Source organism: Nelumbo lutea, chromosome 3 (genome assembly GCF_056320005.1).
Source record: "Nelumbo lutea isolate HS-2025 chromosome 3, American lotus-T2T, whole genome shotgun sequence".
Taxonomy (NCBI): domain Eukaryota; kingdom Viridiplantae; phylum Streptophyta; class Magnoliopsida; order Proteales; family Nelumbonaceae; genus Nelumbo; species Nelumbo lutea.
The window spans coordinates 3,403,485-3,454,743 of NC_142686.1; the positions used below are offsets into that span (position 1 = coordinate 3,403,485).

Sequence of the window (51,259 nt, forward strand, 5' to 3'; positions counted from 1 at the left end):
TCAGCTGCTGATCCAAATAATATGGGGTCGTGAAATGGGTGCACTAAATACAGACCAAACCTTCAACATTTTTTGCATCAAAAGGCCACCATCAGAGTCAAACATGTGCACCCACAATCAAAAGGTCACCATTAGGTCCCTTGACACCACCCTTGAGTTGAGAACTGTTTCCAAAATCACAATCAGTGTTTTGAAAGCGCAAGGTGCAAAAAAAAAGCGCAATGGCCAATTTGCACCTGAGGCACGAGGCGCGCGCCTTTTTAAGAAAGGCGCAAAATTACAAAAAAAAAAAGTCAGAAAATTCAAAAACAAAAAACAAAAAATACTAAACATAATGTTAATAAAAAAATATAAACTTAAATTTTAAAATAAATGATTTAAAAAACTTATTATCTAAAATTAAAATACATCAACCTAACATGTAAAGTGTATTCAAATGAAAATTTAAAAATCAAAGAAAACATATAAAGCATTTTCAAGCATGTAAAACCCACAATATCGTTTTTTTTCCTTAATTGCATTGCTTTAAGTAGGTAATGTGATGTAAGACATATTGCACTCTTGATTCTATGAATCACCTTTGTACCACGCCCCTTGAGGCAAGCCCGAGCAAACAAGAGCAGAGAGAACCCCCTATCTGTTGATGTTGTCCATTAATTCATTGCAATAAGATATCCTCTTAAAAGGCAATGAAAGTTGTAAAATCATTATTTTTTATGTGGGAATTAAGAATTTCAGACCCTAACATATACTTGTTCGGGCTTGCCTCGAGGGGCATGGTCGGGGGTCCGGGAGCAGAGCCTCTAGCCCAGCCATTAGACTCGGAAAAAAAAAAAAGCAAAAATCGTAAAATTTTAAAAAGGCGCACGCCTGGACTGAGGCGCATCAAACGCACGCCTTTTGAAAGGGGTGCACCTAGGACCAGGGCGAGGCACATATCCCAAAATGTGCCTCACATGTGCGCCTAGGCACGCCTTCTTTTAAATCACTGATCACAATACAAAATCTTGGAGAGTTCATACGGACCCTTTCCCAAGATTAAATGCAAATTCGAAGTTCGTCAACATTAACAATGTATGCACTGTCATTGAGGACATGCCATACCAGCCTACATTATATTGTGCATGTTAGGGGCTATTACATGTACTTCAGATTTTTTATATTAACAAAGTCCTTTTCTGATGACATCAATCAACATATATGAAAGCTTTTTATAGTTCAATCATTTTATTTGACATTAGCATAAATGGTTCTTGCTTTTAAATACATTTTATTGAATTGGATAAATGTTATGGTTGCATTATATTGAATTTCTTCTCAGGTAGCAACCTAGGTATCTGTTCTTTTAGTCAATGTGGCTTCTTAAAGTCCTTGTATAGAACAAGGATAACCGATTTTCTTACACAAGCTCAGCTCAGCTAAGCCTTGTCACAGCCACATTGGGTCAACTACATGAATCCTGTTTTTTCCATTGCACGAAATATTATACTAAACATTCTTTTTTTCAAAGTGCCATATTGCACGTTATAACTTATTGAAATATGAAGAAATATGAAGAAAAATAAGAAATTTAATTTCTATAAGAGAGCAAGCAAGAGAGAATGGGCGAAGGGAAAGGAAACAAGATAGGAAACAACTTGTAATGGTATACAACAGCAAAATATAATGAGCAAAATTGCATATCTATGAGGTATTATCTATATAGAAGTGGAATAACAGGTATTGTTAAAATAACCTGAAAACACTAAGGCGTTGCATAACCAACATAAAACAGGGACAAGAATGAGGTGTGGGGAACTGCACTAAAAATAACAGAACGCAGCACCCCAACATATACAAGTACCATAGCTAGCATATTAGAGGCTTACTTATTAGGCAACCATGACAATAAAACAGTGGAATACATTAGGATGGTCAGCTCTCATAAGATGGTTTCAGCATTTGTCATTGACATAACACCTCCCATATATGTATGCAATATATACATTTCTATTAACGATTGTGCTTGGCATGGGGAAAATGAATTAATTAATTACATCCACTTGCATCCTTTTTAGTAATTGGATTGCGACTCACGTCAGTAGCTGCAATGTGCTTTAGAGACGAACAAGAATCACCACTTAAGGAAATACTGGATAGACGAAGAACATAGGATGTTTTTATTGTCAATGATGTTTACCATTTGGAATGTCCTTGAGCGGGATACCACGACCCTGAAATACCATAAGATTCCAACTAAGCAAATACTCAAATCCTGAATTAAAAAGCAAGAACCAGCTCAACAAGCTAAAAAGAAAATAATCCCTGCCCATTGCCCAACAGCCCATCCTACCTTAGCAATAGAAAACCCCTTAGTCGCCGAAACCTTCTCGGACGATGGCTCTGAGTAGCGCTCCACGGTTTTCCTCTCTCGTACGGGTCTCTCAATGGGTGTAACCGGTTCATCCGAGCTAAACTTCCTCTTTGCCTGCTTCTTCTGAGTCGAGTCCTCCCCGGATTTTTCTGATTCGTCGCGACCCTTCTTCAAACCGCGCTTGCGACTCACTTTGACTTTCTTGTCTCCTCCCTCGCTCTCCTTCAATTCTTTCTCTTCCTCCGCAGCTTCTACCTTTTCGGACTCTTTCTCTTCTAGAGTATCATCCTTAACCGCCATCTCTGAATCTCCTCTCTCATTGTCTTCCTCTCCGTCCTCTGCTTTCTCCTTGACTCCCTCTTCGTGTTCTTTGCTTTCCTCTTTGCCCTCTTCTTTCTCCTTGACGGGAGATCCATCGTCGGATTTCTTCTCTTCTAGGGTTTCAGAAGCCATTGCGGTGAACAGCCAGTAAATGCGTTAAAGAGAAAATGAAGCCCTAAGTGTGAAGATTTGTAAAACCAAGAAACACCAGTAAACTTTGGAGCAGCTGATCTGAAAACTTCACATGGAATCTCGCCTGAGTAGATAACCGTTAGCTTGTAACAAGCCCGCGCTTGACTCCGTTGTAGAGTGTTTCGAGCTTCAAGAGTACCAGTTTTCGAGTGGGAAAAGGGGATACGATATATATTATGGGGGAGGAGTGTGACATAAATGGTCTGAGGTGGATTTGAAAGTGAGTTTGAATTCCATGTGGGTATTTAACAAGGGCGGGCTCAACAAGCCGGTTTGAAATTTCATGCCAAAAATATAGCGGGCTTTAGTACTCCTACGGTTTCATGTATCTCTGACTCTGTGGGCTTGCGGACCTACGGTCCCCGACTGACCCGTCCCTCGGTCCCCGGCTCCCCGCTAGGCCGCTATATTAAAAACCTTCCGTTCTGTTCTTTTTGGATGTATATTCAAGTTTCAAACTTCAATACAAAAAGCCCCAATGCATTATAGATAGCGGTTTTAGGCACATCTAAGAGGCACTGGCTAATAATTAATCAGACGGTACGTTTTTGTCTTTAGAGTATAAAGGTACCTAATCTATTGATTCTTTGTCATTATATAATATAACTTGTTGTTTTTTGTATCCGGCGTCCCCAAACCGATCGGGTTGGTATACCGAGATGGGGACGGGAATGGAAAATAATTGAGGTATATGATAAACTTCATTACAAGGTTTTAAAAATCGATGGAACCACTCTGCCCTTCTATTTTTTGTCAACGGTTCAATCGACTGGTTCAATTGGTTCAATCCATCTAAAAATCTATCTATTACTCTATTAGACACTTGGACCATTATAGACGAGACCGGATCTGCTCCTCACACCTGGCACCTCATGTGCACATCCTATCATGCATTGGAAACATCTATTACTCTATTCTCAATGCATGGTGGATGTACCTATGAGGCGCCCATTTGTGAGGAACAGATCATGTTTCATTATAGAATGAGAATCCCTTTGCCATGGATATGTTACATACATAAAACCATTTTGTTAAGGAATCAAAGGCAATGAACTAATGATCGAATGTAAGACAATGTATTCTGGAATTTGGAAAAAAAATTGCCGAGAAATTGAGGAATTTACATACATAAAATCAATGGAAGCTACAATACAGCATTCTGAAAGCCAATAGAAATTTTGGGAGAAATTGAGGGAATCAAAAGTACTATCTCTAAAGTTCCATTTGCTTTTGGGTAAGTTAGTTATCCATGTAAGTATTTCCCAGCAAGTGCATTTCCCATGCTCTTTTGTTTATCAGATAAATAAGGAAATGACCATTTTAGATGTAAAAATTCATTATTTGAAAATGAAAATAGACATTTTTGTCCCATTCAAATGTTAGTGACTTATTCCTAGGTGGAAAAGTTATTTATCCATCGAGTAAGTGATACCTAGGAAAATAAACTTATGCTCATCCCCACATAAATCTAAAAAATAAAAAATAAAATAATATGGGTTTCTTGGTCAATGGGAGTCAAAATGTCTTTGACAACCCCCCCCTCTCAAAATCCAAAAAAAAACAATGTCCCCTTCAATAAATATTTGTTGCAAGTCGAGTATCAACCATAGGTCACTTTGACACAAGTTTGTTGCCACCAAAGCCTGTTGTTTTACATGAAGGTCACCGTTACAACCTGCAATAACCTATCAATTATGTGTCTCTTTGTTGCTTCGCAAGGGCCACCACTCACCACTTCAATAAAGCTCCACTCGATGAGGTGGTTGTATGTGGTTTGTTTTATTTGTCACCACTACAAACCTCTCAAATAATGCTAAATATTGAGGAATATGAAATCGTTTTAGAATAGAGAAATGGATTGTTGTAAATCGTAACCCGGGTCAAATGACTTGGCGGTTTAATCGTTTGTGTTTATCTTTTTTGACCAATTCAACATTTTTTTAATAAATGCAATTCACGAGTAAAACAAAACCGATGATTTTAGCAAATTTCGAGCCAAACAGTTTAACCATATGAGTCAACGACAGTTTTAAAACTTTTGTTTATTATTAATGATGAGGAGTGAAGTAACTACCTGCCCTAATAATGAGAGTTCATATATGTGCCCCATAACGTCTCATTGCACATCTCCGTCGTGTATTGGGAACTTCTCCTGATGATGGCATCATCATTTTTGGTACATCATCGGGAGATGTTCCCAATACATTGTGATGAATCAATTTTTTGGTTATATATCAATTTTGTGTGCTAAGTACCTCGTCATTTGGTCTGAGCTGGAGGCAGATTAGATGCTGAGTTAACTAGGCTGAGCTGGGCAGGTTAGGTGTCGAATTGACTGGGCCGAGCTAGGCAAGTTAGGTGACAGGCTGACTGGGCGAGCTAGGCAAGTTAGATGACGAGCTGACCAAAGTGTCAAGCTGCCTATTAGGTGACGAGTTAACCAAAGGGTCGGGCTACCTATTAGGTGTCGAGCTGACCAGAGTGTCGAGCTGGCTAGTGGCGAGCTAGATTAATTGTTGAGATTCGTAGTTTATAGACACATGCGAGGAACCAATGTCAGGGGACCCGGGGTGGCTAACCCTACAAAGTCGCTTCGATGCTTAAGTCATTACTCTCATACTGGACTGCGAGCTAAAAATCACAAAGTATGAGAGCTAGAATATGGTTACTTGCCCCCCTCCATGCCATTGGGGTTGGTGCATTTATATAGGCATTGTTTGGCGTGGGCTTCACGCACCACATCCAAGATTTCTACGAGGTCATCTAAGTGGTCCGAGATTCCTAGAGGTAACCGCCATGCACATTGACCACCCTCCAGATCATTCGACACATGGGCCAACTTCCAAGGATCATGGGAGTATTAGGATATGCATGTCGAATTCGTCGGCGAGCACGTTTCGCAGGTCACCAGGTCGGCGCCTGTGCTAGGCCGCCAGCTCGCACCTGGGTTAGGCTGCCAGGTCAACGCCCGTGCCAAGCCGCCAGTTGTGACACTACCAACTTGGCTAAGGCAAGTTGTTGCCTAAGTGGTTATGGGTGTCACCTAGTTGTTCCGAGGTGCCATGTATCACCATGTCAGTAGATGGCCAAATCCGCCCTCATCACATTGCAAGGATGTGCTATGGGGCGCACATGTGAACTCCAATAATGATTATATATAAATATGTTACAAATAATAGTATTATGTGTGCAATAATACATCTATGAGAGAATATTCAATTTTTATGTTATCTTGATGATTAATAATGTTGGTTAGATTTTAAACCAATTTAGATTATTGATTTTCTCCTTTTTACAAACCACACACACGCACACATTTTTCTAATATAGATTGCTAATTTAAGTTGTGTTTGGTTTTAAGGAAAAAGTATACAAATGAGTAAATGATAGGAAGTTGACACAAAGTTAGGACCATTGATGGAGATTATGGTTGCTGCCCCTAACCCACCTCCATTGCCATTCATATGTGGGAATGGGATGTGCCCATATAAATCCAAGTAAGGGATTCAATGGTCATCCCACAAAAGCTACTTTAGGCATTCTCCAGATCATGGCAGAATCTAATTTGGGGTTGAAATAGATGTTAATGAGTATGTCATGAATGAACTCCTTTCACAAATTAAGGGGGCATTCCTTTTTTGGGATTTTGAAAGGGGGGAAAGTAGGTCAATGGGATTTTGGTTTACATTGACTATTTTTTTTTTCAGATTAATGTGGGGACCATGGAAAGTTTAATTTCTTAGGTATCAATTGCTTATAGGTGGGTAAATAACTTTTCCACCTGGGGGAAAAGTTTCCAACACTTGAATGGGACAAAAATGACCATTTTAATAATTGATTTTTTATGCTTAAAATGATCATTTTCCTTTTTTACTTGGGAAATAAAAGAACATGAATAAATGCACTTGTCTGAATAAGTATTTCCCAAGGAAAATTTACCCACCTAACTGTATTTATCCAGATAAATAACTCACTGAAAAGTGAACGGGGCCTAATATTAATGTTTGATAAATAATGCAAACTTTGTTTTCTTTCGCAGTGGTGGTCTTAATCAGATTGTGAATGGTTCTTATGTTTATGTTTGTATCTTTTAAAGACAGGAATTTTGTGGATGTTGCAGGAGGAAGATGCTTGCTATACATGTCGGTGTTGTGTATGGAGTTGAAGATTGTATTGACTAGTGGTTTGTTGGTGTCTCGAAAAAAATGGATGCATAATACTATTTTTCCATACTAAATATTTTGAATGGGGGTGGGTAATGTTCCCCCTAACCTATGGCAACTGATGGACCACATCTTATTTTTTCTCTGTTACTGTTAATATTTAAATTTCATTTCTGTTTTAATATTCCTCGATTGACGAATACTAGCTCAACAGGCTAAAACTTTTGATCGGGAGACTTTTTTTGGTCTAATACCCTCATCCTTTCCTACAAACTTTGCTTTTTGATTTATTGGTTGATTGGTAATTTTATTTATCATAAAAATATATATTTACAACGGTTGGGATCAAACTTTGTTATTAAACCATTGATTAAACAATTGGGACGTATAATTATTAACTATCTAATGATTCAATCCAATGCACGCTTTCCTTATATAATTTTTTGCTCGAAATAATCATGGTGATGGTTTTTTATTTTGTATTACATTTTAACCCAAAAGCTTGAGCTATTAGGTTGTCAACCAATATTTGGAGTCTAAATTGGCTCCCCACACCAACCATACAACACATTGCAGTCACACCGTATACAATGAAATTTTTGTAGGCTCCTAAATGAGCCCTACCCCCATAAGTATAGGTCATTTTATTTGAACCATGCGCCCATGCCCCATACTCTCAAATATGTGTACATGCTTTGACGTCTAAGTTTTGTTTTTTTGTAAATTTATTAACATAACGGAATGGTCCATTTAGGATCCATTGTGAAGTCACATTCAAATTAAAATGTGAATTACAAATTTTATTGGTTAATGGAAATAACCACTATAACCTATTCCAATTTTTAAAGATGGAAATCTAATCAATAATTAAAGAATGAATAATTGATTAAAAACCATTCTCTATATAAATGGTAAATCACCAACACTCTTGCTATAACCAATCAAATATCCACTTAATTAAATCACACGTTCTCATTGATGGAAATCGGCCATGATCAAAGATAAAATAATGGATGACAATTTATTTTCTCTAATAACGGTAATAATTATAACCCTTTTCCCTCACTAAAAATAATAAGAAGAGTTAATCAAATCCTTAATTAAGGAGACTAAGATATGAGACCAAGAAACCCATAAATAGCGGTTCCCATCAAGAAGGGGAGAACTTTTGGTAAAAGATAAAAAACAAGTGAAAGTAAAAATGCTACTAGGAAGAAGGAAACACATACACCATATTCTGAATAGCAAAGCCATTACACCTTTGAAGTTTAGCACAATGTTTTCGAACTGTTGTTGGCCCGAACGGTTGGACCATTCGGACCAGAAATCGTACAGGTGAGCGGTTCCATTTTTACCCAAAACCTGGTATTTTGTCAAAAACCATTGAATTAGTCAACGAACCATTGACCCAAACAGTTTGACCGTTCAACCTGGAGAACAGTTGCGGTTTATTAAATAAGAGCCTGACTCGAATAAAAAGAGAAATGTCTCAGATCTAATATCTACTGGAGAGAGAGAGAGAGAGAGAGAGAGAGAGAGAGAGAGAGGAGGGAGGGAGGGGGGGAGATCACAGATATGAGATCTATAAGACTAAGATCTGTAAGAGAAGGCTAAAAGATTAGTGAGAGAGATCTGGAATATCTGGAAGAGAAGGCTAAAAGAGTAGTGAGAGAGATATGAAATATCTGGAAGAGAAGGCTGAGTCTAGATGACATATCTAAGAAAGAGAGATATGAATCTAAGAGAAATCTCATATCTAACATTGCCACCGTTGTAGTTCACCGTCGCCGTCACCATCATCGTCGACTCTATAGCCAACCTCCTCCTCATTCTTCTTGTTCTTGTTCTTCTATCTCTTATAAACTCTCTAAGCCATCGGCAATCTCTCATTCTCAAACAGTGAAACCCTTTTTTTATTCTATTTATATGCGTATTACTCTAATATTCCAATCTAATGGGTAAGATGACATATCACCATTTATAACATTTAAATCATTCGAACCGTTTGATCCGGACGGTCGAACCGCTGACCCATAAACTAGTGGCCAGAACAGTTCTGTTTTTGGGTCGGTTTTTAAAACATTGGTTTGGCATAATCATTATTTTGATCAAACTTTTTCAAGCCCAAGTTAAGGAAGTGATCTCTACTATCATTTGAAGTATAGGAGTACATTATTTGACCATTAGCTTCAGCTCAAAACCAAATCATCAAATTGCAAAAAAACACCACCAAGAAAAAAAAAACAACTGTCACATCTTTTTTTTTCTTTATTTATTTCTTTCCAAGTCCAATTGAAACTTGAAATAATTAACCTCCACCATTGTTTGAATTACGGGAACATGTCATCCAACCATCGGTTTCAACACAAATTCAATTCATCAAATTGCAAGAAACACCGTCAAAAGAGAATCAAAGGTTTTATCTCTTTTATAAGTGGGCTTCAAATACAATGAGTTAGAATCCAATTTATTTCATAAACATAAAAAAAAAAAAACAATTTCAAATACAATGGTTATTGCACGTATTGATTTCTTCAACACCATTTATTCATTCAAACTTGACAAATAAAATGAAAAAATGAAGCCTTAAGAATTAAGGTTTTAGAGGCATAGAAGATAACAAAACAGTTTCACACAACATGTAAAAAGGTAATTTTTGAATTTTACCTATCAAAAAATTGCAATGTTGGAATTTAAAAATGTTTTATGATGCACACTATAACATGTTCTATATAACCAATGGAATGCTAACTGTTGGCCTTGAGTATGGATTTGTGAAAATAGAGGCTACCTCGCAAGTGAAAGTTGAGACTACACTTAGACTTTGAAGGATACCATGAAAGTTGAGAATACATTTAGAGCGCAAAACCTATTATATTGTATTATTTAGCAACAGAGACTCTGTTTTTTATATTATCTAAAAACAGAGCATACGTATAAATTAATTAAAGGACACAATGCAAATAAGAATAACAAATAGCAATAGAGATCACCGGTTCAAGGAAATTCACAGAAAAATCGAACAATAATTGAACATAAAATAAATAAAAAAAAGGTCCTGACAATATTTGTGTCAAAGATTATATGAGAACTAATAGGTGTATATTGTAATTGAAAAAAAAAATAAAGTAAAAAGGAGAAGGAAGCAAGAAGAATAAAAAAGGAAAAATAAATACAAGAGATCTGTATCCTCATATGCATATACAAACCCCAATGTATGCCGGAATAACACACCGTTGAAATGGGAGTTCTCTAAAATGTCCACTATTGATTTGCAAACAACAAAACTTGACAAAGTTCTATATTCCATTTAAGGAAAATTACTATGTATCATTCAAAGGAAAGGTCTTGCAGTTAATCGATTAATTTATTGAGAAACTATTCTCTTAGTGGAGAGAGTCTCTCTTCTCGGCTATGGGTTTTTCTCCAAAGGTTATATTTCTTTATTCTCTGAGAGAGTTTTTGCCTTTGGGTTTATAGAGGTTATCTATTTCTATTTTATTTGAAATAGTCTCCATCTCGAGGTTGTCATCGGAATCTTCTTTTATTTATATTTTAGTCGTTCATTTTATTATCACCCTCTTAATTTCCACTACAAGAAAAACAGGCTAAGCCGGCGCTTGCTAAAACGCCAACTTAGCCTTTTAAACTGCCGGCATAGATTTGAGCCGGCGGTTCAGTGGCTGCCTTCTTTACTTGCGTCGCCCTAGGTCTTGGGCACCGGTCTAGAATACAAGGACCGTCGTCCTAGGGACTCGGTCCAACCATACATTGGGTGGCGGTTTTTAGAGAATCGTCGGCTTAGTTATTGAGTTGGCAATCGCACAAACTGCCGGTTTAGTTATTGATCCGGTGCCCTTGACTGCTGGCTTAGATTAATTTGTCACTACCACAAAATGCCACCTTAGTTAAATTTTATAATCAAATCCGGCAATTTTTTAACCGCCGACTTAGACCAAATTTTCATCTAATTAAACCGTCGCTATTAATGTTTTATTTCGACAAAAGTGGTTGTTTGGACTGCCGGCCTAGACATTATATAAATCGTCGGTTAAGTGTAATGCTTTACCAAAGGTGGCGGTTTGTTTAACCGTTGGCTTAGGTTTTTAATTTTTTTTGTTTTTATAAAAAAGAATTTTAGTTGGCACCTGCTGAAACCTAAAGCATAAAATTAATAAAACAAATGCATGGTGCATACTGATTCTTTAATAAAAAATGCTTTTCATCACTCAACAATCAATCTCTAGATCATGTAGTGCTGCTGCAAACATGAAATGAAAAATATTCAACCAATCACTAAAAAAGAATAATCATAATTGATTTTGCATATTTCTTTAAAGAAGTATCCGAAACTTGAAAATAATTTAAACTATCTCCAACCAATATGGGATCACAAACTGGGGAAATGTTGACTGATACAGTGAAGCTATGCTTCTTGGGTTTTTCCTTGACCGATACAGTGAAGCTCTGGTCATTCTTGGGTTTTGCCTTGACCGATATAGTGAAGCTCTGCTTCTCACCGATGCTAGAAAATGACAAACTCATGAGCTCGACAGTAATCTCTACACCAAGTGTTGCATTTATGGTGGCATTGTATATGGACCCTGCTAACCCCACATTAGTGACTGTCTTTCTGAACATGCCAGTTACCGGCTCAATAGCTTCATTCACAGTTAGCTGCATGGAAGTGAGGAGCAGTTGATAGGATTTGAGTCAATTATCATACTTAGGGTTGTACAACTGTAACCTTCTTTGCATAAGAACTCAATGTATTGCATTTCATCGATGTCATAGACCAATCCAGGTGAGACAGCCTTCAGTGGGTTCACCTGACTAGCACCATACGCAAATTTGGCCTCTTGGTTGACAGTAGAGCTCACTGGCATAGCTGATTAATACAAAACATACATATTTACATCAGAATAATACATTTGAAGATGATCAGCAAGAGATAAAGTGAGCATAGTTTTATCCATTTTCTTTAGGAAGTTAAATAAAGAAAGAAGGCGTAAGAGTTTTTACCGGTTGTCATGATTTGACATAGGTAGCCACCCCACTTATCCATTTGGGTGCATTGAAGAATACATTTGAAGATGATCAGCGAGAGAGAAAGTGAGCTTAGTTTTATCCATCCATGGATGTAGCAGACATCACTATGAATTTGGAAAATCGATCATCATCTGGCCAGCCGGAAATTGACACAATTCCTGTGTACGCAGCTAATATGTTGGCATCCGGAGCCACAATATGAAGCTGTTTTGAATGTTCATCATGAATTAAGAAAATATCAAATTAGAAGGAATTCAATATCATTCAAGTAAACAATAAGTGAAGTGACCCATTTAATTGCCACACACAATATCTAGCAAAATAATGGTGTCATGGTTAATGGCACAAGCTAGAAATAAATTTCTTGATGATCAAGAGATATATGTGGTGAGTTTTCTACAATAAAAGAGATCTGACACCCATTTCTTTTACCTTTAGAACTTTGTTTGATACAGGATTAGGTCCTTTAGATGAAAACGTATATAGTCACAGATGGAGCAACAACTTTCATGGCCTGGGTTTTGAATATCACGGCTTTGGGGAACTAGATAAATTGCAACTAAAAAAAAATACAGATTAAAATGGCTCAAGTCAGCACAGTTGTTCCTCTGTCATTTGAGTGTTGTATTGATAAACTTACTTGAAAAGAGCAACAAAGGGAAAACAACAGTACAATATCAATGTATATATAGAGCTCGCTTTCATGAATTACCTTGTGGAATTAATGTAGTCCATTATTATTTGCCCTCGAGTATGGTTTACCGTGGTTGTTGGTGAGATCAAAACGGAAGCATAATCAAAAGGTTCGAAATTCGATTTTAGTATGGTTCCAACCCCTCCCATTTTCTTCACATTGTAATCGGATGCATCATAAAAGTTGTCGCAGTATACAATCTTTCCTTTCACCTTCTTGAGGTTCAACGAATCTTTGTAACAGTTATTGTAATCAAGACATATTGTAGGCTTTGCAGCATTGTTGTGAATGCCATTGAAGTTGTTAGGTTGGAATGAAGAAATCAAAAAATATTTGTTCATGAAATCAGAGGTACTAAACGTTTTTTGTAATTATAAAAAGAAAGGAGTAATATAATTAATTAATGCACGGGGTAAGAGTCAATTGCCTTGCATAAGCTGTGTATTGAGATGTATTAAGAACAACATCAGCACCCTTTATAAGAGGATAGAAACTTTTGTTTGGAGACACTGTGTCAATTACGACTCCCTACACATTGTAGAGAAAACAAGTGAAATTAATCAAAGCTAGCTGATGAATGGTTATAGGTTACAAGTAATCGATAATGAAGAAAAGGAGATAGATAGAACGACTTATATATACAGACTTGCCATTCCCTAGAACAATTGTGTTCCTGAACTCTCGATCAGTAGTTCTTGCGGATATAGTGAGAATCCATGGAGCATAATTACTTACGGTACCAGCAAAAGATCCAAAGTTTCCAGCTGCTGCTGAGGTGAGAATCCCACTCTTCATGGCATGGAAGGAACCAATGGCTATAGAATAAAAAATGTATGATCCACCAGTACTGTAACCACCAACAGACATAGAGATGATATATGGTCCAATGTTACAACCCTTTTCCACCTAACCCCCAAATAATTGCCCTCAGTTTACCCCTTGATTTGGTAAGAGTATTAGCCATCCCTTTGGCTGACATTTGTACCCATTTTACACTTATAGCTGTTTTCCTTTTCAGCATTTTAACTCGTTCATGATATTCTTGTCAGCCATGGGTTCAGCTCTTAATTTTGAGTCATTTAGCTGCTTGAATCTCCTATATTTCTATAATTATGTTCCTTAGTCCTTGCAATGCTGCTAATAGTTCTTTTATTGAGCTTCCCTTCCCTATCAGTATTGAATATATGGTCAGTATGAGTACAATCCCTAAAGGTTCAACCAATACCTAATGGAACTAGACTGCCCCCACTTATTATGTCCTCAATGGATAAAGAGTCAAAGTGCCTAATTGTTTGACCCATTAAACTACACTTGCTATGATGCTTTTGGTAATAACATTTTTGGACCTTGCCTTTCCACATCCAATGGATAACTCAACATGCACCTATAAAGAGCAAAAAACCATTCCCAAATTCCAAAAATAAAAGAACATGATATCAGCAAGCGGTAGGTAGCTTCCCCACTTGCATTACAAATGATACAGATGTGAGGAGATATACACCAACTATGTCTTTTACTTCGAAGATGCAAATAAGTATTGATTTTCAAATGAAAAGCCTCTCAACAGAAGGCCCTTACCTTAGGTAACACTACTCTATACCAAATCTTTTTCACTGAGAAAGTCTTAGGGGGGTGGAGAGAGAGAGAGAGGACGGAAGGAAAATCCACACAACAAATAAATAGGAACAAGAGAAGGAGACTGAAGGGGTGGGGATCTAAATCATACCATCGGATTTTTACAGATCAAGAAAGATCCCACCTAAATAATTGAACAAATTTAAAACAAAGGATACCTCTAACTCCCTCAAACCCGTTGTAAATAATTTCACATGTCTAATTAACTTCTAACAACATATTTTTTTTCTATGTTGCATGCTCTATATGACTCAGTTATTTTAAGTATAATACTGAAATAAACTGTTTGAATGTCTCAGCATTTGATGCCTCTTGCTAGCGTGCTCGATGCTTTTTATTTGTTTCTAAAATCAGCCAACATTTTAATCAGGTGACACATTTATATCTCATTTTAGATCAAAAGAAAAATCACAGAATTCCATTTTTTCAGACATATTATAAACGATGAAAATAGACATTGGTTGAAATCAATAGACACACCTAGGTTTTCAAGTTTCTTGAAAACCAAAATGAAATCTCATAATTCTTCAAGTGTTAATGTATATATATTTGGCACCAATAAGTGTGTCAGCCACTCGCTATTTCAAATCAATTATTTTTTCTAACCAAAAGCAACTTCTCTAGTCCTTGTTCCATGAAACAAACATCATATGAAACACTTGGATTGTGAATGTTATCATCGTTCATAGCTTCAATGTATCCAAGAATTGCATCATATTTTGGAATCCTTTACCAGTATTGATTGTCAACATCAACAACTGTTACTTGATGGCTTCAATATGCCTTTGGCTTAAGTAATACTTCGGATATTTTGCAAACACCTACATGCTCCAACAAAAATAATGCAATGGAGACTGCTATTCCTTGTATTCTCTGCTTTGTTCACTCTGCTGTTTGTTGGGATCCCAAGGAAGATAATGTATTCTCTTTAAAAGTTTTACTTGTTTTCCTTACTAAGAGCAAAAATAAACTTATCCATCCAAAAAAAAAGCGAAAACAAAATTGGAAAATGATGAGATAGAAGCACATGTATGCTTAACTTTGTTACAGGAAGACATGACAATAACCAATAATCACCTCAGATACATTTCCCTAAATCATAGGGTAGGTAAAACTAAGTGTTTGGCATCATCTATGTTTAAAACAAGCTGAATCATAAAATGATGAATTTGATGCAATACCTCTTGCTGACAAAGTTATTTAACATTAGTGTAAGAGCACATGCTATGCATGTGTTCAAGTATTAACCATATATGATAATATGTTATTTAAATTTAACTTTTATGATGGACATGGAACCCAAGGCAAGTATATGCTTTATATAGTATAGATGTTGTAGGTCCAATTATTAGTAAAATGTAGGATTCTCAAGATTAAATATGCCATCAGGATAGTAAAACCAGACTGAGGCTCAATCTTGAGAAAATCTTGAAGAAAAGGATACCAACTCATAACTGTACCACTCTTTGTACTGAATGCAACATGTGAAGGTTTTACTAATATATATATATATATATTTTTATCAATTGAAGGTTTTACTAATATATATATATATATTATGGTTGACCTAATTGATGATTTTGAGGCAATGATTTCAGCATACTATTTTGAGCTGGGAAGGATTACTCGTTGTGCTTTCTAGCTCTTACCCAATAAAATATGCATTCTAGGTCCTGGAAAATTATATGGGTTGATGGTACAAAATCTGAAACAAAACTACCCAATAGAGTCCACTATTCAATGGAGTTCCACCACAAAACTCAATAAATTTCTTAGCAGGTTCTTCTCAAACTATACACCATCAGAATAAATCCCAATCTGTATTATCTGTACCAGAATTGCATATTGGGGTTCAGAGGTTACACTCTCGATGATATTGTTCAAAGATGATCTGCTGTTTCTCCTCCCTCCAGCATAGATGATGGTTCAGGATTGGATTATTTCTCTCCACAAGAAGATGGATGCTCTTTGGTGAACCTGGAATTCTCAGGAAATGGGAGGGGGGATTATGGGAATGCAGGAGATATCATATTGGGATTGGGGTATTCAATTAGAGCTGACTTCAGAAATGAAATCCTCACTTGAGGGCCTTAATCTCCTTTGTTTAATTGGATGGTTCAGAGACAACATCGACGGTCCGTGGGCATATCATCGTCATGCCAGAGAAGCCAAGGATCTAGTTCCAGTTTGGAGATCTTTTTCAAATGGATTAAAAGGTCAGCTAATGCAATGGTGATTTTCTAGCTAGAGTAAGGAGGGCAGAGTTGTATTTGGTGGTGGGTTGGGGGGGGATGTTCTCATAGTTATTACCTTGTTTACAGGCAATGTGCATTCAGTCAACAAAAGAAAGCCAAAAAGAATAAAATTTATAGAAATTATCTACGGAAAAAAAAAACGGTCCCATCGACTAGCACTATGCAATGGAAAGAAAAGGAGAATTCCCAGCCTCAAGACAACTACCCAACACTCAGCATTAATACAATGATCTCAATGAAAGTTAACACAAGCCCCCTTAAAACAACTGAGAATAAGAAGGGCGTGTCATCATATATAAGTGTGCAAGAACCAGAAAGATTCAAAAACAAAATTTTTAACCAACTAGTAAAACGGAACCCTTCTCCTATCAAGCTTTTGAATCTGCCCTTCCTTGTTCGTCTGCGTACCAGGAAAGTAGAGTAGCAGATGGTTCTCACCCTAAGAGGAAAAAATGGATGATTAGGATTTTAGAATTTAATGGGAAATATGGGAATAGCATAGTCGATGATTAAATTTGCCTTTATTGACTCTTCAAATCACTTCTGATCAGCTTCTTGGAACGACTTGGAATGCCTCCTTGACTTCTCGACTTCTTTGTTCAATTGCTCTCAATGGTGATTTAATATAAGGTGAGATTGAGTGAACCTCTCTCAATTGGTAGCTTTTCGTTTTTGGGTGGGAGACGAAGTGGAGGAGACGTTCATCTCTAAAAAACAAAGCAACAGAGAGTGGCGCACGAACACACCAATGTTTTTTGGAGAGAAATTTTGTTATTCAGCCGGTCCAAGAAAAATTCATGACCGGCCGATTCAATTTTTAAAACCGCCGGCTTTATTGATTGAACCGCCGCCCTGTTTTCTATTGATCGGTGGTTTGATCCAATCTTGGCGCTTGTGCTAAAATCGCCAGTATAGTATACGTGGGTCTACCCCAACATTTTGTATAACCGTTGGTTTAAAAATGCCGGTTAGCCATTTTTTCTTGTAGTGTTCTTTTTCCCTTCCCCCTTTCCCTCACTCCTCTCAGTTTTTCTTGATTAACTCAGTCTAAGTCTCAACTTCCATTCGTTTCTTCTCCTTTTTTTTTCCTTTTTCATTGTTTTTTCTTTTGTTATTTTTTGCATGGATTTTAGTATAGGAGCCGAAGTGTTGGGCAGTGGCCTTAATCGCTACTTTGAATTTCACGGCTGGTGATTTTTCATTATTTTACTTCATCGGTACTTATATTTATGGGTTGACCCAGTTCCGATGTTAACAAATTCGACGTTTACAATTCCAGTTTTGGTGATAGCAGTTCCAACGGTTATGGTTATAGGCTTTTAAAGTTATAGTTCCAGTTCATTAAAATTCCGATGGTTATGGTGCCATATGGTTAAAGTTATGACGAATTGCTACTTGTATTTATCCATTTTTCGGTGGTTGGAGATGTGCTCATTTATCTATTCTATTGGTGATTTTGACTCACATTTTATCTGTTACAAAAGTTTTTTCATTTTCTCTTTTATCCAGTATGAATATTTTGTTATTTATAAAGACTTGTGTTCTTACTTGGTACTGTTACCACTTTTTTTTTTTTAATTTTAAAACAATGTTTTTGTACATTTTTGTTTGGTATTGTCACCACTACTCTGTATTTATACGAGGTTCATATTTGAATGAAATATGGTATTTCGCTTTTAAAAAAAGGGAAGGTCGTGATTAAATTGATTATTGACAAGGTGAAAAGATAAATGGTGATAAGTTTTAGTCTATTCGTTTTCTCTTAATTCTTACATTTTAAGAGGAATCTTTTGACTTTAAGAGAAAAATTGGTGTTTTTTTCCTCTTATCTTTTATTTCTTATGGCTCCATTTGGAAGGATTACAAATACAAATATGTAGAGAGCAAAACCTTATATTTTGTATTATTTTGTATAAATTTGTGATCTACATATTTATATTTGTACTCATTACAAATTAAGCCTAAAATAAAATTATACAACTTTTTATTTTCCAATAATATTAAAAAAAAAACAAAAACTCTCACGAGTCAAAATGAATATTTGATAATTTTAGAATTCCAAATTAAGAACATTCTCTACATTTAGATTTAGAAAAATTCACCAACGCCAAACATTAGAACAAACGAAATGGTAAGGCCTAAGAGAGAAACAAAGTATTGAAATATAAAAATTTAGAGGTTTTTGTCGCAAATGAAAGTTACCAGGGATATTTTTCACAACCCACAAAGTAGGAGGTGGAAATATGTAATTTTTCGAAGCACCACCGTAACCTTCACCATTTTCTACCTTCCTCATGCTCGGATCGCTTAGCTTTCACTTTTTTTTTCTCTCTCTCTCTCTGCAACTCGCACCTTTTTAATTTGAGTTTCGAAACCCTATAAATTCAGCGCCAAATATCTGCTTATTCGATCTCTCCGTGCCTTTTCTTCGCCATGCACACCCTCCTCTGAATTCTCTTGTGGCGTTGGATTCCTGTTTATTCGTGCCCCGTCTGAACGACAACCGGTAGTGCAAGAAAAACACAACAGTAGCCAACTAATGGACAACAAGAAAGTCGTCGTCTGCGACAACGGCACCGGGGTATTCCAATTTTCTTTTGATCTCTCTATCTATATTTGCTATTACCTACTACCTAGCTCCTCCAGCTTCCAGATGTATCCTAAGAAGAAACCATTGATCTACGAAAACCTCGTCCATTCGATGGCAAACAACCTAATAGTTGTAGGAAAAAATTCTTATTGTTGCTATAAAACTAGGGAAATTTAGCATGATGGTAGAATTAAATTAGCTACTAATTCTTTAAATCCGGAAGTCGTCGGGATCCATGAATCGGTGATGACAAGATAAGTCATTACGGAAATCAGATACAATGTACGGGGATAACTTATGTAGGATTTTCAATCGCAAACTAAAATCATAGACAAAAGGAATTCTTAGATCCTCAAGTTGAGCAGCTTGTAAGCGTAAAAACGCGGCCTAAGGCATGTATCATGATAAATGCACTGCAGTGCCAAGGGCCAGAAATCAAAGTGAGCTCTCTTTATTCTTTAGATCTACCTCAATTATTCCTTATTTTATTCAGATGGTAAAATAACCCCCAAGGGTCAATCCCATTGGCAGAATCCCCTTCAACGACTAAAGAGGATATTCTCATCTTAACAGTAACAGCATATTTGAGGAGGGCCAAAATCTCAGCCTCTTAACCATAATTTTCAACAGCTTTAAATGATGTAGTATTTGATAATATTTTTACAAGCCACATGAATCTATGTCTTTTGGAATTCTGAAATGCATATGGGTCAGGGGGAAAACAGATAAAAAAGAACATTGGTAACATGGCTCCAGATACTTGCCAAAAAATCTATGGCAGGAAACCCTAAGTCTGTGAATGTTATATTGATCGGCTTCCTTTGTTGTTATGTAATTTATAAGTATACTTTAGCCTCTTCCTCTCTGAATATAAATTTTCATATTCCATGCAGTATGTTAAATGTGGTTTTTCTGGAGAGAATTTCCCAACCTCTGTGTTTCCTTGTGTGGTTGGAAGACCCATACTGCGCTATGAAGAATCACTAACAGAACAAGAGTTGAAGGTGAGGTACTCTGACAATTTTAATCTTGCTCACTGCCAACTTGGTAAAGGAAGATGTTCATTTATTACCAGTGTTAGAAAGATTATCTCCAGTTGGATTGGTGGAGATGGATAAATCCTTTTTGTATTTGTGAAAATGACCGAATTAAATAGATCCATGCTTTGGATATGATACTGGTAATTGGTAAGGTTGTCAAACAGAGTTTGTTCAGCCTATTGCCAAGTTGGTTAACAAATATTAATGTCTTCACAAGCTATGCTCAGTCATGTGACGTGTGACCTTCTTGCCATGGGATGTATCTTGTTTTTATCAGTAAGAAGCTTTTTAAAGTTTTTTATTAATAGAATAAATGCTAGTACATAGAATTATAAAAAAAGATGCTAGTACAGACATGAATAAAAAATGGCTTGCCTCGGCCAATCACCAAGAGCATTACAGTCAGACTCCAATACATTTGCTTCCTACCCACCCCTTCCCTTGCTAGCTCATCTGCCAAACCATTAGCCAATCTAGGTACCCATTTTGCAACATCTCCCAACCCTTGTGTTAGCTACTTCAACTCTCCTATGATGTATCATAATTTCAAGGCCCATCCTGACTCTTAAGCCACCCATAGGGCTGTAATCAGATCAGAAATAACAATGTCCAAATCCAATACAACTAATGAAAATTGAAATCCAAATCTAATCTGAAATTTGATTGGAGACCTTGGGTCGAATTTGAATCCTATTGGCATTGAATTAGATTCAGATTTAATCCGACTCTGCTTCATATTTCTTAAAATTAAAGAAAGAAATTATTAAAAACAAAAAATATTATAAAATAATTTGATTTGGATTTTAGTTGTATAGGATGAGGTTAAATCTGCACCTGATCCAGTCATTAATCAGATAGAATTTGTAAAATTCAAACATGATCCAATAATGTAAATGGATAATCTGAATCTGAAATAATTGGATTGGGTTCTGGACTTTTGGAATTTGTTGACAGCCCTAGCTACCCAGTTACAACACGTAGTAATAATTGGATCTTGTATGCTGGGTGGTGGTTCTTCTGTGTTTGTAAACTATTACTACATGTCCGATGTTGTAATAAATATACACCTTCATATGTTCTATAGGAATACCAGTTTGTTGGGTGGTGGTTCTTCTGTGTTTGTAAACTAAACACTAATTCATGTCTTGATAGTTGATACATCTTGTATGCTGCTTACTGCTTATAGGCTATAGCTTAAGTTTGCATAGCTGAACTGCTGAAATGTGTTATTGCTTTCTTATTCATTAGGACATTGTTGTGGGAGAAGCTTGTGCAGATTTGCGACATCAGTTGGATATATCATATCCTGTTAATAATGGCATTGTGCAGAATTGGGAAGATATGGGCCATGTATGGGACCATGCATTTTTCAATGAATTGAAGGTGAGTCCCCTAGTGCTTCTGATCTATTATGGCATGCATTAGGCCTTTAGATAAATAGTTCCCTATAACCAAACCAATTAATTTCAGCTTTGTCCTTGAACAGGTTGACCCAACAGAATGTAAGATATTACTCACAGATCCACCTCTTAATCCTTCAAAAAACCGTGAAAAAATGGTGGGTTTTCATTATAAACTTGATGCTTTTTTTTTTTCCCATCATGAATTTCATAATCTTTTAAACAATGAGGTAGGTAGTTTCTCATTACTTGTTTCTAATTATTCCTTATGGTTTGGTCTCAAAATTGCAGATAGAGACAATGTTTGAGAAGTACGGTTTCACAGATGTCTTCATTCAAATCCAAGCTGTTTTGACATTGTATGCTCAAGGTGCTTAAAGGGCCGTTGAAGGTTAAGACTTTAAAATTGTCAAAATTTCATGGATATTTCTAGATGATACTTCAGCATGTACCGGAAGTTGTATAACCATGGACATTAAGAACCACTTTTCCTGCCATATGTCATTGATGATTGATGTTATGTTGTCTACAGGCTTGCTAACTGGTCTAGTTATCGATTCTGGTGATGGTGTTACTCATGTGGTAAGATGATTTGAGAACCATTTACGTTCTGCTTTAGAGGCATTATGAGGTTATACCTCCAGTTATTGTATATGTCTTGTATGGTTTTGTATCCTGAGAAAAGTTCCAAAATTTGAGAATTATGTTCTGATTTCCAGCTCTCTGGAACAATATCTGTAGGACTATAAAGAACATGGCTCCTTCTTTTTAATTCAAAAATAATCGGGAAGTTTAAGAGAAATAAGAGGAGTATAGAAATAGGGGGTTGAGACGAATTTGGTGGGAAAAAGGAGGTTTTTCCTTCATGTTTAAATATTTTCACTGGTTCCTATTGGAATATGAAAATTTCTCCCAAATTTCTGCTAAAATTTCATCTTGTGCTTTATTGCTCCCCAGTCCAGAACCAGAATTTGAAACCCCATTTTTGGTGGTTATTGCCTTGTTTCCAAAAGGCTTGAAGCTAAGTTAACTCCAAGGCTTTGGAAAAGTACTGTTTGTCTATTTGCATGATATTAGAGGATTCTTTCTCTCTAATGGATCCTCATGGAAAGTTATGGTGCTATGGATCCTAAACTGGGGGGTATTCCTCTGATCCTCTCATAATTGCATTGCTTCTCCACATTGTGTCCTTGAGTTTGAAAAAGATCTAAGTAACTCGCTCACTCATTCTACTTCCATGTTCTATCCCCTGTTGTGCACCTTATTTGATGAATCCTCATAGGGTTTGACGTTTGAGATTAGTAAAAATGTTTGACTATAAGGATCTTTTGGTGGAAGAAGGCTCCAATGTTGTGGTGAGCTGGTCCAAAGGCAACAAATTTTTTCTTGGCATTATAGGCACAGTGAGAGAGATAAGACAGCTATGGAATCCATATTGGTCCATAGATCAGTCGATAGCCTTGGTGATACACCAAGGCATAGAAGAATGTGATTTTGGGGAGCTGTAAATGAAAATTTTCTGATTGTAGGTTAGGTAGCTGGTGCTAGCCTAAAACAAAAAAGGGTGCTTGGCACACTTTATAGTTTGTAGTTTTAATATCCATAAAATTTACCATTACCAATTAAAAAGAAAAATCAGCTAGTTAGGAGGAGACCACTAAAAGATATGTGCAGCTTACGTGGAAGGGTGGAGTCGGCTAGCCAACTCTTTCCCTAATGTTTTCAACACATGGTTGATTTGCAAACAATATTGACTTAGTCAATGACTCAGTAATCCGGCTGGTTGAACCACTGAACTGTTTGACCTGGTCAGTGGGTCATGGCAGGCATTGATTTCTTTTTTTCTTTCCTGTTTGTATTTTAGCCATTTCCATCATTAATAGCAACAATTCTTATTTATCCTACGACATCTTTTTTATATTTTACACCTGATTTATGACGTCACAGGTTGCCCTGTCTGACTTGGGTGGTTGAACCGTTGACCCATGACCTGGAAGGAAAAACAGTTCTGCTTCCTGGTTATTTTTTAAAACATTGCCCCCCTCCCCCTCTGATTTCAGTCAAACTTTATGAGGTCAGCCTTTTCAGCATCTTTGGAGTGTGTTGGTTGTTTCTTTTTCCCCTAGGGATTTCTTCTCTTGTTGGTAGTTGAAGGGGCTTAGTAAAAAAGGTAAAACTCCTAAAGAATGGCATACATTGAGAGAAATCAATGTACATTTACAAGGGAGATGGAAGAGAGCTTGATCATATCTCTCTGCAATCCCTTAATCATCTTTTATTAGAATTGATTACAATTCAGTGTACATTTACAAGGGTGTCCCTAGTAGGGCGGCTGAACTGATAACAATAAAAAACAAAGAAAATATAGGGTCGGCTACTTCTGGATACATGAATGTAAGGCCCATTTGGCCCATCATCTCTACATCCTAACTATATAGGGTCGGCTACATGAATCCTGTTTTGTCATTTTGTTCTGTTCAGTGCCATATCCATTGTTAAATTATGGGCACTTAAATAATTTCTTTCATTTTTTTTCTGAAAGGTAAAGATAAAAATCTCATTGAAAGAAAAAAAGAAAAAAAAATTCGATCTTATTTTTGAAAGGTAAAGATAAAATCTCATTAAAAGAAAAAGAAAATACATAAGAAAGGTGATAAGATATCACCTGAGAGAAGCACACTATGCACCCCCTAGATAACACATCCCTACAAAGAAACACAACCCAACCAACAAGCTGGACCAAAGAAAGTCAGATTTAGAAATTAACAACTCCACACAAGCACCAGTCAGGAACAACAGTTGTTTTTTTTTGATAGTTCAGGAACAACAATTGGTTCTGAATCAAAACAATCAAACCCAAAGACCCTACTGAACAAACTGAGAAAACATCCCAACTCTTTTCTCCGACTTCAGCAAAAACAAACTTCCCGGATTTCTCCCGATAAAAAGAATTATTCCCCCCCATCTAACTCATCCTCCTATCCCTCCCCTTCATCCAAAATCTCTCCCCCTTCCCCTGTTACGTGCTTCTTCAACCTCTCTTCCTTTTTCCTTCTCTTGAACTCTTCAAAGGCCCTTCTGGAAAAAGCCTCACCACCCCAAAAATATAAATCCAGAGCCTTTGCAGCCTCCACTTCTCTCTCAACCAACTTCCTTAAACCCTTGCTACCATCTTTCTTATCCTCCCTCTCTAAACTTGACTTATCTTCTTTCCCCAACTCTTTGCACTCTCCTTCTTTTCTTCTGAAACTCCATTCCTCTCTAAATCCCCTCCTGAAGAACATCCCTCAGACCCGATTTTGTCATCATGAGATTCACGACAAACCCCAGCAAAATTGTTATTGGTCGTGGCTCTTGCATTAACCCCTCTTCTCTTAAATCCTCTCTTGTATTTATTACTGGGACCAGCCCTGACTATCCCCTCTTTTGAGCACGAAAAAACCTTTGTAACATGCATGAGATGGGATTTCACTTCTGTCTCCGACTTTTCAGCTGAACCTGCAACAGCAGTCTCCAACCTCCTTCTACCCAAATCAACTTCAATCTTTTCAACGAAAACTTCTACTAAATGGTCTGCCATGACAACTTGATCGTACAAACTTGTGAGATTGCTGCCAGAACAAACAGTTGCACCAAAATCTTCAGCCCTAACGTCCTGGACCTCTTGACAACTTACCTCACTAAACGACTCCTTTTCATCATTAATCGGGACAGAAGCACCTGCCTCTGACACATTCACCTCCCCGGACTCTGCTGCCTTCCCCCCAGATTCTGAGTTATTTGTGCTGTTTCTGCTAGGCTTATTTTCTGAAACCCTACAGATTTGGGGAGGAGAGGGGTGAGCATGAATTGGGTTCTCTACCAGAGATGAGCTGCCAAGAACCTGCTAATGAGCATCTCTCGGCCCCTCTTGCATGCTATTTCTTTCATCAGAATCCACACTCTTTCTTAGTGCACCACTTCTGTTGCTGCATGAAGAATCTCCAGCCTTAGAAACACTGTTACGTCCACCTAAGTCTTTTATGGTATGCCTCTAGTCTAGCTCCTTCAACTTGTAAATGGCCATCTATCCACTTTTCCCAACAGGTTCTGTAGATGGCCATCTATCCACATGACTGAGCTACTCCTAGGGATTTATTGTATTAGGGGTAGAAAATGGGAGCTATTTGTAAAGGATGTAAGAGTAAAAGGAGGGTAGATGGAGTAAACCAGCCTTACAATAAGAACCAGATTTTTTATCAATAATAAGAACCAAGTTATTGTACATACCATTCTTTTTCCATAATCAATAAAGTTTATCTTGATGTACTCTTGTCCTATAGATCAAGAAAACTCTGTATTAGAAGAACTAATATCAGTATTTGCAAGGCTTGATATTTGTTCTTGTTTAAATCCCACAAACTTGGAGGTTGAAGGGGATCACAAATTTATGGCGTCATCTATATGAATTCTGTTTTGCCATTCTGTTGTGTTTATTGCCATATCCATTGTTAGATTACATGGGCTTAAATCATTCCATACTACTTTAACCGATGTTCTTTTTGGTCTGTCGCTAGCCCTTCTAGCCACTTAAGCCAATGTTCTTAAATCATTTCTTCTTATGGGTGCTGTAGATGGTCTTATATACATTTGACTAAACCATCTTAGTCTACTTTTTCTTATTTTATCACTTGGAGCTACTCTAGGTTCCTTAAAATGAAAGTCTGGGCGGAGTGGCTTCATACTGAGGCATGCTACAGGGGAGGTTGGATCTCTGGTCGACTATTTAGCACCTTGTCTTATGAAATAGAAGTTAGGCCAATACTACAATTGAAGATGCCTTCCATTCCAGGGAAGGCAAATACTAGATTTGCCTTCTTCTGGTTTTGTAGAAAGGAGCATGGTTGCTTTTTGTGTTTTATCCCATACTATATTTGACCTTTCTTCCATTTTTCTGATTTATAAAAACTTTCTGATTCATCAATGGTAAAAATTTACATGTTTCTTGTTATTTTTCCTGTGTGCATTAGTTGACACTTGACCAATGGGCTTTGGTAGAGAAAATCACTTATGAAATTTCAAATGTTCTGCAATCTGTTGGTAACTTGAATAATAAGAAGTAACATGACATTGAAAATAGAAGATGCATCACGACTGGGCACTGATTGATAGGGTTGAGAGACTGATATATTTTTGGGCTTCTGCCCTGGTGGAGTTCTATGATCTGCATTTTATTAACTTTTACAATGATAGTAGTAGCCTTATCTGTCTGTGAAATGCACAATTTTATGTCCTGTAAATGAGTCATTTTATAGATATTAGAGATCATGTATCTTTTTGTTCAGGGCTTATCTTGCTGCACCTTTTCTTTTGTGCTTGTCTAATACAACAGGATGCTTTCCCTGTTTCTCACTCATTTAATTCTAATAATATTTATAATAATGATGACAAATGCATAAATAAATTTGTCTTCCAGGTTCCAGTTGTTGATGGCTACTCGTTCCCCCATCTCACAAAGCGAATGAATGTGGCAGGCCGGCATATTACATCTTATCTTGTAGATTTGCTCCTACGGAGAGGGTGAGGGAGGCTTCCATATCTGAAATTAGTCTGCATTGTCCAAAATGCAAATATATATGTATTTGTCACTTGTTTATTGTTGAAATAATTTAATTATTTGTGTTAGGGTCTGTTTGGCTAGTTAAAGCGTTTTTTATTTTCTGTTATTTCTGTTATTGTACTCACTTACAGCAGGGGCACAAGAGTCTTTTCCCTTCATATTTCTGCCTCCCTATATAATATAATAGAAACTGGCGCCGCCAGCATTGTTCCATTGCTCCAAACCTTTTCTTCTCCCTGTCTTTCTTCTTCTTCCCTTCTCTTCTCTACTTCCTCATATTTCAATCGGATTTATTGCCAAGATGGTATTAGAGCAAGGCTGTTGAATTTGGGTGACCAAGTTTTTCTCTTCAAGTTGCTGAATCTAGGCAGAACAGAGGACTGAATCTGGGCTGATCAAATCAGATCTGCAACTGGTACAACCCTAAAGTTTTCTTTCTTCTTTTATTTCTTTCCTTGGTCGTGTACCAAGTGGAGAACAAATGAATCCAAACCATTGATTGTCGGCAAACTTTTGTGAGGGTTATACCTTTTTTTAATTGTTGGATTGTGTGATTCTGTACCTGTGAAAAGGCGACTGTAGATCATAGATGACCTGTTTTCTCTGCTCGTTGGTCTGATTTCATGTGTGTTAGGATCTCTCTTATTGATTAATGCTGTGGTGGAACTTACTGGAAAACTAGTAGCTTGGGACTGTTCTTCATGCAGATTTGAAAATCAGTCTCGTCATAGTTCTTCTTTGGAAATTGGTGCTGTTTTTTGTACTTAGATTAAGTCTAGAACTGAATTGTTGTGTGTGGAGCTTTTGTTGATATAAGGAGGGATCCTAAGTTGAGAGTTTAGATAAAAAAACTTTGTGTTTACCATGTCGTCTGAGAATTCTGCTACTTCAGAGATTTCAAGGAGCCACAATGGAGTGAGTGGGGGAATGGATATGAATTTCCCCATGGCTGTTATTCCCTTTGATGGTCTGAACTACATTGAGTGGTCTAGGGGAATAAAACTCTACATCACTGCTAGGGGGAAAATATGATACATCAATGGGAGAGTGAAGGAATCGAAGAACGGAAGTGCTGAATATGATAGGTGGAACCAAGAGAAGTATGGTGATGTCATGGCTCTTGGTTTCCATTCTGCCATAGGTAAGGAAGACTCTTCTGTGGGCTGAAACTGCTTGTGAGATATGGGAACAAGCAAAGTCCACCTATTCAGAGCAGAGACACTATGCCAAGATATACCAACTGCAAGCTGAATCCTCTACTTGCAAATAGGGGGAGAGGAGTCTCTCGATGTACTATTCTGATTTGACATTGATATGGAAAGAACTTGATCACTACCAGAATGTGAATTGGAAGTGTGATGAAGATGCAAAGGCGTATAAGTCACTTGTATCTCAGCAACGGGTCTTTGCCTTCCTCCTAGGGCTGAATCCTTCATATGAGTCCATCAGGGTGCAGATCTTGGGTAGTAAAGACTTGCCATCAGTTCAGAAGGTGTATGCCTTAGTGCAGTCAGAAGAGAGTAGAAGAAGTGTGATGAATTGTGTAGAGGGGGAGTCAGTTGCCCTAGCTGTCCGGGGAAATTTAGATACAAATGTTGGAGGTGCTTTTAAGAAAGGTGACTCTCAGAAGAGAACAAATGATAAGAATAAACTTTGGTGCACTCATTGCTAGAAGACAAGACACACTAGACATACATGTTGGGATCTTCATGGAAAACCTAAATGGGCACAGGATTTGGGTAAGAAGTCAACACCTGATCAGGGCAAGAAACCAAGTCAGCAAAATAAAAAAAAGTATAACTTAGCTAATATGGCGTCTCCAGAGACTAGTCCATTGGTAACTCAGGAGAGGCATCCCAGTTCTGACCCTAAGGAAGAAATTATCAACTCCTTTCGTGACCATTTGGAATTGTATGGTAGGACTCTTCGCCAGATGGATTTTGGTCCTACTCCCTCTACCTCTTTCGCGTCTACATTAGGTAACGCTGCCACTGCCTTCCATGTGTCATCTCATACCACTGATTCTCCTTGGGTTATTGACTCCGAAGCCTCAAACCACATGACCGGTAAGTCAAATTTATTTCAGACATATAACATTCTCTCTAGGAGAGAGAAGGTAAGATTAGCTGATGGTTCTTTCTCTACCATAGCTGGCCAAGGTACCATACCTCTCCCACTCGGCTTTACCCTTTCTAATGTACTGCATGTTTCGAAATTACCTATTAATTTGTTGTCCATTAGTAGTATAACTCACTCCTTGAACTGTTCAGTCACTTTTTTTCCGTCTTCATGTGTGTTTCAGGATTTCGCCTCGAGGAAGACAATTGGTAGAGGAAGCATGGTGGATGGTCTCTACGTGTTGGAGAATAGAGCTGGTTTTGTGGCTACAGAGTCCATGAGTTTGTCTAGTGAGAGTCAAGCCTATTTATGGCATAGTCGTCTTGGTCATTTTTCTTTTGAGTCATTAAAAGTTATGTTCCCAAAGTTGTTTGAGTCATTGTCAGTGAGTCAGTTACAATGTCAGACATGTCAATTGAGTAAACATTGTAGAAGTTCTTTACCTTTGAGAAATAAAAGATCTGAATTTCCATTTCATATTGTTTATTCTGATATTTGGGGCCCTGTTACTCTACTCACTAAGGCTGGATATAAGTACTTGATTACCTTGATTGATGATTACTCTGGATACACTTGGGTTTATCCTATGCGATATAGAGATGAAGTGCCAAAAATTGTGAAAGACTTTTAACGCATGGTGTTCACTCAGTTACAAACTGAAATCCATATCTTCTAGTCGGACAATGCGAAGGAATACTTCCATAGTGATCTAATGGAGTTTTTTTCTTCGAGTGGGTCACTTCATTGAAGCTCTTGTGCCAGGACACCCCAACAAAACGGTGTTGCCGAACAAAAGAACTGTCACCTTCTCGAAGTAGCTCGTGGCTTATGAATTCATATGAATGTGCCAAAACATTTTTGGATGGATGCAGTTTTGTGTGCTACATACATCATCAACCGTATGCCATCTCGGTTACTAGAGTATAAGGCCCCACATCAACTTCTGTTTCCTACAGCTCCGTTGTCCACCATTTTGATGCGTGTTTTTGGGTGTCGTTGCTTTGTTCATAACTTGTCTCCTACTTGAGGTAAGCTTGATCCTCAGGCTATTCTTTGTGTTTTCCTTAGTTACCCTTTATCTTAGAAGGGGTATCGTTGCTATGATCCTACTTCTCGTAAGTACTATGTCTCCATTGATGTATCATTTTTTAAGAATCAACATTTTTCTTGGTTTCTCCTCAGGGGGATAGTAGGGTTGAGGAGAAACATGCGGCTCAAACTCAACTACCTCCTTTACCCGATCCTCCTCCATTCTGTGTCTTTCATCGTCGCCATAAAAGCCAGTAGAGTTCAAGAGCCGTGGAACCTGACACTATGCAACCAACATCATCGGATTCGCCAGAGGTAGATCTGTCTCATCAGCCAGGTACACTTGCTCCTATTGATATGCCTGTTCCTCTCAATGTTGATTCCCCTGTCATCAATGATCTTGATGTTCCTATTGCTAAGAGAAATGGTGTTAGATCTTGTACCACTAATCATCCTATCTCTAATTTTGTGTCCTATGATCTCATTTCACCTTCATTCCGTGCATTCCTCTCTTCTGTGGACAGTGTCCTCGTTCCTAAGAATGTGGCAGAAGCTTTATCTAAACCCGAATGGACAGATGCAATGCAGGAAGAAATTGATGCATTACACAAAAATGGCACTTGGGAGTTGGTGGATCTTCCTGAAGGGAATGAACCAATGGATTGCAAGTGTGTGTTCACATTGAAACACAAGGCTGATGGAACTGTTGAAAGGTACAAGGCTAGATTGGTAGCGAGAGGTTTTACACAGGTATATGGAGTGGACTTTGCAGAGACTTGCTCCAGTAGCCAAGATGAACTCTATTAAAATTCTTCTTTCATTGGCAGCAAATCTTGGCTGGGAACTTCACCAATTGGATATAAAAAATGCTTTCTCGAATGGTGACTTGGAAGAGGAAGTGTACATGACCCAACCTCCTGGTTTTTATGCCAAAGGCAGTGAACAAAAGGTGTGCAGGTTAAAAAAAATCTTTATATGGGTTGAAACAATCACCTCGGGCTTGGTTTAATAAGTTCCACTTAGCAGTTCAACAGATGGGGTTCAAACAATGCCAGTCAGATCACACTCTATTTGTGAAAAAAAGGTGAAGGGAAAATTGCAGCTCTAATTGTGTATGTGGATGACATAGTGATCACAAAAGATTGGGAGGCTGAAATACGGAGATTAAAAAAATTCTTAGCCACTCAATTTGAGGTGAAAGATCTAGGCCCCTTACGTTATTTCCTTGGAATTGAAGTTGCCTGCTCTCACATGGGTATCTTTATTTCCCAACGGAAATATGTACTAGATCTACTAGAAGATACATGCAAATTGGGGGTAAAACCAATTTACTCATCAATTGAATCTAATCATCAGCTGGGAGACAGTCAGGGAGAGTTTTTGAAAGATGTGAAGAAGTTCCATAGACTCGTAGGGAGACTCTTGTATTTGTTTATGACCAGGCTTGATATTGCTTATGCAGTGGGTGTCCTTAGTCAGTTTATGCACAATCCTAGGACAACTCACTTTGAAGCTGTAGAGAGGATCCTTAGATACTTCAAGAAGTTTCCCGGAGCTGGTTTGTTGTTCCAGAAACATGGATACTTAAAAGTGGAAGTATATACTGATGCTGATTGGGCAGGAGCAGTTGATGACCGAAAGTCTACCAGTGGGTATTGTGCCTTTGTAGGAGGAAACCTGGTCACGTGGAGAAGTAAAAAACAAAGTGTGGTGGCTAGATCTAGTGCTGAAGCAGAATATAGAGCGATGTCTCAATGGGTTGCTGAAATCTGTTAAGTGAACTGGGTTTTGCAGTTAGCAATCCTATGTCACTCTACTGTGACAATAAAACTGCCATCAATATTGTTGCTAATCCAGTCCTGCATGATAGGACGAAACACATTGAAGTGGACAAGCATTTTATTAGAGAGAAACTTGTAAATGGAGAAGTGTGTACTCCATATGTCAACTCAGAAGAACAACTTGCAGATATCTTCACCAATGGTCTTCATCATGTGCGGCACAATGATTTGTGTGACAAATTGGGCATGATTGACATCTATGCTCCAACTTGAGGGGGAGTATTGAAATAATTTAGTTATTTGTGTTAGGGATTGTTTGGCTAGTTAAAGCGTTTTTTATTTTCTGTTATGTCTGTTATTGTACTCACTTACAGCAGGGGCACAAGAGTCTTTTCCCTTCTTATTTCTGCCACCCTATATAATATAATAATAGAAGCTGGCGCTGCCAGCACAGTTCCATTGCTCCAAACCTTTTCTTCTCCCTTTCTTTCTTCTTCTTTTCTCTCTTCTTCCCTTCTCTTCTCTACTTCCTCATATTTCAATCGGATTTATTGCCAAGATTTATATCTCTTTTTTCACTCAAAACTCTATTCTTTTCCTTAAAGGTATTCAATGAATAGGACTGCAGATTTTGAGACTGTTAGGGACATCAAAGAGAAGCTCTGCTATATCAGGTGAATCACTTATTTCTGTCTAAGGTCGTTCTGGTGAAGCTATTTCATTGCTACACCGTGATGGCATACATATATTTTTGCAGTTATGATTACAAACGGGAATATCAATTGGGACTGGAGACTACCATCCTTGTTAAGAATTATACTGTAAGTTTATACAGTTATACCTTAATGTATTGTCGTCCTTTTGAAAGAATCTTAATAAACTGGAGTTTCTGTTGAGTGCTTGGACATATTTTCTACTGTTGAGTTTTTAAAAAAAGGTTCAAGTTTCTCTTTCTTTCTTAGCTTTGTCATGACAATTAAAATACAAAATGGGGAACTTATATTAGATGTAGTCGCAAGTAGGTATGCATGTTTGATCAGGTGTGGAGAGAGAATTATTTATTGGAGGCTAGCATGTTGAGATGTTCATAGTTTTTATCTTTTTTTTTGCATAAAACAGGGGTTCCACCTTTCTACAGTTCACCCTTTTTCCATGCACAAAACAGTGGCTTCTCCTCAAGCTTTTTACTTGTTTTCCTGCATGAAAATAGGGCTTTAGCCCTGATATATTCCCCTCATTCTTTCTCTAATCTCAAAACTGGGGCTCATCCCCACAGGGCATCTTTGCATCTGAACACTCAAGAACTCTATATTCCTTGATTATCAGTGAGGATTTCTTTGTTAGCTTCAATCTTTAAGTCTTTATTTATGCTGGTTTAGTGGAGATGGTTAGGCTTATAATTTGGCTAGATTTTTAATTTATTATACTTGTCCACACAGCATCTCTTTGGTTATTTAGCTATTTATGTCAATGGAATGTGCTTATGAGTTGTGTCCAATTATGCAATGGTATTAATTACCAAAAAAATTATTAAACTTCAGAATTTAATTTCTTTAATTGCATTGTTTCACTATTGTATTCTTGTATTGATGATTTAATGTGTGAATTTTTTGAATTATCATGTTCTTGGATGTGGCTTAAATTTTTTGAATCATCTTGTTCTTGTATTGATGATTTGGCTTAAATTATTGAAACTTTAAAGACAAAATATTAGGGATTAGAATATTAGATAACCTTTTAGTTTTTTTTTTTGTTGAGCCTTGGGGATGAAGAGTAAGACATGAACATGATGCCATGTAAATGTCATATTTATATAATTATATGATGATATCAAATAGCAATACAATTAATGATATAGTTTTTTTTTATTGCTTAAATTGAAGTTGAACTTGATTATACCCATGTCTTCTATTGAATTATGATTTATGAAAGTGGTGTAATTGTCAAATTCACTACCAAACTACTACTACAGTACTACTACCTATTTATCTTATGTCTATAGGCTAAAAGTTAGTACAAAGTCATTCTTTTTCCTAATTTTGAGGTGTTTAGGTATTTTTATAGTTTTTGACAATTTTTAGAAAATCCGAAAAATCTTACGATTTACCATACGATTCGATTCAAACCTCTTTATGATTTATGATACAATTATGATTTTCAAAACATTGGTCAGAACATTGCGAAGATGAAGGATTCCAGCCTGCAAGAAGATGGAGTAAGGGGCTACAGGTGGAGGCAAAGAACTTCATTTTCAAAGAGACAAGTGCTAAGGGTTTGGAGATTCTGAAAATACGAAAAGGAAAGATGATCATGATTTTTCTAGCGAATTCATGCTTTGGTTTAAGTGCTTCTTGGTGGGAGCTTGTAAATCAACCAAACTGCAAGGATGGAGGAAATATATCAAAATTTTTAAAGTTCTACGTAGTAGAAACAAGAAAGAATAGTATCGATCAAAAAAAAAAAACAAGAAAGAATAGGAAGGGCTGGTATATTGCATTAACAGAGCGTTTTGGGAAAAATAGGAAACAACTGCTTTACTTTCCTATGGGAAAATAGAGAAAGGGATGGAATCTGATATTGGAGACGAGTCAGGACTACCAGATAGGAAGAAAAGGTGCTTAGGTTATGGCTAGTACAAGAACACAACAAAGAATTAGAGCCTTGGTGTTTGGACACGAATGTTATGAAGAGAGACGACAAAAAGAAGTTCCTCGCATGATAGAAGTGATGGTAGATGGAATAGCCTACAAAACATGGATCCTGTTGGTGATGGAGGTTGAGCTTTGGAAGGGAATGGAGGAAGAAGATGATGAGATGGCACAAGGAAGTTTAAGTGGATATTACTTATTGACTAGAGATAGTAAAGGATCAAATGATGAGGAAGCTCAACAAATGGGCTTAAGAAAAGAAGTGCGGCGATTTACTACTTATGCCAAGGAGGACCGTTAGATTCTCATCATAGGGTCCAATTTAAAACCTTCCTTGAGGTCTTGGTAGAACCATGTTGCATCCATTGTAAGGAACTCCAAGAGGCGGGAAGAGGTGTAGTGAACTTTGAATTGGGGATTTTATATTCTGGAGAACCGGGCCCACCCAAAACCATAACTCATTTGGTGGCTCAACCTAATATGTTTGAATTGGGGCTACCCAAAACATGTGGTCACTCAAGTGATCATGTGATGTGCTTAAGAGAGTCGAGGGGTGACAACAAGGGTCTATCCATAGTTTTTAAGGTGCCAAGGCGAGGCTAGGTGACAGGAGGGCGCATTGTCACCTAGTCGCCTAGGCGATAGATTTTTTTTTAAGTAAAACCCCTATATCCTAGGGTAGTTCCCTAGGTTCCATAACCATCTTTCCTTAATAATTATCCATAATTTTCACAAGAGAAGTATAAATTTCATGTTTTAAGTTTTGAAAATCAACATTTTATAGAAGAAAAGGAACAAAGGAAAGAAAATTCAAAAAATATAGGGGCTGAACCCCTACTTTTGTTATAGGAAAAGAAGAAAAGAAAAGGTGGTAGAAGATCTGTAAGAAGAAAATGTGTTGATTAGACAATTTTAAGTTCTTCCCTTGCTTCTTGGTTCAGGTTCTGAAATCTTTGAGGATTCAATGAAGGATCAAAACTTTGATACGATACGTCCCATATCAGGTGTATTGTATTGTATCTTTTGCACCCCAATACACATGTTTACAAGTGTTCTCGGGAACCCTTTTTTTAAAATTATATATATATATATATACACTTAAAAATGAAATTGAAAATCAAAGAAATAAAAAAATAGGGGGAGTATCTTTACAAGTACTGATACACCTTTGCCGATACACAGAGGTGTATCGATACTTTGAACCATGGGTTCAATACCACAATTAGCAATGTTTTTGTTGATTAAACCCTAACAAATAAGAAAATACTAAAAAGAAATTAGTACATAAATACATAAAATGAGTATTCTAGATTAATAATGTCTATTTTATAATTATAATGTAAAAAAATAAAAAATATAAAAGTATTTTATAACATAGTGCACAAAACTACTTGGCGACTAGGCGAGGTGAGCCTCCAAGGGCGCCTCGTCGCTTAGGCGTTGCCTTGACAACTATGGGTCTATCATCGTCCCCCCAAAGTTGGGTCCCCCCCTCGCTAGTCCAACGAAGGAAATAGGATTGTTAGCACCCCTTGTAGATGGCACTAACTTGAAACCGAGGAGAAAGGAGAAGGAGGTTAATCTTGTTTGGAGACGACTCCCTTTGGAAAATTCCAAAACACCTGATAGGCCCAATCCGAGGTATTGTGGAAATTGTAAAGAAGATTTGGAGGAATCTAGTGCCAAGGAAAACTTGCAGGGTCTTGAAATTAGAGAAGAAGAGGTTGATCAATTGTCAAGCATTGGAAGACCTAAATCAACAAAAGCCTATAAGAAATTTGAAGGGGATTGCTTAGGAACATAGTTACTTTGTGAAGATCCTTCATAGGACAAAATTTTCAAGGTCTTGGACTTGGAAAGAAAAGAGCTCACCGGTCTTGGTGAAGATTCACCCACTCCACTTCTAGGAAACATGTTACTGCAACCTTTCCAATGTCAAAGCTAGGTTAAACAGTCAGAGATCTTTGTAGACTCTGTTGACTTAAGCGAAGACTTACATGAGGGATAGAAGAAGGATGCCGTCGAGGTGTCTCTTGATAAGAAAGATGACCGAGAATGTTTTGAACCTAGGGAAGCTTGCGAAAGAACATAATAGGGCTAACCCCCTTTACCACTTAGTTTTTCTTTCTCTTATTGTGCCTGCACCCCTTCTGCTTGCGTTTTTTACCTTTGTCCTCATGTAGTCCTCTCTTTGTGCCTGTAGATCCAATTGATGTTCGGGCGCCCATGGCTGCTATTTGCCCTAGTGCCATTGAGTTGAATGCAAGGTCTGTGAGGTTGGGGAGGGTGAGGATGCAAACAAGGGTAGAATACTAGGCCTAGTGTTCAACAACCTGACTGCTTTGTTAGAAAGAGGAAAGGTTTAGTGGTGAAGAAAATGACCTAGTCAGCCCAAGTGGGGAGCCCCTTCTAAACAAGAGAAGGGAAAGGGAAGGGTCAATGGGAAGATGAAGCAAGTGTCAAAGTCTATGCAATAAAGGGAAAATGGAAAGAATACAAAAAGAAAAGAAAGAAAAAAAGTGAAGTAGAGAAGTTGGCTACTGAGGTCTCCTATAAGAAAGTTGATAACAAGAGGAAAGGAAAAAAGAGATCGGGCTAAAGAAGAAAGATTCCTTTGGGGCCTTTGTCATTGTTTTGGCATGAAGATAATTAGTTGGAATGTAAGGGGATTAAGAAGTGCAAAAAAGGAAAAGGATTGTATTGAGGAAAGAGAAGCTAGGTGTTTTCTTAATCCAGGAAACCAAATTATTAGAATTAGATAGAAGGCGGATTAGGAGTATCTAGGGAATTAGAGGCTTAAGTTGGGCTTTTGCACCTTCTTGGGGAGCTTCAGGGGGGATTATCACTATCTGGAAAAGTGAGGATTTGGAATGCCTGGAAGAACTCTTAGGGAACTACTCAATCTCAACTAAAATCAAAGGGGCTAGTGATGGGAAGGAGTGGGTGGTGACCAGCGTTTATGGTCCTAAATCTTGTAGAGAAAGGGACCAATTCTAGGAATTAAGTGAAGTTAGAGGGCTAGGGGGGCTTGGTGTCTTGGAGGGGATTTCAATGTCCTTAAATTTTCAAAGGAAGCAAACAACCTAGATCAGGGCCTCACTCTTAGTATGAGGATATTTAACAATCTGATAGAGTCCTTTGAATTGAAGGAATCACCCCTACTACAAGCAAAGTTCACGTGGTCAAACTTTCAAGCTAACCTAATCTACTCCACACTTGATAGATTTTTGTTCATGGTTGATTGGGAGGTTTTGTGGGAGAACTTAACAACAAGGGCTTTGCCTAGGGTAACTTCAGATCACTGTCCCATTTGATTAGGTTAATATTTATTATTTGGTGAGCTTTCACCTTGTCACTTTGGGAATATGTGGTTGAAGGACCCTTCTAATAAGGAGAGGATTAAAGCTTGGTGGGATGAGGAGAGACCAAGGAGCAAAAAGAAGGGTGCTAGATTCATGAGAAAGCTAAAAGCTCTGAAAGAGAAGATTAAGGCTTGAAGCAAGGACCACTTTGGAAGACTTGAAGAAGCACAAGAAGGAATTTCCTCTAGAATTGAGGAGGGATGGCAATTTTCCCCATCCCCGTTGAGTACTCGGTCTCCTCGATCCCATTGGTCAGGGATGGAGATTGCCTTGGCAGGGGTGGGGGTGGGGATGGGGATTAATAGGGTTCCTCGGTAGGGGACGAGGATGGGGATGGGGAGTGAAGTCCCCGCCCTATACCGGGAACCCATTTCCTTTGGGGATCGGGGATGGAGAGTAACTTTTATCCTCGACGGGGATCGAGGTTGGGGATGTGCATTTGTTTTAAATCAGGGTTGGGGATGAGGAATATGATTCATACCCGAACCCACCCCGTTGCCATTCCTAGAATTGAGACTCTAGACAAAAAAAAAAGAGCTTTGATGGAGTTGAACAAGGAGGAAAGAGAAGAGAGGTGGGAGTTGAAAGTGGAGTTAGAAGATCTCTTGCAAAAGGAAGAAATCTCTTGGAGACAGAAATCTAGATGTAAATGGCTTCAAGAAGGGAATGGCAAACAAGATTGTCTTGTTCGGCAGGGAGAAGACAAAGTCTCCTTGAGTTGGATTGGACTCGGGTGATTTATATCCAATCCAAAGCCTTCGCAAGCTTTTTTCAGCATTGTGGAGATTAGAGAGGCTGCCTTCTCTATGGATAGATCAAGACTGTTGGGAGACTTTGAAGAATGTTTTGAAAGAAGTGTTTGATTCACTAAACTAGGGAAATTTCTTTAGGAACAAATGCTACCTTCATTGCCTTGCCTTAGTGCCCAAGAATAAGGAAGCTACAACTCCAAAGAATTTCTGGCCGATAAGTTTAGTGGGTAGCCTCTACAAAATAATAGCAAAAGTTCTTTCAGGCATACTGAAGAGGGTTTTACTTATAATGATCTCACCTTTTCAAGGGGCCTTTGTAGAGGGAAGACAAATTGTTGACCAAATTTTAGTGGCAAATAAGTATGTGGCAAAGAAGAATAGAGGAGGAAAGGGACTCAATTGTAATCTGGACCTTGAAAAATGGAGGTTGTGGGGTCAAGGGGTGTTTGAGTTCAGTGCAATATTCAATTTTGACTAATGGGATTGTTAGAGATTTTTTTCCCTGCGAAGAGAGGTTTGAGACAGGGTGGCCCCCTTTCCCCTTCCTATGCACCTTGATTACTGAGGTCCTTAGCAGGATGATTACCAAGGTTGATTTGGATAATTCAATAAGAGGTTGGAGAGTGGGAAAGGAGGAGGTTGTGGTTACACACCTGCAGTTTGCAAATGACATATTATGTTTTGTGATGATGACAACCTTGTCTCTCTTAGATACTTAAAAGCACCAATTAGCTCCTTAGAGAACCTTTCTAGTGCAGGAGGAGGTTATCTATGAATTAGCTGAGGTGATAGGCTGTGAGGTAAAAAATTGGCCCCTAGAGTATTTTTGACTCCCTTTGGGTGGTAATCCGAGATTTGAGAGGTTCTAGAAACCAGTGTTGGAGAGATTTGCTAAGAAGCTGGCATCTTGGAAAAGGAATTATGTCTCAACGGGAGGAAGAATAACTTTAATAGGGCCACTCTGGCAAATCTTCTAGTTTATTTTCTCCTTGCTTTCCACATCCCTGGCAAATATTCATTACGATGCGGGTATTGGAATGAAAGTCTTGTTTTGGAGGACCTTGCGATGTTCCTCTAAAATTCCAATTTCCCTTGCTCTCTGCACTTTCCACTTACAAATCTGAACCTATCTCAAAGTTTGTGGCTTTCTTTGACTCGGGCTTAAGTTGGGACTTTGGATTTTGAAGAGGTCTTAGGGATTTGGAATGTGAATCTCTTATCCTTCTATTGGCTTGGCTTGAGTCAGTTTTTTTGGACCAAACTTTGGAGGGCACTAGTGTGGTCAATTTCCCTGGTTGGTTCTTTCACTTGTGTTTAATTTTTCAACTTTTTAACATAGCCCAATACCTTGGGGGGTTAATTTTCCGGTGAAAGATATTTGGAGCAAGCCTATCCCTCCTAAAGTTCAGGCCCTTTGTTGGGAGGTCTTTCTTGGAAATATTAACACCTATGATGTGCTGCAGAAAAGAAGGCCAATTAAAAGTCTCTCCCCTCACATGTGTTTTCTTTGCAAGGACAATAATGGATCTATTTCCCATATTTTTATATCCTATTCTTTTGTGTGTTGTATTTGGGAGTATCTTTGTTCTCTTTTTGGGTACAGGTGTCCCTTCCCAGGATGTGGTGGGCCTCTTTGATCCTAGTTTCTTGAGACAGTCAAAGAAAAGAGGAAGATTAATGTGAAAAACAGTGAGGGCAGCTGTGGTTTGAACTATTTGGGAAGAAAGGAAGGGAAGAATTTTCAATGATAAAAGTAGGAATGAAGCGGAAATCATAGATTTAGTAAAACTAAAGGATGCACACTGGGTGAAAACTTTGGATGCTTTCCAAAATTTCTCTTTGAATGATATTTTGAGAAGTTGAAAGAGGTGGCACTCTTGGCTCAAGAAAAGGAAAGTCTATTTATGGAATGGAAACCTCCGACATCTAAGTCCCTAAAGCTGAACTTTGATGGAAGTTTTATAAGTATAATGGGGCTGGCAGGGGTAGGGGGTGTCTTCAGAGATCCAGAAGGAAGAGTGGTAGCTTTGTACTCAGGACCCTTGGAGCATGGTGATGCACTGACAGCAGAACTGGTCAGCTTACTGCAGGGGTTAAAATTTTCTAAACAGTGAGGTTTCCACAATCTAGAGGTGGAAGGGGACTCTCAGGTGGCCATTTCTTGGACAAGAAGCAATACCCAAATCCCTTGGGTTTTCTGATACAAATTTAGGGAGATTGTAAGCTTAATAAGGGAGTTAAATTTCTCTTTTAAATCGGCCAGAAGAACAGCAAATGGTTTGGCAGACACTTTAGCTAAACACAAGGGCCTTTAAGACAGCAGTTTTGGGGCAATTCTGTGATCTCTTGTTGTTTGGAGCGGTTGTAGTCTTTAAGTTTTCCTTAACAAAATTACTTTTTACTGATAAAAAAACTGCACATATGCAGTCCTGTTCCAAAATTCCTTAAGTTCTTAATGATCTCCAGAATTAAAGCCCCTGGAATAGTTGCCAATTCACCATACAGAAAAAGGCGAGAGGGAGCCTTTTCTGAGACTAGGAAGGTAGAGAAGAGCAAGAATCCTAAATCTTACATGGTTAGAGGCGAAACTTGTGCAAGTTTTTAATTTTATAAATTAACAACCTCACCATGACTAAAGCTCAGTTTTGTACTACATTCATCTGATTTGGAAATCAAGTCAAGAATCTGCCATTGCATTATGTTTCTTCCGTTGAGTTCACCTATGGCTTAACCTGAAAAAATGATTAAGTATTTATGCAAAGTTAAATAAACTGATAAAGCCTATGACCTTCCATTCTGGCTTGGGGAAGGAGCAAAGGCAAAATGCTGCTAGTGGAGTTGCTATCTGCTCAAATTATGAATTTCTATATCTGGTTTTGTATTTCTCATTGTTAAACATCAACTTTATCAGCTGCCAGATGGAAGAGTTATTAAAGTTGGCACTGAACGATTCCAGGCTCCTGAGGCTCTTTTCACTCCAGTAAGTCTGTCAGTTTTCTCAAGGTTTATCCGTTCTATATATTTCTTGTGCTTGACAAAAGTTCTTTGTGCCAAGTATTTATTTTTTATTAGAACTGCTTGTTCTTCACAATGAATATATACTGCAGTTACATGCCCCGCTTCATTATATGGCCAATTTGCTTTATTTATAGAACCATCTCTCTAATTCTATTGTTTAAAGAAACCATACTTTACGCTGCTAGCTTGGTGCCTGAAGAGTAATAGTCTACCCTTAATGATAATAAGAGAAATCACTGAATTTATGATGTTCTTCAAATGTTCATGAATGATTGTAAATCTTAAGTTGAGAAAGCAAAATGAGTCTTGATGGAGCAATCACAAGACCTGGAACACTGTTGGCTTTGGAGTATTTTTGGAATTCCTTTTCTGTAAATGTAAACTATTGTTATTGTGTCATAATTAACCTTATTTTGGTCTTTCTCTAGGAACTCATAGATGTTGAAGGTGATGGAATGGCTGATATGGTATTCCGTTGCATTCAAGAAATGGATATTGATAATCGTATGATGGTAAGTAGATTGTTAGTGATTCTCTTATGAGTTTACTACTGATTTCTTTTGATCTACTTCTCGGTTAGTGCATCCAAGGACACGATTATCTGCTTTAAAAGAGATCATGTGCTTTAATTCAATTATATATTGTGTACATAAACAACCTTTCTTTTTTTGGCAACTTAAACACCCTTCATGTTATAGCCATTACTATTATGATGTGTATTCATCTACATTTATGATGTACAATTGTACTATGCATACAATCATATTTCTATGGATTTCCCCCCATTTTATTTTTATGAAATGAACTTCAAGAAGACCATCAATACCAATAAACCAGCCCAGGTCTTCCTAGGCATAAACCTGGTCCAAGTTGTCTTGGTGTTTATTTCAGGCTGGGCTTGTGATGCCAGCTTGGGCTTTACCACTGGCTGGGCCAGCTCTTAGTATGGACCTAGGTTTCTAAACCTCACCTGACCTTCCCAAGTTGCAACTCATTTCCTCAATGAAAATTTGGAGCAACATAGATGACTCAATGAAGATGTCCTTGTGGTGAACATGGTTTAAAATGTCCATAAATTTCCTAATATTTCCATTTCCATGGGTACTGACATGAAATATTACTGAAACATATTCCTCAGTGAAAGCTACTGCTGCTTTGTGGAGTACAAGAGATAGTATTATAACATAAGTTGGTGACAATATTTTAGATATGTGAAGTAACGGTGTTATTGTTCATATAATGCCATCCACATGTTTACTGACTATATTCTCAAGTGTACCACTTATTGGAATGTCAATTCATCTTCTTACTTGTGTTTGGAATTTGTTATAGTTGAACTTAGAATTTACTTCCAGTTGAAAACATAACTATCGAATAGATAATTAGAAATTTGAGAAAGTCCTGAAAAAGGCCATTATCCAATTCCAATGTTGGTCCCAGGTCCCAGCTATCTGGGGTCTTGGGAGGGGAACACTAAATATGGACCTAAGCTTTGGATTTTTCTTGCACAAATTGGCAAAATCATATTTCTTCTTCGGTGGATATTATCTTTGTGGTTTTGATGTTCTATCTCACTACTAATCTTACTCCTACTTGTTTTATTGTTACAGCTCTACCAGCACATAGTTCTAAGTGGCGGGAGTACGATGTATCCTGGATTACCAAGTCGGTAATGTTCTGTTACTGTTTGAGAAACACACTCATAAACAGAAAAATAATGATAACAAATGTTCTATTTGTTCCTTGTTAACTTCAATATTATTAGCAACCATTTATGGTGTCTGGTCTGTTCCAATTGTCATACCTGGTTGGACTCTGAATACCCTATTCAAATCTCCTTGTACAGGGCTTAAACAATATAATTGGTAAAGTTAATTTTTATATTATAACAAAATCTTGAATAAGTGCTTTTACTGATTTTCAACATAATATATTTGAGCGCTCTGATCTGTATCCATATGTTTTTATTTCAGATGTTTCATGATGTGAGAGAGAGGGAATCTAGGGAAGCCGATAAGATACCTGGCCCACCCTTATTGGGATGGGTTTCCTATGAGTCTAATTATGTTAGAGTTGGGTTGGGTTCTGAAATTTCAACTCATCACAGTTTCAGCTCAGGCTTGGCTTGATTTATGCAATTCTTAGATTGTCGTGCCATAAGCATTTAAATATTTTCATGTAGATATCAAGTGTTTTCTTCCCTATTATTTTTTATCTGTTTTTCTTCCCTATTATTTTTTTAAATATTTTTCATTCATTATCTTGCCCTGCTTTGTGCCCCAACATCATCTCCTTTCACAGGGCTGGACAGGTTTGGGTGGGAAATGGTTGGATTGGGTGTGGGTTAAGCCCAATCCTTTGACATCCCTAATGAGAGGAAGCAACATCATTCAGCAGTGGTGGGGAGCTCTTGTTTCTACAAACTAGAATAGTTTTTTTTTTTCCTATTCCATAGCACGAACTGGTGGTACTTATGCACAGATTACTGAAGGAAGCAACATCATTCAGCAGGGGGTGGGGGGTGGACACCTATTTCTACAAACTAGAATAGTCTTTAGTTCCTATTCCAGAGCAAGCGCTGGTAGCACTTATGCACAGATGATTGAACAAATCATATATTCACTGTTTCTTCTGTTGAAGCTATCTGACAAGGATTTCCAACCTGTACATATACAGATGAGGTGGGCATCACTGGGGTTATGTCAGCCTACGGTTCTAATTAAGAAAAGGAAGTTGTTTTTTAATTTCTTTCGAAAAACAAAAAGGAAGAAAAGTAGGTATGGTTTTGGTGTATATATATTTAAACCCTAATGAAGTAGGGGGTGGGGAGATCAGTCTGGACCTTTTTCATTGTTTTTTTTTTCTTAATTTCTTTTTTTTTTTATAAATATGAAAAAATCTCTATCTCAGCTGACCAAACTGTCTCTACCGTATGAAACTTGAATATATGGTAAAATCTGCATCTTATGGTAAAAGCTTGAGCTGAAAAGCATGAAAGTATGGGCTACTCTTAGAGATGCCATTTTGTGCTAAAAATGCTGGAGCTTAGGTCCATTTCCTGTTCACCCCTCCTAAGACCAGGATGGTAGGGACCAACACTGAGTAATGGCCTTTGTGAAACTTAAAAGACATCTTTCTTATCAGAATATGAACATCAATGAAATTCCTGACAATCTGTGCATGCAAACACAAGTCTACCAGTTGACTTGAATAATTTCTGAAAACAGTAATAAGATAATGTTCTAGTAAAAGTATCAGCATGTGTCTGCTTAAAAATCCCTATTATAAAACCTTCCTTGTCTCATATTTTGGTTCCTAGTAAAGGCCATTTGCTAATGTTGGTCCCAACGATCTGGGGTCTTGGGAGGGGTGGACTGGATACAGGTTTTGGTACTTTTCTGCACAAAGTGGTCGCTCTCAACTACATGTACTTTTCTGCCAATTTTTATGCAGGTGATGGGAGGTGACCCCAAATTTTTTTCAAGTTATTTTTTTAATGTAAGTTTCTCATAAAAAATGTAGTTGAAAGACACTTTCTGATTTGTTTCTACAGTTTGGAGAAAGAAATTCTTGATCGCTATCTTGAAGTTGTCTTGAAGGGAAATAAAGATGGGCTAAAGGTAATTTTACAGTAGTTGACTGTTTGCAAAGCATAACTGCATGCCAATGAGTTTGTTTAATCCTTAGATAATTTTAGTTGAATATCTATGTTATTAAGAGAAGAAAAGATGTTGCCGTTCAAACCACTAGAGACGTAGGGTATCGAGCAAAATTTCTATGTGATGATTAGTTGGAATATAATGTTTATATGTTGTACGGTCTCTTCCAGCAAATGGAGGGTATGTTATGTTGTCAGATTGAGTAGGTTGTCAGTCTTTCGAGTTGGAGGGTTCCAGTTCAAATCTGTTGTCATATCATTTTTTTTCGGTTTGTTTTCCTTAATTTGGTTTAGGAAGGTTTGTCAGTTGGGGTGTTTCTTTTGGTTATAATTTTGCGGGTTTGGAGTTGGGTTGTGGTACGGTGAAGTGTTATTTTGTTTTTCTTTTGGTTTTTTTCCTCTCTCGGGTGACTTACTGTAGTCTCTTTTTTCTTTTAATATATTTATATTATTATAAGAAAGTCCCTTATTATCAGCTACATCCAGGGTTGCCATTAGAAAATGCTCAAGGACGGAGACAGTCAATTTGGTTGATTCAAATGATATGAGCTTCATATAAGTATATAATTCAATGTTTTCGAACCGTCGTTGTCCTGGATGGTCGGACTGTTCGGATCAGAAACCATTCAAGAGACCGGTTTCATTTTACCCCAAACCCGGTCTCTAGTAAAAAACCATTGAATTAGTCAATGAACCGTTGACTCGGACGGTTTGACTGTTGAACCATTCGCCCCGGAGAACAGTTTGCGGTTTATTAACTTGTCAGAACAAAATAAAAAGAGAAGATCTCTCAGATCTGAGAGCTATTGAGAGAGATGTCTGAGACAGTGAGAGAAATCTCACATTAGAGATATGGGAGAGAAGTTTAGACTCTAAACGACAGATCTGTGAGAGAGAGAGAGAGTGAGATCTGAGACTGAGAAATCTCAGATCTACTTTCATCACCAGTTTTTCACCATTGCCGTTGCTGTTGCCGCTGCAAGACCTCCTCTTCTTCTTCTTCTTCTCTTCTAAACTCTCAGTTTCAGTCGATAACTTCTCAAATACCTATCATTCAATCTTTATTTTCTCTTATATTTATATGCATCTTACCCTAATATTCCAATCTAATGGGTAATATGACATATCACTGTTAAAATATTCAAACTGTCTGAACTATTTGACCCGGATGGTCAAACTGCTGACCCAGAAACCGGTGGCCAGAATGGTTCCAATTCCGGGTCAGTTTTTAAAACCTTGATATAATCGATATCAACTACACTTTTTTTTTAGAAAATATAACTTGCATTGAGAAGCTATATAATGCAACAACTTTTGAGCCACCTGTATGCATGAAAACACGTGCAATGTATTGGCACAAATTCTGGAAGACTGTTGTTCTGTACCATATTTTTTCTATTACGAAATAATATTTAATAATAATAATTATTATTATTATTATAAGATAATATTATTGATTAATTAATTAATAATAAATATTGAATACTAATATTTATCATTATTATTATATTATATTTTTACATTATGAAATAATAATAATAATAATAATATATTATTATTAAATAGATGACAGTAACGAGGGTATTAACAACCTTTTATTATGTCTGAATGCATCTGATTTTGGTAAGACATGAAACCAGGTCTTACCATTTCAGATCTGAATTTGTGTTTCAGATTCTCTAATTTTTTTTTTTATGAATTTTCAGATCTTCTAATTAGACCTAAACCCAAACTCCCCGTGCAGCCTGAAAAAGCAAAATTTTCAGATCTCATACGTCTGAAAAGTGTCAAATCCATAAAAAATAATCCCCAGTTTAAGATAAATAGATAGATATAAATGCGTTGTCAATGCCTAGACCTGGATTTCTTTTGTCATTCAGTGTCAACAACTCTTTAACCTTATTTCACTAAATTTTTGTGAACAGAAACTACGGCTGCGGATAGAGGATCCACCACGAAGAAAGCATATGGTATACCTTGGAGGTGCAGTCCTTGCAGGAATTATGAAGGTAAAATCGTCGCCCCACTCCAGGAAAAATTGGTAAAGGAGAAAAAGAAAGCAAAAGTAAAATGCTCAATGTGTGTGCATTCATGAAATAATCTCTGTTGCAGTGAGGTCAGCCAATTACCCCCTTGGCTTACTATGGTTGCTTAAACTCTGTGCAGGATGCACCAGAGTTCTGGATTAGTCGACAGGAATATCTGGAAGAAGGTCTTGCTTGTTTGAGAAAGTGCGGTCAGGCATGACTGAAGCATTTGTGCTTGTGGTACCTGGAAGTGTCTAAAACCAGCCATTGTAAGACATTTATGGGGGTGAGAATCAATAGTATCGTTTATTTGGATGAGAAATTATGCCTCGGTATGATCCATCATATCTTTATTGTTAAGAGTCAAGACAGACCGTTGAATTTGAGCCGACTAGCAATTTATTTCAACTAATTGCTAATTGTTTTTTAAACCTTGTTTATCAACGGCTTTCATATTTGATATCTTCCTCCAAACTGTCTTCGTTTCGGTTTGACATTTTCCGATGAAACATCAAAGGGATTTTTTATCAACGCCCTAATCTCAGGTGATTTTTAATCAGGACCCTAGTTTCAGGTTATGACTTAAAATCACTCTAAATCAGATGTCAGGCATCCTTAGCCCAAAGCTCTTCAGTCGTCACATCATAATCCATCTGATGCACCTGTAACCTTCCTAATTTTTCCTCCGAGAGCTAAGATATTCAAAACAAGCTCCAAGTCCTGAAAACTAGAATGCCCAGTTACCAGAAAAAGGTTGTCTTCAACATAATCCAGGTCTTGATCATCGAACATTATCTCTTAATTGCTCTAGTGAGCTTCTGTAGTTTGTCCCACAAATAATTTTTCCAAAAGCCCTAATTTTCTATAATAAATTTAACAAATAATAATTGGCTATGGTGAAATCAGATTGTAATTGGTTGTTCATTTGTTCCCTTGCAATTTGCCGTTAATCCCAATGCAATGCTTGCTATGCAAAATTGTTAGGAACAATTGGAGGAAATTACATAAAACCAGCCCATGAGTCAAGGAGGGAGATAGAAGGCCATGGTGATTTTCCATTCACATTTAACATTTTATTCTTACAATAAAATAAAAACGGTGAAAACTAAGGTTCAACTTGGTCCAAACAGAGCTTTCGACATTAATCCACGGAATAAGCTACAAAATGCCATAGCTGTGGCTATTCTACTGAGATTGTCATATGCATCATATGTATATGATGATTCAACTTGTTAGAACAGTTTAAATATATTAAAATAATTAGATTAAACACATCGGAGGCACTGACATCGCTTTTTTGTTTTTAATGAATCTCTGACACCAATTAAAAGCGAAATAACAACAAACTAAATGAATCAATTGATAGTTTATCCAGGACCTCCATGAGAATCTGACTATATTGCCATTTCTTTTACTTTATACCTATATATTGCAAACACATTTTAGGCTAGAGAGAATTTTGAGAAATCTCCTTTGAATGCTTTTTTTTAATCCTAAAATTTACTCTCGGTGAAAATGCAATAATCCAATTAGTCTAAGTTGTTCTTTGACAGAAATCACATTACTCCCACAGTTTGCAGCTTTCACAACTCTTTAGTTTTCATTTATTGGGCACCAAAAATAACAGTTTGACCTCCACTCTCTAGGGTTTGAATTTCTTACTCTAGGGTTTGGAATTATTGTTGTTCTAGAGCTCTCTATATCTTACATAAGGAGGCAAGCAAATTGGGGGTGTGATATCCATTTAGGTTTACAAAACTTAAAGAGTTAATTAAGAATGAAAGAAGGAAAATCTGATAGGAATTTTTATTTCCTCTCTATTATGTGTGGTAAGGATTAAAAATGTTTTTAATATTACAGTTAAGTCCAATTTTGGTTGACCACATGTGTGTCGCTGTCTGGACAACTACTATTAATATGGGATTTATCCATGGTTTTTAAAACCAATCCGGAGACCGAACCTGTCATGGCTCCAGTTACCTTGCCGAACGGTCCAATTGTTCGGGCCTGTTCTGACAAAAGAATTAAATAAAAAAATAAAAAATGATCAAAATTGTTCAAACGGTTCGAATGGTTAACCGCCTGGGTCAGTGGTTTGCTGACTAAAACCAACAGTTTTTTTTTTGAGAAATCCCAATTTTGAGGAAAAATGAAATTGATCACTTTACCAGTTCCTGATTTTTCTTGTCCAACCGTCCGGTCCGATCCAGTTTTGAAAACCATGGATTTATCCAAGAGTTTTACTTAGATAGTAAAACCTCCTGAATATGTCAAATTTGTTTGCAAAAGTTTTAAAAACAATTGCTAGGATATAATAACCTGAGCATATCAGGGATTCTCTAATCAATGAGGACATTATAGGATAAGCCCTAGATTTTATCTTCGTGAGTTCTAGGGTTGGATATAAGAGTCCTCATGCAACTGGGATTCCTCCCCAAGAGCCTCAGTTTAACTATAATTCCTCACACATTCATCCCAGTGTTACCTAAAGACTTATGATTCCTACTCTCACCGGGATTGCTTTACTAGATTCCTAGTCCAATTAGGATTTATATCCAAAGTCTTGATGCAGACCAACTTCTTTGTTATGACACTCTTTTGTCTAAGGGTGCAAATTCTTTATTGACAATCCCTAGAGTAGGAATCAATAGTAAATTCACCCATAGTATATCAAATTGATTGATCATGATATTAACAAATCTTATGATGGTAATTAACATTCATTGATGGTGATTAACAAATCTTATGTGAATTCCCTAGGTCCAAAGGTAGAAAAGTCTTTGTATTTGAGTAATCACATTCATTGATGGTGATTAACAAATCTTATGAGAATTCCTTAGGTCCAAAGGTAGATAAGTCTTTGTATTTGAGTAATCACAATCTTTGATGGTGATTAACAAATCTTATGATGAATTCAATTCAATTAGATAAGTATCAATGTGCATAAGATACACACCCACATGGCAACCCAAAGTCTTAAGGTATCACTATTAACTCTTTCATGCTCCAATCATAAAGTGAATTGCCCAAGTTCACCCTTAGTTGGGATAGTTCACAAGGAACTGAGTCATTTAGATCTCCCATGATGAGTCTCACTCATCATTTGAATGCCCTATAATGTGACCTTTGGACTAGATAATAAAGAACATATACAAGTAGTAACAAGAATACCTCAAAAAGTCTCTCTTTATTAATTGAAGAAATAAGACAAATATACAAAATGATATTAAATGAGCATATGGAAACTACATTTTGAACGCAAAGCCGGCTTGGGCTTGGCTTTTTCCAAAAGCCCGGCCTGTGAACAAGTCAGCCTACCGTAGGCCCTTACAATTCATGATTCTCATATTATTTGGATTTACATCTCCACCCCCCCCCCCCCCCCCCACCCCCCCAATGTACCTGTCCTCCTCTATGTTTATACTTTATACCAAAGGAAACAAAAGAAAAATAGATATCGCATATTACTAAGGGAGTATTTGCAAGTATGTCATGATATTGTCTTCAAAAAGACTGCCCATCAACAAAACGCAAGGAAGGGGGAGGGGAATTGTTATTCGCTCAAACAGTTGGGC

The 51,259-nt window shown here is 37.4% G+C and overlaps 2 protein-coding genes across 6 annotated transcripts in view; one reads left to right on the forward strand and one right to left on the reverse strand.

The window, feature by feature from the left end:
- LOC148862407 (DEK domain-containing chromatin-associated protein 1-like) overlaps window positions 1–3,256 on the reverse strand; it is a 20,350-nt gene extending 17,094 nt beyond the window's left edge. Inside the window, exons 1-2 of the mRNA XM_088976815.1 lie at window positions 2,333–3,256; window positions 2,180–2,213 (exon numbers count right to left, since the gene is read on the reverse strand). Of these exons, the coding sequence (XP_088832941.1) occupies window positions 2,180–2,213; window positions 2,333–2,806 (508 nt within the window). The 5' untranslated portion in view covers window positions 2,807–3,256. The remainder of the gene's footprint in view (window positions 1–2,179; window positions 2,214–2,332) is intronic.
- Window positions 3,257–18,806: 15,550 nt separating this feature from the next.
- On the forward strand, window positions 18,807–48,158 carry ARP2 (actin related protein 2). 5 transcript variants are annotated; one of them, XR_016110039.1, is made up of 16 exons: window positions 18,900–19,243; window positions 20,146–20,256; window positions 21,541–21,675; window positions 21,779–21,850; window positions 21,984–22,062; window positions 22,225–22,274; window positions 27,148–27,251; window positions 32,825–32,893; window positions 32,977–33,040; window positions 41,893–41,961; window positions 42,428–42,511; window positions 43,610–43,668; window positions 43,973–45,452; window positions 45,553–45,619; window positions 47,583–47,666; window positions 47,824–48,158. XR_016110039.1 is itself a non-coding variant. In XM_088978637.1 (16 exons), the coding sequence occupies exons 1-16, from the start codon at window positions 19,202–19,204 to the stop codon at window positions 47,902–47,904; spliced, it is 1,239 nt and encodes a 412-aa protein (XP_088834763.1). In that variant the 5' UTR covers window positions 18,900–19,201; the 3' UTR covers window positions 47,905–48,158. The 5 variants fall into 5 exon arrangements, 4 of the variants coding, with proteins under 4 accessions (XP_088834764.1, XP_088834763.1, XP_088834767.1 ...); XM_088978637.1 differs by having other exon boundaries at window positions 45,384–45,452; XM_088978638.1 differs by lacking the exon at window positions 43,973–45,452 and having other exon boundaries at window positions 18,807–19,243.
- Window positions 48,159–51,259: the final 3,101 nt, after the last annotated feature.

Excerpts from the sequence above, each read along its gene's own strand:
- ARP2 (XM_088978637.1), top strand. The coding sequence starts at position 19,202 with ATGGACAACAAGAAAGTCGTCGTCTGCGACAACGGCACCGGG. Across the intron at positions 21,676-21,778 it reads CATTTTTCAATGAATTGAAG|GTTGACCCAACAGAATGTAA; the intron begins GTGAGTCCCCTA and ends GTCCTTGAACAG. Across the intron at positions 21,851-21,983 it reads CAAAAAACCGTGAAAAAATG|ATAGAGACAATGTTTGAGAA; the intron begins GTGGGTTTTCAT and ends TCAAAATTGCAG.